At 42.2% G+C, this 65,171-nt stretch overlaps 2 protein-coding genes across 3 annotated transcripts; both read right to left on the reverse strand.

Moving 5' to 3' along the window:
- Positions 1-23,855: 23,855 nt before the first annotated feature.
- Positions 23,856-29,848, reverse strand: LOC126494836 (melanoma-associated antigen D1). 2 transcript variants are annotated; one of them, XM_050132263.1, is made up of 13 exons: positions 29,681-29,848; positions 29,056-29,129; positions 28,224-28,376; positions 26,461-27,129; positions 26,301-26,364; positions 26,049-26,128; positions 25,795-25,886; positions 25,496-25,575; positions 25,361-25,403; positions 25,109-25,171; positions 24,821-24,935; positions 24,269-24,654; positions 23,856-24,059 (listed from the first exon to the last, which is right to left on the reverse strand). In XM_050132263.1, the coding sequence occupies exons 2-12, from the start codon at positions 29,098-29,100 to the stop codon at positions 24,277-24,279; spliced, it is 1,782 nt and encodes a 593-aa protein (XP_049988220.1). In that variant the 5' UTR covers positions 29,101-29,129; positions 29,681-29,848; the 3' UTR covers positions 23,856-24,059; positions 24,269-24,276. The 2 variants fall into 2 exon arrangements, with proteins under 2 accessions (XP_049988220.1, XP_049988218.1); XM_050132261.1 differs by having other exon boundaries at positions 27,687-28,376.
- Positions 29,849-37,872: 8,024 nt separating this feature from the next.
- On the reverse strand, positions 37,873-39,009 carry LOC126494831 (ras-related protein Rab-5C-like). The gene is given in 1 exon segment (XM_050132253.1): positions 37,873-39,009. A coding segment is annotated over 1 exon segment (651 nt). The 5' UTR covers positions 38,995-39,009; the 3' UTR covers positions 37,873-38,343.
- Between the last annotated feature and the right edge of the window lie 26,162 nt (positions 39,010-65,171).

Genomic DNA, 65,171 nt, shown 5'->3' on the forward strand with positions numbered 1-65,171 from the left:
ATATAAATTTAATAATCCCATTTGATTGTGCATATAATGTACATGACCTTCAAGAGTGTGAATTCTGCGTGAGAAAAATGGGATAGCAGTGTTACAGGACAGAATTTCAAATAGATAACCCATTAGAAGATGAAAGGCCCTTTTTTCAAGAAGTTAGTAGATAGTCCTTATTTTAATGAAACTATAAAATATGACATGTATAAAATAACATCGTGTGCAAGAAAGGCCAGTGATTAGGTAGATGATAATAATTATGAAAGATAAACTGCAACGACCAATTATAACTGCCAGACAAATAGGGAATGGCAGAAATCAGCAGTTTTCTCTGGCATGTACTCAGTGATTTGGATGCTTGTCAAGGTCAAATTTGCAAGAGATAAAATGATATCTAAATGAATACAAATTGCTCACTGAAAGAACAGGATAGAACCAGAAACTAGCTTCAGAAACTGGTTTCAAGATACGAAGTTCCAAGAAACACAAAAGGAAAAACGCAGAGTCAGAAAGCTGCAAGAATTAGGAAGGCTTCCTGTTAATCAACAGCTCATCCCTCTTTCTACTTACCTTGCTAGGAGATTGTTTTGGGGTCATTATAAACAAGGCATAGAATAATGGATTACTTCCTGATATGAAATCAAAAAGCCCAGAATGGTCAAAGAGTACAGAACTCCTAAAGAATAAATGAGCAAGAAGCAGAAAACTAAGAAAAGAAAGATGATTCTGCATATAGGTGAAACAATTAAGAAACCTAGAAACTTTCGCCGGTATACAGAATCCACTAATCATGCCTGCAAACATTCAGTGCTAATTTTGGGTAGGAACTTGTCAAAAACCTCAGAATATATTTATCTGAATCTGTAGTAAGAGAGTTGTCAGTATTTGTAGTATTAGTAATGGGAGCCTCGCGGTGTTGGGTTAACATTTATCTAGAGGGCCCAAGAATGCCTTACTCCTGTCTCACACAATTCCGTCACTCTGATTTCTCCAAGAACTTTCCATAAAGGATACATATACACAGGAAACATATTGATCATATTCTCAGCCGATTTTCAGTACCCCTTCAATATAGAGGCCTCGGGTCTAGCTGGGTTGAAGCACAGGCTGAGGCAGGAGAATGAAACAGAGTCTCTGATTTAGGACAGAGCTTCAAATCCCCAGTGAGAAGAATAAAAGTCAAGTTGGCTTAACAGGCAGCATTGGTTTATCATATAATTTTGTATATTCCTTGTACCCTTATTCTCATTATCCCCCAAATGGTTATTTCATTGTTATACATACAAAGGAGATGAAATTTCCACCTTAGAAAAATATCTGCACTCCTCCTTGTACCTTTATTCTCATTATCCATACTTGTTATGTCATTTAAGTAGCTGACAACAGTCAAATGCATAAAGAAATGCATATAAACAGTAGCGCTAATACACATGTAAATTTATATAAACCTCAACATATTGGAACAATTAACATCACACAAACTGTGCTGTCTTGCCCCCCAAAAAAATAGTAACAGAAAATCAAATGGAAATATACCCATGCTTGAAAATTAAACAGCATAATTTTATACAGTCTGTGAATCTAAGAAGATATCTTAAATGAAGGAAAATGAAGTCAAAATATTTTAATGGGTGTACAATGCAAAACAGTGATGAAAGAAATGTTCATAAAAATAAATTCTTGTTTAAAAAGTAAAGATCTAAACCAGTTATCTAAGTTACCGTCTTAAGAAAATAGAAAAATAGATAAAGCAAAGAAAACAATAGAAATAAGGAAACAAAGATAAGAAAACTATACTATTGAAAATAAGAAATGATCTAGAAAGTCAATGCAACAAGTTATTTTTAATATCAATTTTATTCACATTTATACTTCATTCTTATATCAATTAAATTGATAAAAGTATACATATATATGTAGACTGATAAAAGTATATATAAAATATAATTATAGGTTCTTCATAAAATATAACAAAGAATGACAAGTTAAAGTTCATTAAATCTATACCTTAGGGAGAAATGGGTCCGATTTGGGAAACACAAGTCACCAAAAATCCAACTAAGATGAGAGAAATAGAGAACTATTTGTAAAAGTGATTGTAACTTAAAGGCTTTTAAAAGAGAAATCTATGGGCCCAGATGGCTTCAAATGAGGTTATGACTATCTTTTCAAACAATTAATGCACATTTTACACAATCTCCTTTATATCGTATAACAATAGAAACCACTTTCAAACTAATGACACGAGCCAAACATTTCCTTTAAGATCAGGAATAATGTCCTTTGTTTATGGCTAGAATCCACGCTTAAGAGTGAGTACATACCATATTCCTCTTTTTGGGTCTGGGTTATCTCACTCAGTAAAGTGTTTTCTATTTCCATTGAGCCTATAGTTCATGATCCTAGAGAAGCTTAATAAGAAGGTGAATCCATAGAAAAACATATAGTTATCCTCCTAGATATTGGAAGTTGACAAGATCACCGGGCAAAAGTTGGGAGCAGGGGGTGGAGGTGGATTGGGGGGAAGGGGAGATGGGGAGAGAAAAGGGAGAGGGGGAGGATTGGGAAGAGCTTGGGGGAATGGGATAATTGAGATGGAGGAAGGGTGAATATGGGAGCAGGGAAGAAGTTATCCTAACCAAGGGAGCCATTTTAGGGTTGGCTAGAGTCTTGGCTCTAGAGGGGTTCCCAGGTGTCCAAGGAGATGTCCCCAACTAGTTCCTTGGGCAGCAGAGGAGAGGGTGCCTGAACTGGCCTTATCCTATAGCCACACTGATGTATATCTTGCATATCACCATATAACCTTCATCAGGTGATGGATGGAGATAGAGACAGAGACCCCCATTGGAGCACTGGACTGAGCTCCCAATGTCCAAATGAGGAGCAGAAGGAGGGAGAACAGGAGCAAGGAAGTCAGGACCGTGAGGGGTGCGCTCACCCACTGAGAGTGATCTAATGGGAGCTCACCAAGGCCAGCTGGACTGGGACTGATGGAGCATGTGATCAAACTGGACTCCCTGAACGTGGTTGACAAGGAGGGCTGACTGAGAAGCCAAGGACAATGGCACTGGGTTTTGATCCTACTGCACATACTGGCTTTGTGGGAGCCTAGTCTGTTTGGATGCTCACCTTACTAGACCTGGATGGAGTGGGGGAGGACCTTGGACTTCCCACAGGGCAGGGAACCGTGACTGCTCTTAGGACTGGAGAGGGAGGGGGAAAGGAGTGGGGGAAAGGGGAGGGAAATGGGAGGAGGTGGAAAATTTTTTTTTAAAAAAATCAGGAATAAAACAAAAATATCTCCTCCTCCAATCCTACATCTTCAACACGGTGTTAAAAGTACTAACCAGGGCAACCAGGTAAAACTAAACCCAAACAAAAAGTAAAAGGCATCGGTACTGGAAATCAACAGAAATATCTTCCTTTACATGAGGATTCCTATATGCAGAAAATCCTAAGGATCACACACACACACACACACACACACACGAGAGAGAGAGAGAGAGAGAGAGAGAGAGAGAGAGAGAGAGAGAGAGAGAGAGAGAGAGACAGAGAGAGACAGAGAGAGACAGAGAGAGACAGAGAGAGACAGAAAGACAGAGAGAAGAGAGACAGACACACAAAGAGAGACCTGTTGGGGGTCAGAAATGTAGAGCGTTTAGTAGTGCGTGCCTAGCATACACAGAGTCCTAGCTTGAATTCCCAGCATTGCATTAACCAGGCATGGTGGCACAGCCTGGAATTCCAGCACTTGGGAGGTAGAGGCAGTTGCATTAGAAATTCAAGGCTAAGGCTGTCTTCAGCTACAGAGAGACTTGGAGGCTTGTTTTTGCCTATATGAGACCCTGGGTCACACACAAAAAACCCCAGATCTACTGGCCCTAATAAATTAATCAAAGTTGCAGGATACAGAGCCAATATATATATATAAATAAATTACATTTTTATGTAATAACAATGAAAAATTAAAGAAATTAATAATTGCATTTATGGTGCAGTGAAAATAATAAAGTACTTAGGTTAGTACTAACCAAAGTAGTGGAGAAAAATAAAAAAAATAAAGAAATGACAGATCCACATCAATGAGGTTTTACATGTTCATAGATCAAAAGAGTTAATGAGGTGGACGGTGGTGGTGCACGCCTTTAATCCCAGCACTCGGGAGACAGAGGCAGGTGGATCTCTGTGAGTTGGAGACCAGCCTGGTCTACAAGAGCTAGTTCCAGCAGGACTGGCTTCAAAGCTACAGAGAAATCCTGCTCCCCCAAAGTTATTGTATTTTTCCCTTTTATTTATTCTTTGTGTCTTTCACAAGTTAATGTATTTTCAGTGTTTTTAGTTTTGTCAAGTTCGTCATTAGTGTATATTAATTATACTTCAGTGGGGGTTTATTCATGTTGCATTTTCAGATGTACATAAAATATAATTTGATAAAATTGATCCTTTCTTTTTCATGTCTCCCTTCTCTTCCCAAATAGTTCCCTTTTACTTTCAAATAAAAAGACAGTTAACAGATGCAACATAATCTCAACGGCATTTTTGCACAAGCAGAAAACTATCATTTTAAAAAACATGTGGAGCCAGGCGATGGTGGCGCACGCCTTTAATCCCAGCACTCGGGAGGCAGAGGCAGGCGGATCTCTGTGAGTTCGAGACCAGCCTGGTCTACAGAGCTAGTGCCAGCACAGGCTCCAAAGCCACAGAGAAACCCTGTCTCAAAAAAAAAAAAAAAGTGGAAATTCCAAGGACCTGAAACAGCCAAAGTGTGTGTGTGGGGGGTGGGGGACACAAAACAGGAATAATCAGCTTTCCTGAATTCAAGGGTATAGCAGACTGCAGAAATCAAACTGTTCAAGCAGGCAGGACAGTAGATGTCTAAAATCCCAGTACTTGGCAGGCACAGAAGAGGGCGTCATGACCTCAAGGCTTTTCAAGCCTGTCTCCGGAATCTAAGAGCTGGGAATGTAACTGATGTTGTACAGTGTGTTTCAAGGCCCCCGAGGCTATTCTCAAGAACCAGAAAAACAAAAGCACAGTGTGGTACTAGCGAGAAGACAGATGTGCAGACTAAGGACACAGGTTAGAAAGTTCAATCACACTGTGGTTAAATGAGCTGTGGCGCGGGTGCTGATATCACTCCATAGAGAAAGCACAGTAGACACACACACACAAACAGAAGAGGATTCTGATCCGTATCATAGACAAAATTGATGTGGGAGTGATTTCTTATTAATAAAGAAACTGCCTAGGCCCCTTGATAGGCCAACCCTTAGGTGGTGGAGTAAACAGAAGAGAATTCTGGGAAAAAGAAGCTGAGTCAGGAGTCACCATGATTCTCCCACTCCAGACAGCGCAGGTTAAGATCTTCCATGGTAAGCCACCTCGTGGGCTACACAGATTATTAGAAATGGGTTAGATCAATATGTAAGAGCTAGCCAATAAGAGGCTACAGATAACGGGCCAGGCAGTGTTTAAAAGAATACAGTTTCCGTGTAATTATTTCGGGGCATAAGCTAGCCATGCGGGCGGCCGGGTGCTGGGGACGCAGCCCTGCCGCTCCATCAACACAAAATGATTTAGCAATGTAAGGGTGATCATTTAAAACGAAAAAAGCTTCGTGACTTTGGGTTTGGCAGTAAAGTTCTGGTTCTGACACTAAAAACATAAGCAACAAAAACAAATGCTACTACATTGAATTTAAACATCTTTGTTCATGAAAGGACAAAGAACACAGCAGATCATCAACATAAAGAATGGAGACATATACTTGAAAATCATCTGTTGAATGATAGAACATATAAGGGAGACCTACAACTCAGTCACAAAGTAAAATAAGCTGATTTTAAAAAATGAACAAAAGATTTAAATATACATTTCTACAAAGAATATGCAAATGCCCCAAACATATTTAAAGTTGTTCAGTATCATTTATCTTCAGCAGAATGCAAATCAAAGCCACAGTGGAATATCACCTCATGTTCACAAAAAAGAGAAACTAACAAGTGAAGGATTGGAGCTTTTACTCAGCACTGGCAATGGTACAAGCAGTAGGGGAAACAGTTTGATGGTTCCACTAAAACATTAAAATACAACTACCATGTGATCAAATAGTCTTGCCTCTTGGATATATCATTAACAGATGAATGCGTAAAAATGCAGTTTGTACATGAAACAGAATGTTGTTAATCTTTAAAAATAATGGAACAATATTCATATTTGGAAAATAATGGGGGATCAATCATTTGAGTTTTTAAAATTATTTTTGAGAATACTATAAAATATGGCCATTTCTAGCCCCCATTTGCCCTTTTCAATTCTCTACATATCTCCCCCAATACGTTCCCTCCAACTTCATGTCTTTTTCTTATAACTGACTCAGTTTAGCTAGTGCTGTGCATGTGTGCACAGGTGTGGGGTGACCCAGTGGGGACACAGGCTTGTGATCAGTGGACACATCTTTGCAGATGATCTGATGGTGTGTGGAGAAAAATTCCAAAAGTACTGCAAAAATATCTTGAAAAAAATAATCAATGACTTAGCAAATTCATGGTATTAGATCAGAATCTCCGCTGTTTCGGGAAGACTTGCAGACTCAACCCCAACCATCCGCAACCTTTACTTTCCCAGATGCTCAGGCGCTGCTCTGTGTAACTTCCCTGAGATGGGCATACATACTCCCTTTCAGTCTCTTTCTCTTTTCACGGCTATCAAAGAGCTAACTGCTGCCTCCCTTCTGGGAAAGGACATTTCCAGATAGCAAACCCCTGATGGATGAGGGCTGCAAACATAGCAATCTCATCACATAATAGCTAGGTCCATTGTTCTTTCAGATGGCCCTATCTCCATGCACGCCCTTGGAACTTTATAAATGCCCATTTCATCCAGAAGTACAAGAAACATTATATCTCTAAGTCTGATTTGGTGAGGGGAACTAACCTTTGACCTATTTTCTAGGGTACAACGCCTTCTTCTGCCCTATTTTTTCCCAAGGGAACTTAACAGAAGTACTTTTGCTCTCTGAGTGTGTTAAAGCCTTTCCCTTACCCTTCTCTGGTCGGCTCTCTAATAAACCTATTTCTGAAGGGGGCTCTAACTCTGCTTTTTTTTTCTTGTACCCCTTGCCCCCTCTGAAACCTAACAGTTTGCCACCAAAAACCCAGGAGAGAAATATTGAAATAGATCTGTCTGTGGAGTTTCTTCAGCCTTGCTTCTTCTCTCTCCATACCCAACAGCACCCCTTTTCCTCCCCCAACACTGGACTTCAGTCCCTGTCTGACACTGGATCTTCGTCTTCCATTCGTGTATTTCTGAGTTCTCTGCCTGATCCCCAAATCCTAGACTTGGATCTGTTTCCTTGGTCAGATCTGTCGAGTCCAGGGACAACCATCATCAGTGGTCCAGTGTCAGCGACCTCTCCATACTTCCAGAACAAAGCCGAGGAACACTTCCTTTCTCTGGACCTGCTTGGTTCACCAGGCTTCATAATGGGGAACACTCAAACTTACCCACAAACTCACCTCATCTCCTAACCCTCCCTAGGAAGAAAATCTCTGAAAACTGTAGATCTCTCAGTCCCTTCAGAAAGGCTCCATTAAGTCACTCTTTAAGGTTAATAGTAGAGATAACAAAAATGAAAAAGAGATCAGGTCAAATACCAATTGATTGCAACGGCTTTTTAGGACAGTTAAGAACATGTATCTCAAGCCGGGCACTGGTGGCGCACGCCTTTAAACCCAGCACTTGGGAGGCAGAGGCAGGCGGATCTCTGTGAGTTTGAGGCCAGCCTGGTCTACAAAGGGAGTTCCAGGACAGGCTCCAAAGCTACAGAGAAACCCTGTCTCGAAAAACCAAAAAANAAAAAAAAAAAAAAAAAAAAAAAAAAAAAAAACAAGAACATGTATCTCTCTTAACAGGATTCCACTAGGATCTTGCTTCAAGTGTGGCCACGAGCAGCAATACCTGACCAGAGCTTGCTCAAAGCCACACGCTCCACTGGAACGCTGTCCAATATGTAAGGTTAAGGGACGTGGGACACCTGGCTGTCCTCAAGCCCTGGGTGGGAGCCAATTATTCTTAACCTTGAGCTGGGTTTTTCAATGCCTGAGCCCTTAGAATTTAGCCCTGAAAATTGATGCTCGATCTACATTCAGAAGCTTCCATCAGCATCCCTAATGCCGAATCCATGGTAAACATCACAGTTGCAGGCAGGCTGATTGATTTCCTTTTAGGCATGAAACAGTCCGGTTTTGCCTGAAATGAATACCGAACACCAGTGTTCCAGTATCCCACTTCTGTTATTGGGGTTGATGGCTTTATCCACAAGCTCGTTCAAAACCAGTCACTTTCCTATTGCTTTGGAAACATTAAACCCCACTCACTCTAACTAACTCTTCCTCCCTGACTCCACTTCCCAGATGATACATTCTAAACTCCTTCCCGCCATCTCTGTTTACCTGCTCACAAGGCAGATAGGAGCGAACTCTCCTCCTCACTGCCTGGTGCCACCCTCCCCAGCCCTCTCATCTCTAGCCCTGTTAACCATCCACGTCCAGGGGTACTAGATATCCCTTGATAGCCACAAGCCACTCTTCTAGTAAAGTTACCCCAACAGCTCCTCTCCCTGTCGGCATGTTCCCAGGGCCTCCAACCAATCCACATTCCTCAACTCCAGCCTTCTCAGGCCAGCCAGCCCCTAGCCCCCTTGATAGGCCCAGCCTAACTAAAAACCAAAGAGACAAAAACCCTGACAGCTGATAACTTTGTTTTCAGAGCTCAGGAGCACTAATGAAGCAGTTTTTACAAACTGGATGTGTGGTTCCTAACCCTTTGCTCTGTCCCTGCAAAAGCTTCTCACTGACCTAAGGGATTTTTTTTTTTTAACCATTCTACCTGAATCTTCTTCACAAAGCAGTTTTGCCTCTGCCTGGACAGAGCTTCTACCAGGATGGCTCAACAGCTGAACTGAGCGGCCCTTCCTCACAAGTTCCCAATCAGTCCCCGCATCTTTGAGCAAGCTTAGGTCTTTCCTCTGACGTCTAGCACTCGCCTACAGAAACTTGGTGACCTTCCTAGCAGCCCCCTCCCCTCCCTACATCCTGTGCTGCCCCCTTCCCTAATTTCTTTGCCCAGAAAGGATAAGGCGTTTCCCTTTTAAAGGGACAATCCCTTAAAACCAGAGTTATTTCATGGAGTTCCACGTAACACCCTCTTACGGAGCCCTCACTCAGAAAATGGAGACAAGTGATTACAGAAACACCTTCTCTCCAAAAGGAAACTTTTTTTCCCTGGGCTTACTAACTTTTTGTGCCCCTGCATTTCCAATTTCGGCACCCTCATCAGAACATAAAAGCAACTGGCCTCAGGGGACCTCACAAATCACTTGACCTTGCTGTTCCTAACAGAGGGCCTTCTCGCTCCTTAGAAAAGATTCAGTTTCTGCCTCTGCCCTCACTTTGTCTGGCCCATCTTAACTATTTCATCTTTCTATACATGCTCAAAGGTCTAGCCATTGGCTTCTGAGATAACGGCATGGCCCTGAGAGGAGAGTGAGTACACATTCTTCCACACAATTAAGACAATCCTAGGATGCTCTCCTTGCTGACAAAGTCTAGAGGCAAAAGCCCATCTGATCCAAGAGACTTAAAAGCTGGTCCCTGTCCACCATGTCTGTAGGGCTCCGACTTTCCAGGCTCTTTTGACTCACAGGTGATCTGATCCCTGTGGCTTCTCCTTCCTGCCTGCAGGCTGTCTGTCCCGCTCTCCTGCAGACTCTTGAGTATCTTTTCCAGGTCCCTTCCTTCTACCCACATCTCCCAGACCAGAAAACACTCCTCCTCAGGATTTCTCTGAGAGACTGAATTAGTTCCTCTTTCCTAAGCTCCCTGATTCCCTCTTTTCTGATCCAGACCATATATAGTTCAGATAAGAGTTCAGCCAACATACAGGAATCCATCTGAACAGGATACGCTGTAGTCACATCGACTACTTTCTCCATTTGGGGTCCCTCCCACCTTTGAACACTTCACAGCAGGCGGAACTAACTGCGGGAACCAGACCTCTAACCCTAGCCAAGGGATCATCAGTAAATATTTATACTGACTCCAATTATGGCTTCCACATTATCCATTCTTATGCTCCCATTTGGAGAGCTGAAAACTTTCTGACATCCAAGGGGCTACCTATCATTAATAATACCTTAATCCTAAAACTTACAGACTGTCTAACTCAGCAGGCAGCTGTTCTCCGTTGTAATGGAAACTCAAAGCAGGACTCCCTTATTGGCCTAGGAAATCACAAGGCTGGCAATGAGCCTGAATTCTACACTTTCTCTATGCTTTACCGTTTAACCCTCCTTACTCATCTTAAGAAAAAGAAAAACTATCTCAAGAGAGTGGCAGCTTAACCAAGGTTGGTTCGCAGAGGGAGAAAAATAACTTTACCTAAGAAAGAAAAGCTTGGCATCTTAACAATGCTTCGTGATTGTTGGCCATCACCCAAGAGCTAACCTCTTTCAACAAATGGAAGACGCCTTTCTTATCAAAGATCTCCGAGATTGTTATTCAATTCTGCCACATACATCACAAGTCTTCACCCTCATGGCACACTAAGGCTTTGTTCTTCCAAACTCATCAGGCCAGAGGACAAATCCTGGCCAAGACTCACACATTGACTTGCCCATTAAGAAGACAAATATTTATTAGTCTTAGTAGATACTTTTTTTTGGCATGGGTAGAGGTTTTTCCTGTATATCTGAAGGGGCAGGTATGAGAATTACATTTTAATCAAAGAAATAATACCCAGATTTGGACTTCCCACCTCCCCATAATCTAACAATGTGTTTGTATTCCTATTTAAAATTATATAGGGATCTTCAAACCCCTTTGTATCACTGAAAAGGTAAGCATCTTTTAAAGGCACCAACCATAAGCTAAAGTAGAGAAAATGAATGCCCTTATAAAAACCATCTTACCAAATTACAGACACAAACACAAGGTAACTGGATCAATCTTTTCCTTATCCCTTTTTATGAGAATCTGTTCACTATCTCAGGTCTAAGTCTTTTTGAATTGGTGAATGGAAAACTTTTTGTGTCAGACAATTTTCCTTTGCCCTCCAAAACCCTAGGTGATTACATCCCAGTTCTCTTCCACACCCAGCATTCATTAAGACATTTCCTGGGTCTGAGGGGTGGCTCAGTGGTTAAGAGGCTTCTTTTCCAGATGACCTGGATTCAATTTTTAGCACCCACGTGGCGGCTCACAACCCTCTGTAACTCTGGTTCCAGGGGACCTGATGCACTTTTCCGGCCTCTACAGGCACCAGGCATGCGTGCGGTACACAGATATACATAAAGGTAGGACACCCATATACATAGAAAGTATAAATAAAAATTTAGACACATTGCTAATAAACTTCCATTAAGGCATCCCTTTCAGTCGTATCTCCAAGTGTACCCAGGAGACTTAAAAACCCTAACCCTCAAACTCTTCCAGCTTCTGCGGTCCAGACACCTCCTGGTCCTTCTCATCATCCGCACTGCTGGTAAACCGCTGCATCTCAGCTCTTGGATTCATTTGTATAGGTTAAAGTCTACTCATAGATTACAAGGACTGCACCCTCTCTCCACTTAAAGCAGATACTGGCTCAACTCATAATCATCCCAGAGGACAGGACTTAGAGGGTGACTCTTTGGGCAATTCCACCCATTCTCGTGACCTCCTGGAGGACCTCAAACACCTATTCAATAAACAACCAGCTATGAGCAGTTCCTTTGTTCTTCCCCATCCCCTGCCTCTGAGGTTGCTGTATCTCAAGGCAGAAGACCTCCTTCAGATACTTTCTCAATCCTCTTTTGCAACAAACTTCAGGCACCACAATTCCTGATAAAGGAGGACCTCACAGATTCCACATAACTGGGTTGAGTTCTTTGCATTTTTTTGATTCTAGGTTTTTCTGACTGATAACATGTACTTTCTGTTGCCTGATTTCCCCTCTCTACTCTGTTTTGCCTATTCAGCCCCAATGAGAGAAGTTCCTAATCTCTAAATTTCTAGAATATTTTTCGATTCCATCTATCACTTGTTTAATAATCCCAACACCTCTGGCCAAGGCCTGATGACTGTCTTTTCCTTTCTGCTCTGCATATACTGAAGTCCCTACATCTCTGCTGGCTTGGGCCACTCTGGACCCCTAGACTTCTTCTTCTTCTTCTTTTTTTTTTTTTTTTTGATTTTTTTTGAGACAGGGTTTCTGTAGTTTTGGGTTTTTTTTTTTGTTCCTGTCCTGGAACTAGCTCTTGTAGACCAGGCTGGCCTCGAACTCACAGAGATCTGCCTGCCTCTGCCTCCTGAGGGCTGGGATTAAAGGTGTGTGCCACCACCGCCCAGCGGGACATCCTTCTTTAATAGCATCATTCTTTATTGATTCTTTGGTAATTTCCCATCATGCATCCTAGTCCTGCTCACTTTCCAGTCCCTCCATATCCTCCCCTCATCCCTGCTGCATACCCTCAAAAAAGAATCCCCCAAATCAATTAAAAGCAAAGCAAAAGAAAACATAAAAAGCACCCCTTTCCTGTCTATCCAACACATCTTCATGGCATCAGGAGCTGTGGTGTGTCACATAGTATACTTTTTGTCCAATTAGCCTGCCCCACCCGCAAAATGTTCATTGCAATGAGTCATTGGTCTGGGTCAAGGCCTCTGGCACTCCATCATCACTGGACCCTCCCCAAAACTCCTCTCAGAGATCCTGCTGTTATTGTTCCTCAGGACCAGTCCCTTCACACACTCCAGCAGGTCAAAGATGGGGTAGGTGTGCTTTTACTGACAGGACAGACTCCACTACTCTAACGGACAGGGCTTCCAAATTATAAGGTACACACATCCAAATTATCTCTACATTTTCTAAACTTATGACATAGGATTCCCATTATTAGCCCCTTTCCTCTACCTCCTTGGTAACAGAAATCTCTGCTGTATGACACGGTCTTTACAGGGGACATATCAATGGGACAAATAGATCTAACTCACTGTGCAATTTCTTCATGACTTTCAGACCCACCTCTGATAAAAACTCCCCTACCGTGTCAGCTGCTAAATCTTGCCCACTGCAAAAGGACATACCTCCTACCATTTTTTCCGTCGGGCCCTATGCCTATCTCACTGTCTATCAGCATAGATCTTACCAGGTTCCCAACTCAGGTTCAACCACTGACCTTTGCTTTTGGTCATCAATAAATAATCTACAAAAGCTTGGAAAAGGGTCTTTCCCCTCTCTAACACCTTGTACTGACTGGTTTTGTGTCAACCCGACACAAACTAGAATCATCAGAGAGGAAGGAGCCTCAGTTGAGGGAATGCCTGCATAAGGTGTAAGGCATTTTCTTAATTAGTGATTGACAGAGGAGGGCCCAGGCCACTGTGGGTGGTGCCATCCTTGGGCATCCTGGGGTCTATAAGAAAACAGGCTGAGCAAGCCATGGGGAGCAAGCCAGTAAGCAGCACCCCTCCATGGCCTCTGCATCAGCTCCTGCCTCCAGGTTCCTGTCCTGTTTGAGTTCCTGTCCTGACTTCTTTCAATATGGAAATGTAAGCCAAATAAACCCCTTTATCCCCAACTTGCCTTTTGGTCATGGTGTTTTAAAAACCTTAACTAGGATACACCTCTTTCATCCTATTATCTAGATGCAAATTTCCTGTTTCTCCAAGATACTGGCAATCCCAGCCCTGCACTCACGCTTCTCCTTCAGTGTGTGAAATTGAACCTACCAAAAAAAAATGATCAACTGTTCCATCTCTCCCCCCTCCACTTTAGTACCTGTCTACTCAAGTAGCGCGTCTTCCTCAATGGCACCCCAGCCTACCTGTGTCTTCCCACCGACTGGATTGGTATTCGTACCCCAATACACTTATGTCCAAATGTAGACGTGGCTCTCAAGGACTGAAGCTTTTGCGTCCCCTTAATTGGCCACACATGCAACCAGATAATCTCCCTTCTTATCCCTCTACTTGTGGCTTTGGGGATGCCAGCGGGCATTAGCACAGGAAAAGGAAGCTTAGCTGTATCCTTAACATACTATCATGTTTATCTCAGGATATACAAGAAAGTCTTGGTGAGATCTCTCAAAGCCAGATAAGAATTCAGGATTAGGTAGTCTCGTCAGCAGTGCTCATGATCCAAAATATGAGAGGCCTACCTCTCCTGACAGGAGAAAAGGAAGTTCTTCTCTTCTTGGAGGAGGAATGCCAGAGGCACAGCAAAAATGACAGCCAGCCTTGCTTTAACAGGTCAGACAGCAGGCACCAAAAGCACAGGCCAATGGCTTCAGAGCTTATCTTGGACTTTACGGTTCTTGTTTATTGGTACCTCCTTGATAACAATGCTGATTCTTATATCCATAGAGACCTCCATAGTCTGTGTGCTGACCCCATTTATTTAGACCGCTGTCCAGCATGCTGTATGAACTCATGTGCACAACATCCTCTGAACGGATGCACTCAGATACCAGCCTCGGATGCAAACGCCAACTTCTGACTACTCTTCAAGCAAATTCAGGGAGGGGAACTCCTAGCTGAATAATGCCTTAATCCAGTGCAAAGAAGCCAGACCGATTAATCCTTTAGGGCCCTCTAATCCCCCTTTCTATAAAACCATCCCTCAGTCTTGTTTTTGTTCTATAAACAAAAAAGCTAGAAATGTTAGATTAAAAAATTCCTCTAGGTGCACCTCACGGACTCAGTCTCTGTCTGTCCGTCCGTTCGTCTCTATCATGTGCTTCCCAGCCCTCCCAAGAGCACGGTGTTTCACCTTCCTCCTCCTCTCCTGACTGGGCATTTCCAGATAACAAACCCAAAGCGAAGGAGGGCTGGGAACGGAATTGCTTCACTGAAAAATAACTAGGCCCATTGTCCTTTCAAGCACTTCTTATCTAGGGACGCCCTTGGGACTTTTTAATACCCATTTTAGTCAGAAATGCAAAAATTATAATGTTTCTAAATCTAACTCGGTGAGATGAGTCAACCTTGGGCCCATTTCTTTGGCCACAACCTACCTACTTTCTCTTGAGGGACCTGGAAAGAACTACTTCTGCGTTCTTTGAGCAGGCGAAAACTCTCTCTTTACCCCTGCAGGTCTGCCTGGCTCTCTAGTAACTCTTTACCCAAAGGTTGCTTCTACTTGCCATTTCTTTCTTGGAACTCCTCCATAAAACCTAACACACAAAAAACAAATTTTGTGCACAAAGTCAACCAACTCATATGTAGAAATGGAAACTAGTAATGCAATATCAGCTACAATCAGTTCAAAGCAAGGGGAATAGTGAGGCCGAAACTAATAACTCATGTATATGTACGTGGCAAAATTGTGAAATATATCTGAGAAGATCCAAATACATGGAGAGATATATACAGCCCTTCAGGTGATCGCTGGGGGGAGTGCAAATTTACATCGGAATCTAAGCCGTTTGTGGACAGGCTCACTTTTCAGTTTCTATGGGTGTGCTGCTTACATTTCTGCCAGTGCCGTCCAAATGGGCTCCTATTCTCCGCATCCTCGTCCCACTAATTACTGGAGTCCTTTGAGCAAGTGTGGTTATGATTTTAGTTTACATTTCTCTGATACTTCCTGATAACGGACTTTCAAAAGACACACAACATTTTCATTATTGAGAATTTCATGCACACACATAATGTATTTGATCACATTCGCCCCTGCTCATCTCCCAACTCCTCTCAGATCTACCTGCTTCATCCCTCCCTTCTTCATGTCGCTTCTTTCTTTCCTTTTTTATGGTTATTTGAGAGAGGGTTTCCCTGTGTAGCCTTGGCGGTCCTCGAACTCACTTTGTAGACCAGGCTGGCCTCAATTGCACAGAGATCTTCCTACCTCTGAATCCCAGGTGCTGGAATTAAAGGCATATGCCACCATACATGGCTTCTTTCTTTCTTTCTTTCTTTCTTTCTTCCTTCCTTTCTTTCTTTCTTTCTTTCTTTCTTTCTTTCTTTCTTTCCTTCCCTTTCCTTCCTTCCTTCCTTCCTTCCTTCCTTCCTTCTTTCTTTCTTTTTGTATTTTTTTTAAGCACTAGAGTCTCAGTATGTAACTCTGTCTGTTCTGAAACTTACTCTGTAGACCAGGCTGGCCTTGAACTCACAGAGATCTGCTTGCCTCTGCCTCACAAGGGCTGGGATTAAAGGTGTGTACTACTACATCCTACTGTGTTCCCATTTCTTTTCAATTATCCACAAGTCCAATTTGTGCCGCCCATATCCTCCTGTGTGTGAGCCCATCAGCTGGAGCATGGTCACCCTATCAGACCACCACATCCTTCCAGAGCACAAACGCTCTCTCCCAGTAGCAGTCAGCTGTTAGTAGCGTCTCAGCCTTTCCACTACATTCTGGAATGTAACTCTTGTGCAAGTAACTCCAGCTGCTGTGAGTTTATTGGTGCAGCAATTCTTCATGTCCAGAAGGCATTGTTCTTCCATGATCTCTGGGTCTTACAATCTTTCTGCTTCTTGTCTCGCATTTTTCGTGATCCTTGAGAGGAAAGGAATGCTGTCGATGTTTTGTTTATGCTTGAGCTCTCCATGGACACTCGTTCTCTGTACTTCAACCAGCTGTGAACTTCTGTGTTCTCCAATGTCCACTGTTCGAAGACATTTCTTTTGTGAGGGGTGAAAGCTGTACTAAGCAATGGATAAAGAGACACAAATTTAAAGATTTTTTTTGACACTTTGTCTATTTAGCAAAATAATAGTAGTGGATTCATACCTGGGGTTTATAAGCTCTCCAGCCATGGCTTCTTGGTCAAATTTACTAAACCAGACACGTGTTTCTTCCTCAGGAGCAGACCTCAAATCAAACCAGACAGCAGACTACAGCCGATTACTCCAACAACATCCATGCCACTATTGCGCTCCTGATTGTCTTTTGCTATGCTGGATGTTATTGTAGCTCACAGGAGAGTCATACCTGGGAAAGACTACTGAAGACTTTTCTCCCCCAGCAGCCTGTATAGAACATTCTGGTACAGTGGGGAGGAGGATTTCTGGTCAGTACCAACTTGATTTCTCCATGTCTTGTGACCAAAGTTTGTCGTATCGTCAACATGAGGGTCTTACCATCAGGTTCTGGTGGCTAAAACAACAGCAGTGACAATAGCCTGCTTTGATTTTGGGGTTTCTGAAACAACTGTGGTCAACAACTTGAGAGGAGAGATCCTACACCTGGTATGGATTTTTATTTGGCAGCAGATGGCTGCTGGGAAGAGCATTATCCTGTGTATCCCCTAATAAAGCTCTTTTATATGAATATATTATAGATTAGTAGGTTTACGTATTGCTCTGTCAAACATCCTTAGTGTTAATTATCCTTCCCTCCACGTTTTCCTCCGCCCTACTCTCCTACTGCTTCCCTTACTTACCCTCCCATTCCAGTAGTCCCCCTTTCCTCCTTGTGTCACATGCGTTTACTGGTTTTTGATATTGAAATTTTTAAATGAAGAATGGTATGGAGACTTACAAAAAATTAAAAGAAGAACTACCAGTAATCTGCCTTCTGTAAAATGAATTAAGTTTGCCCAGGTGACAGACATCTGTGTGCCAATACCCACTGCAATATTATCCATAACAGCACAAATCAACTGTGTTTCCATCAATACAAGAATGGAGCCAGGCAGTGGTGGCGCACGCCTTTAATCCCAGCACTCGGGAGGGAGAGGCAGGCGGATCTCTGTGAGTTCGAGACCAGCCTGGTCTACAGAGCTAGTTCCAGGACAGGCTCTAAAACCACAGAGAAACCCTGTCTCAAACCCCTCCCCCCAAAAAAAGAATGGGTAAAGAAAACACGGTACACAAACCCAGTAGAATACTAATCAGTTTAAAAAGTAAGGAAATCTTGGGCCAGTGAGGTGGCTTAGCAGGCAAAGGAGCCTGAGGCTGGTCTGAGAACCTGAGTTCTATCCTTGGAACCCACATAGTGGAAGGAGAGAACCAAGCCCTGCAAGCTGCCCTCTGAGCTGAATATTATTGTTATGGAGTGAGTATACCCAAACATATATTTTTACACACAAACAAACAGATAAATGTAAAAAAAAGTAAGGAAATATTGCCTTTTGGAACAGCATGGAGGGATTGAGAGAATATTACATACAGTGAAGTGAGCCAGGCATAGGAAGGTAAGTACAGCATGATCTCACTTATATATCAAATCTTTAAAAAGTCAGATCCATAGAAGTAGAGAGTAGAAGGGGGTTTGTCAGGGCCTGAGTTTGTGGGGTGGGGGTGCAGGTGTTGTCAATGAGTATGAATTTTCAGTTAATCGGGGTAAAGAAGATTCTAGAGACCTAAAGCATAGCGTAGTACCTATAGCTATTAACACTGGATTGTACATTTCAAAATAGCTAAAAGAGTAGATCTTAGATCCTAACTTTTCTCTTTTTTGGGGGAGGGCTATTTGGCTCACACTTCCAGATCATAGTCCATCATTGAAGGAAGTCAGGACAGGAACTGAAGCAGGGCAAGAACCTGGAGGCAGGAGCTGACACAGAAGCCATGGAGGAGTGCTACTTACTGGCTTGCTTCCGCTGGCTTGCTCAGCCCACCTTCTTATAGAACCCAGGGTCAGCAGCCGAGGGATGGCACCACCCACCCTGGGCTAGGCCCTCCCCCATTGATCACTAAATGAGAAAATGCCTTCCAGCTGGATCTCACTGAAGCATTTTCTCAGCTGAGGCTCCTTCCTCTGATGACTCTAACTTATTTCACGTTGACACACAAAATTGGCCAGTACAGCTGACCCTTTGTCAACCTGACACCTAAACACATCATTATTGAGTCACAACTCTTCCTTTCTTATTCATCCCCAAGATCTCACATTAAAATTATAAATAACTTTGAATGTCCCAGTCTTTACAAATTCAAACGCATTAAAATTTGAGTCTCTTTAAAATATACAACCTCTCTTAAACGTTCAACTGGACTCCCTCAAAAATAAAAATTAAGTTAAATACCTTCTTTAAGAGGGAAGAACCAGGGCACCATCACAATCGGAACCAAGCAAAACAAAACTCCAACAGTATAAATAACTCAGTGTCCAATTATCTGGGATCTGCTCACGATCTTCTGGCTTCCTCCAAAGGGCTTGGGTCACTTCTCCAGTTCTGTCCTCTGCAGCACAGTTTGTCTTCTAGGCTCCAGTTGGCTCCACTCTGCTGCTGCTGCTGTTCTTGATGGTCTTCCCATGGTACTGGCATCTCCAAAATGCTGGGCTCCCTTGCTGCAATGGGCAGCGCTTTCCCCAATAGCCATCTCTTAGGCTCTCTTTATGGTGCCAAGCCTCAACTTCTTTGCCTGATCTTTCAGTCCTGGGCCTTCAACTGCCACTGAGGCTGCACCTTCACCAATGGCGTCTCCTAGTGCTAAGCCTCAAGTGCTCTCCATGACCCCTTCATCCCTCCAAAACCAGAACCACGGGATGATGCTTACACATGACCGAGTCCGGCTGCCAGCAGGAGGTACAACCATGGCAGCCTCTGGAACACAGCTTCTCTGTGCTCTCAGAAAACACTTCCCAGAGTATTTCACCTCAGTGATGCTGGTCTCTTATTAATCCTTGCTCATTTTTAAGCAGTGATTTCATATATATATATATATATTTCATACATGTATACATATATGTATATATATGTTGGTAAACACTGTAGTACATATAACTTGACAATCATGCTTCACTGAAGCTGGCAAAGAAAACAGAATGATAAAAGTTAAAATGCATAGATCTGAATGCAGAATATTGCTTAATTGAGGTTGGGAACAGGATCTGCTTTGAGGAGGTCGGATTTGATTAGAGCATGCTGGATGCATATGTGGAAATAGAATACCAAACCCTACTAAAATGTGCAATCAGTACGTGTTAATACTAAATTCAAAAATAACAAAATCAAAAGGAGATACTTGATTTCCAAATTATAAAAATGTGCTAAAATGCCTTTTCAAATTGCTGTTTCTTTATGAATATTTTTTAATTTTAAGTTTATTTTTGGGACTTTAACCCATGAGAACACTGTATTCTCATGTGTGGTGCTGTGACAGAGACAGCGAAAGCTGAGGCCAGGCCCCAGACTGAGCGGCTATGTCAGTCCTTCCCTGTTTCCAGCCATTCTGCAACAGTCTCTCCAAACAGCTACCCAGACAACCCCTCCCAGGAGTGTGCTTGCCACATGGTTTCCCTGTAGGTTTCTTATCCTGGATGGACACTGGCCAGAAATGGTCTTAGGACCTCAGCACAATAGCAAAGAGAATTTGGAAATAGAGACGAGCAGATAGAAATTTAATTTTTCCTAATGGCTTTATTTTCTTCATCTACTTTTATAGACGGGCCAATGAGGATCAGAGAGGGCAAGACCCTTGGCTCAAAGGCATACCAACGGGCAAGGCAGAAGTAGTATTAATGACTCTCTTTTTCTTATCTTTATAAATAAAATAATTGCGTCGGAAAGATGTCAGAGGATCCCAAAACTGGAGGGAGATTGGAGAAGGGGACTTCAGAACCAGAAAGGAGCAAACCAAAGAGGAACGGTTTGAGTAAGACACTGCTTTGGGTGTAAAATAACACGAACTATGGTTTTGTTCTTGTGCCAGTCATTTAAGACCCCAAGGCCAAGCAAATATCTGGACAAGCCATTTCACAAAGACTCAGACTAGTTTTCTATTAATGCATGACAGATGTTCTCAGACTCAGCTAAAACAGCATCTAGTCCTCATTGCCCTACTTATTTGTGGGTCAGAAGTTCAGGAATGGTTTGGCTGGGTTCTCTGTTCAAGCGAGACTAAAAATCAAGACGTTGGTAGGGCCTCTGGGTAAGGAACTAATTCCAGTTTCACTTTATTTTTGGCATTATTCTTGCCCCTGCTGCTGTAGATAACATACTAGGTTTTATTCCCCTTTGATGGCCATCAGCCATGCGGGTTTTTGAACTCACAGAAGCTACACATATCTTAAAAAACAAAACCAATAAAAAACAAAACAAAACAAAACAAAAAAAACTTATGCAGCTCTTTAAAGCCAGGCAGATTCCTTTAGTCCCAGCACTCAGAAGGCAGAGGCAGGTGGATTTCTATGAGTTTGAGGCCAGCCATGAACTCACAGAGAAACCCTGTCTTGAAAAGCAACAAACAAACAAAAAACAAAGAAACAAAATTCTATGCATCTCTCTCATGTTCAAATCCAGGAATGTAGAATTTCTATCTGTGAAACAAATCTTTCTCATTTTTCAAATTTCTCTTAGCAAGAGTATAGCCCCACATGATATCTTACCTGGCTAGGCCTGCCCTCGTGCCCAGAACATTCTCTACATTCTCTTCTCTCTCTCTCTCTCTCTCTCTCTCTCTCTCTCTCTCTCTCTCTCTCTCTCTCTCTCTCTCTCTCTCTCCCTTTCCCCCCCTCCCTCCCTCCCTCCTCAACTGTAGTATTCTGGGTATGCAGTCAAGGAAAATGGCAGATTAAAAAAAAATATTTTGAGACTAAGTTACAATTACATCCTGTTACAGAAAACATAAAATAAGACCATTAATATTGAAGGCTTTATTCAAGTCTTGCCAGCTGTACAACTGCACCAGGATTTTGTGAACAGAGAAGGAATAGAACCAAATCCAGTAGCCAAGAGCATACATACATGCATACAGTCCCTGTGCCTGGAGCTAAAGGGGCCATCAGCAAACCCTGGGGTTACTCTGCCGGTTCCAGGCCCCAGTGACACACTTTCAAACTCCTTTGTCAGGCTCCTTAGAACTTCCTGGCAGCCTCCACACCGCACCGTCCTCTGAATCAATCTTTGTAGGACGTGAGCACCCAGAAGAGCAGCCTTGGGCTTAGAGGATCCATAGCCTTCTGTGATTTTTTTTTTTTTAATTAAAGATTTACTTTTATTTTATGTGTGGTGGTGTTTTGGCTGCACGTGTGACTGTGAGGGGTGTTGGTCCCTGGAAGTGGACTTAGAGAGAGTTGTGAGCTGCCCTGTGGGTGATGGGAATTAAACCAGGCTCTCTGGAAGCAGCAGCCAGTGCTCTTGAGCGCGGAGCCATCTCTCCAGCCCCTTTCCTCTGTCAATTTCACATACATTAGATCACAGTCTTGGGGACAGCCAGAGTCTGGGAAGGTCTTCTTTCTGCCTCCGTGCACAGATGACCTTCTGGAGTGTACAGGTAGGGGAAGAGCTGCCTGACTTCACTGCGTCCTTGCGGGGGGGGGGGTCTGGAATCCTTTCCACATACCCTAAAGCTCATCTGAGCTTCCCTCCCTCTGGGGCAGATAGAATCTGGAGTGTGGATCTGGGCTGTGGGCAGGGATGAGGGTGGTTGTAGTAACTTCAGGGAAAACCTGTGATTATCTTGAGGGTTTAAGGACATAAGTCGTGGGCTCCAGATGGCTGGCGCTGCCAAGCCACAGCTACCTATCTACCTGGATGCGTAGGCTGGGAAGGCACAGCGCACAGCGCACCAGGCCTGAGGTAGGAGGGGTGCTCTGTCCCCAAACTGGCTGGGAACAAAGGGCACAGTGAAAGCATCCTCCCACACGGCCTGGCTGGCTCCAGTCCCACACATCCCGCTGTTTCGCATCACCCAGTCCTCAGAAATGCTAAGTACCACAGCCCAGACTTAAAGAGTCTCAGGGCTGTCACAATCCCTGCCAAACAGGTATCAGGCTGATTCTCCAGGCCTACCTGAGAAGAGGGCCGGGACCCATGCCCAGCCGAAAAGAAAAAAAGCCTGAAGTAAGGCCAAGAGACAGCACAGGGATTAGAGCCCTACACTTCCTACTAGCCCTGGGCTCTCTTCTCAGCACGTGGGTATTAGCCATGGATCTAAAGAAGCCATGGGCACTCGGTCTCTGACCATTATTGAGGCCTTCCCAAATAAATTGTCTTTGCTTCTTTGCTCTTGCTCCCCCCTCCCATTTTTCTGCCCCTGCCATGTTCACATGCCCAAATACCAGTTTTTAAGTAAGTGATGGTCTAGGCCCGATTTTGTTCTTGGTGAGAAAACCTCATTAACTCAAGCAGGTCCACTTAGAGGTCAGAGTGGTTTTACTTCCTCAATCCGGGTTTTTTAACTCCTCTTTCTCCTTGAGAGACTATTTTCTAAATTTTTTTTGAGATTCTAATTACATCATTTTCCCCCTCCCCCCATATACCCTTTCTTGTTCTTTTCCAAACTCATGGCCTCCTTTTTTCATTAATTATTGTGAACACTTTTGAGGTCTCTTTCATAAACTCTTTGTGTCTGTGACGAAGCTCCCCAATCCCATGTCAACAGGGCATTGTGATGACTTTTGCATTTCCAGAGACGGTACAGGGGTGATCTATTAGCTCAGCCCTTTATGGGTAATGTGGCTATGGGCATTCTTACATCAGAGACTCTCGTACCTGGCCCACGGGGTTATTCCTATGCTCACCTTTTCCCTAGAGTTATGCCTCTTTCCACACGGACATAATAAACAACATCCTGGAATCCTAAACCACTGACATCATCTTCTAGCCTCCACTCTCACCACCACTGGGCGTTTTATTCCTTCTGTCTTCTTAAGTGGAATTGTTTTGACCACCACACCTTCCACTGCATTTCTTACACAGCAGCACTGCCCATCACACGCATTATTTATGCAATATTTACTAAGTAAACCATTACACCAGTCCTTAGATCAAATACACACTTGTATTCACTCATTCCCTTCTTCGGTTCCCAATCCGTTAGTTGCATCTACCCACCATTTCCACATATTGAAAGCTGATCTGTCCTCCAGGTTAGAGCCAATAAATAGGTTTATCCCTCTCTCTGGATATACACACAAAAAAGAGGAGCACATTTAATTCACTTTGCAATTTCAACATTTATTTCTGATACCAAAACTTGACAACACACAAGAAAAAAAAAGTAATAGAATAGCAAATAAAATTATCTTGCATGCCACTCAGTCAACAGGATGTGGCTCTAGATAGCTGGGTTCTGAAGGAATCTGAGGCTTCAGCCTTACTCAGAGGGAAAACTATTGCAAATGATGAGCAGGATCTGTGAAGAGAAGAAAAGGGGAAAATAATTCAATAAGCTGTACCAAGTAATAAGGATCATATACACCAAATAAATAGCAGTTCTTTGTACTTCTTTTTTCTCCACCGTGGCTTGTATATCACTACTAGCTCAGGAATGTGACTACAATCCCCACTGACCATGTACTCCCCCAAGAATCCCATTTGCCTAATTCAGAGTGATTTACTTACTGGACATTTTACTCAACCCAGAAGAAGCCAATGGCACCGAAGTTGGCGGCGAAGTTGGCAGTAGCTGTACCACTGGGGCTGATAATGGGGCCAGTAAAGGCCTGAGGAAATCTGGAGCGGGCATTCTGGTGGTATCGGGCCCAGAAGGTAAAGGGGATTCTGGACCAAGGATCTCCAAAATCTCCTTCCTCATCCCAGGTCAGCAGCTCAAACTCGATGTCATCCCAGCTCCAGGGCCCAGACACAGCCTCATCTCCGATTCCCATGCGGTTTCGTGCTTCAGCGCGGGCCTCTGCTTCAGCAGCAGCAGCATCCAGAGCATCCAAGGCTTCATCTGCAGCTTCCATGAACTGTGCGGTCCAGTCACGAGGGTCTCTCTTCTGAACCTGCGATGAGGAAGGAACATAGGAGTAGATTTGAGTCAGTGTTTCTCTACAAGTAGGCTCTCCATCTCCCCAGGACTGGACTGCAAACACACACTACCACATGTGGCTTTTTTACACGGGTTCTGGGGACAGAACCCAATTAACCTATTATCAGTTCCTCCATTACCTCTGCAATGAATCTCAGCACTTTCATCTTGCTAGTCTCATGGTAGGAACGGAGGCCCCAGAGGAACTCATACTCAGGAGGGTTGCTGTTGGGCACTCGTCTGTAGTCCAGGTATCTGAAGTGGGAAAAAAAAAAGTCTGCGTTTATGGGCAGTCTGTGAAAAATACCTCATAAATCTGGATTTCGAAACTCTTTAGTTCAAACAGAACTCATTTACTCCAGACTCACTTCTAAACATAGCCAGGGTATCTATCCTTTAAGGATTCCTAGGCCAGTGCAATCACTTACTTTTGCTTCACGAACTCGTAAGTAAGAAGTTTTCTCAGATCACCAAGGAGGGGGTGTCTGACCCTGATGGTAAAAAAGGAAACAACAATCAGAATTCAAGACTGTTTTTCCATCTATTCAAATAATGTAAATTTTCCCAAAGCACTCCCCCCACCCCCCTGCTGCCACAAGACCATCATGTAATGCAATCCTGGAACCACCCTCTGCTGCCAAAGGATAATTCAGACAGGAGATGAAAGAGCCTAATCATACCCAGGACGCAGTCCCATCTTGCGCAGTGCATCCCAAAGGACAGCTGTAACAGGAGGCAAGAGGAGAGATAAGGCACAGAAAGTGAGCGTGAGAATCAGGTTGTAGTAATCCCCAGCTGCAAGTCCAGCCACTCACCCTCACTGGCACGGTTGCCATTCATGAAGATAATGCCCAGAATCACCAAGAGGAGGCCAAGCTTGGGTGTATCTTTGGTCCTAGAGGACAAAAAGAATATACATATATATATATATATAGCCAGCAGCCATTTGCATGAAAACCCCAGCAAGCTTGCCAATTTAGCTTTTCCACTATTCCTCAGGGGAGATCATTATGCCCCCGCACTGCCCATGACCTGCTATGTGAATGAATACTGAAATTCTTAGGAAAAAAGCATCATTGAGAAAGGCCATATTCCACCTCCTTTCCCATCTTACGTTCCCAGTATGCCAGCCAGGGACTCAGGAGTACTGATGAGAATATACAGGTGCTCTTCTTTGTCAATTTCCTTCAGCTGAATTCCAAACTTCTACAGGGGCAAGAAAACAGATTATGAAATTACAGCAGTTAGCATAATCGTCACATAGGCAGGCAGTCACAGCCCCGTTAAGCCTTGCCCTAAACTTTCAGGTAGGAATCTCATAAAACTGACTTTCCCCATCATTCCAGCTTCTTAGATTTGGCTTTTTACCTTCTCCAGGACAAAGCAGGCGCGTTCGATGATTTCTGGATAAACATCAGTGTATTCTCGGATGATGTCCCTCAGCATTTCTGTAGGAGACAAGGGGAAGCCCTGGGACTGAGTGGGAGTACCGAGTAGCAGTCCCTTTGCCAGCCCTGGTGAGGGTAGCTGAGTCAGGATCTTCAAAGGTACAGACAGAAGCATCAGCTATGGAAGGGAAGGGATGGACGCCCTAAGAGCTCAGGGATGGGCAGGACCTACCTGAGCGCTTGATGGGCACCTTCGTGTAGTCTTTAAGCATCAGGTACTTGACCAACTTATTTGCCTGGGGAGAAAGAAATAATTAAAATTATGCTTGCAGCAAACTTGGCTCATTACAAACGGAAGGATAACAGCAAAAGACGAGAGGTGCAGTGCTTACTCTTTCCTGAAGAAGGGCCACATCTCGGGGCTGTGGTGGACCCTGGTTCTGTGAGGCACGAGAGTTGGGGGAGGATCTCAGATTGGGCGAGGGTCGTAAGTTCTGCCAGTCAGGTGGAATTGGCCAGTCGGCAGGGATCCAGTCAGGTGGAAAAGGCCAATCAGTGGGAACTGCCCAGTCAGGAGGCAGTGACCAGTCATGGGGTAACTGCCAATCTGGAGGGCCTTGCCAATCTTGAGGGTTCTGCCAGCTGGGGGGAGCCTGCCAGGTGGGTGGGGACTGCCATCCAGCTGTATTCTGCCAGGCCATTGGGTTTGGCCAGACAATTGGACCAGGCCAGACAATGGGATTTGGCCAGATCACTGGATTCTGCCAGATCACTGGGTTAGGCCAGATCACTGGATTCTGCCATGTAACTGGGTTCTGCCAAGCTGATGCTGTCTGCCTAGCTGGGGGACTCTGACGTGCTGGTGGGGTCTGCCTGGTTGTCTGGTTTTGCCAGCCTGATGGGTTCTGCCAAGCCAGTGGGGTCTGCCACAGCACATTCTGGGGCGCGCCAGGTGGGTTCTGAGTGGTCACTGGAACTGGAGCAGACCTCCAGTTCCCTGAAGCCAGTGAGGCCCGTCTTTGATCTCCACTGCTGTTCTCCTCCACATTCAAGTTGTTAATCTGCATTGTAAGAGAAAAGAGAATTCCAGCTTCACTATTAATCCTGAGTCCTCCCAGTAGCTAACCTAGGACGTTAAAGCAAACATAAAGCGACTAATGGCTACTGAGGGGTCATTTTATGCTTCTTTTTCCTTGTCTTTCACCTCCAAACCAGATCAAGGACAACCATAAAGGGGGGCCCAGAGCATCTCCTTTCCTATGATTCCACTGCTCCCACCCTGAATTTGAGTCTCATTTCTCCTTAACCATGTTTTCTCTAGCGAGTGTGGGACTCTTCAAGATCCAATGATAACTCAGTGTGAGCCTGCCTCTCTTAAGACCTCACCCATGGTGCGTACTGTCCAAATGTACAGGGGTATGGTGATCCGTATCTGTGTCCTTGTATAGACTCACCATCAATCTGTGGCCAATCAGGGGTCAGGAATAAGCATTTACCTTCAACAGCCCCTACAGCTTAGCCCAAATACAGGTATATATGCCCTTTCTTTTGTTTGGAGCAAAGGTACTTCAAAGAAAGGCGAGCACCCAGAGCAGAGTGAAGCTAGCAGGGATCTCACCTTGCGGGTCCTCTTGCCCCGAATTATAGTCCGGGACTCCACATTCTGAGCCTGGGAGCCATCTGCTGAGGTCTGTGCAGCTGCGCCATCAGTTTCAGAGATACCTGGGCTGGTCCCTATGTCAGCCATCTTGGCCTGGTTTACATTCTGGATCTGGGCATCAGCTGCAGAGACCTTAGTGGTACCATTCCAAGCCTTAGTAGCTTTCTTAGGCTGGTTGTTGGCCATCTCATTGGCACTGGGAGACTGAGAGTAATTGTACGCGGCACTGGGGCCTGCCTTAGTATTCTGGGCCTTAAAGGCCATTTCAGACTTTTTAGCTGCTGATTTGCCTGTGTTTGCTGCCTGGGAAAACTCAGAGGCAGCATTTGGACCTTTAGCGGTGCCATTCTGTGACTTAAAGGCTGCCTTAGACTGGTTCTTGGGCATCTCCTTGGCATGACGTGCCTGAGAGAAATCATTTGGACCCTTGGTATTCTGAGCTTTAAAGCCTGTCTTAGGCCTAGCAGCAGCTGTTGAAACCTCAGTATCAGCCACCTCATTGGCAGTTGGGGGCTGTGAACTCTGGGGACTAGCATTCTGCCCACTGGCAGCTGCCATGGCCTGGTTGGTGGGTGGAGCCTCGGAGATCTGGATGGCTTCCATCAAGGTCTGCACAAGCAAGGTGCCGTCTTCGACAGGGGCCTCAGCCTGCAAAAATAGGAGGGGGACATTTCAACCTCTGGGCTTTCTAAGCCAGATCAGAAGGAGGGGCACACGCAGCAGGGGAGCTGTAGACCAGAGTCACAGTTCACAGATCTGGGGGCAGAGGAGGGTCAAAGGGGGCGGGGCGGGAACAAAACTTGGTTAAGGGTAGAGGGGGCAGGGCAAGGTGAGGGCAGTCAAAGGCAGCAGGGGCTGGTAGGAGCGTGGTGCGACCACCGAACCCCGTGCGTGTTTAGAGCCAGACTGCTTAGGCTTGCGGTGGGGAGCTCAAGGCCTGAGAAGGAATGGAGGAGGATAGAGGGTGGAGGGGGAGTCTCGCTGCGTGGAGAAGGGGAGGGTGGAGGCGAGAGGTTGGGGGATGGGGCGATAGACGTCTCTACACGCGTCAGGGTTATGGAAAAAAAAATGGTTCCTTACCCAACCCGCATTCTCTGGGCAGAATGCCCTGACTAACAGGGTCTCCCCTTTCTCTAAGCAGGGACCGATGGCTGAAAAGGGACGCCCCTCCCCCCATTCGATAAACGCTAGAAATTTGAGAGCCAGCGGAGTCTAGGCCGGAAGAAGGGCAAAAATCAGATCCTGGCACTTGCGCCACCTAAGGGGCCGGGGGTGGGCGTCATCTGTCAGCAGGGAAAATGGAGGAATGGGGACCGGGGAATCTCACCTGGTAGCCGCGGAGGCCTGCACCGCCGTCCGGTTTCTGAGCCATAGCTCTAGTCTCGGTGGCAAGAGCAGAGCCTAGGGGGGTGTGGGAGAGGAACTAGGCATTATACTACAGAAGGAAAATACGCAGGACCAAATTGTGTGTGCGTGCGTGGTTTCATTCTGGGGGCGGGGGAGGTGCGGGGTACGGGGAGAAACAGGCCTAACCGGAGCGGGAAAAGTAAACGGCCGTCCCCCCGATGGACAATCTAAAATTTCCAGACGCCGACAGCGAAAACGCTTCAAATCCGCGTTCCGGAATCCGTTAAGAGCTCCGAATGCGGTATTTTTCGGGGGGTGGGGAGGAGGAAGGGGAAAAATCCGCTTCGGGAAGTTGAATTACGGTTTGGAATCAAGAGGCGTCGTATAACGGATCAAGGTCGGGAAATCTGAGGATTCCGCGAAGGAATTGGATAAGGATTCAGAGAAGGAACGGGGTTCTAAATTAAAAGGGATCGGGAGCGGGGCATGAATCGGGGCTCGAGCAGGAGGGGGTTTCTAAATCCGCGGTAAAGGGATTGGGATAAAAGGACGGGGGAGGGGCGCCGCACCAGGGGGCAGCTGCCCGCTCTGGGGGTTCGTCTCACCTTGCCTCAGGCTCTAACCCCGGCCCTTCGCTGCCTTCCTTCTTCAGGACTCAGAGGATCAGGACTGCTGGGCTCGGCTCTCGGCAGCCGCAGCCGCACTCCGCACTCTCTCCGTGTCCAGGAGAAAATGCCAGCGCGGCAGCTCGGGCGACCCCGCCTCTTCGCCTAATATACCACCCACCGCCTCAGGACGGCTTGCGCCTGCGCACTAGAGAGCTGTCCAAATAAGAGTCCCGCTTGCTTTCCCAACAAAAGCTTCATCCCGAAGCCCTGTCGCGCATGTGCACTTGGAGAAGATCCCGCCTCTTTGCCAGCCGACTCTCCCACCGCCAACCAGGTTGACAGTGGACGGAGGAGGTTCCTCCCCTTCTTCTTACGCACCCACCCCTCCAACAGATGCGCAGCGCCTTTTGGTCCCACCCCCTGGCCCAGCACACCAGCCCCCTACCTTTATCCGCAATGCGTCTCTCCTCAGTCCCTCCCTTTTTCCCGAGGACTCTCTAGCCAGGTCCGCCACTGCCGCCCACCCGTCGCTCAGGGCCTCCTAGGTCGGCCTCTGCGGGGGGTCTCTTATTTCGACACGAGCCTAGGGCCTCCGCTGAGTTCACCCGCTTCGAAACGCACGAACATTAACGGCTTGGGTGGGGGTGGGGGGATGCTTTACAGGAGGCAGCGAAGCCAGTGGCGGCCAGGGCGATCTATAGATTTCCTCTGACTCGACTCAGGAAATTAGCTTTTCTCTTGCCCTTTTTGCAGTTTTGCCATGGAAACGTTTCCTGAGGGGTGGGTCAGACCCGGGAGAGAAAGGCCGAGGGCCACGAGATCACCCCCCCCCCGCCCCCGCAATCACAGCCCTCCGCCATCACAGCCCCCCGCCATCACAGCCCTCCGCCCCCGCACCGAGCTTGTTTATCTCGAACGGCAGCCCCAGGGGAGGGATGCGGGGGTGGGGGGCAACATCCTCATTTTACAGCAGGTAGCTAAGTCATAAACCCACTGTCTCAGTCGGGGCACTGAGCTGGTAAACAGAAAAGGCAAGATTTGCCACAGTACGGTGGTGCACGCTGTTAATTTCAGCACTCGTGATTTAGGAAAGCCACGAGTTCCAGACCACGCAGTACAACTCCGAGACTTTATCCAAACAACAAACATCCACGTGGGGCCTGAATTTTCCCCGACAGCAAAATCTATATAGTATTCGTGCTGGTCTGAGAACTGAGGCACTCCTGAATTTTCCATTGGAATGAAAAGTTTTCCTCTTCCCAATATGCGTTGCAAGTGGACAAGGCCTGTGTTCTAGAAGGCCCTAGTATGTGTGGGAACCCTTCAGGTTCCCGCTGTGCTCCTAGTGGCAGGCACTTCCCAGGAGTGAGACCCCAGGAGTTGGTGCTTGCTGGAGCAGCCAGAGCGGTCAGGTGTGTCTGTCCTGTTCTTGCAGACTGAAGCTGGGCTGGGCTTTAGACTTTACTGGCTCATCCATCTGTCCGTGGTTCCCTGAGCCCCTGAGAACATAGTCACTTTAGTGGATTTTTCTGAGCCTCGTTTACTCCCTACACAAAGTAAGAATCACAGAAAGTGGGTCCTGTCCGAGGACATGGAACCTGCTGTGTTTCCAAGATGGCTGAAGGAACAAACGCAGAAAAAAAAAATGACACCTAGATACGAAGTGACTCAAACGAAACCCATACGTTTCCCAAATCCAAGGCAGCTTTGAGCGCCTTTCCCATTTATTCTGGCGTCAGCTCCTGCAAGGAGCCTGTATATGAAAGAGGGCTAATGCTAGGAAGGACTGCAGCATTTAGTCCCCAAGGGCCAACATCAATTCTGCCAGGCTGGATGACTTCCCTCATCTGTTGCATAGCAACCTCCTCTGTCAGCTGCCTGTTTTTCCTCAGCACTTCCTCTGTAAAGCGTCTGCAGTGGGACGTGATCAGACTCGGGAAAGGAGGGCTGAGGTGCCATTTTAGAGAATATCTGCTTTCGTGTCTGTATCTTCAGTCATGACCCAGACTCTGACTTTTACACTCCTCTCCCACTGCCCCCTCCCCTCTCCAGCTGGATATCTCTCGATAGTCTCCAAATTATTACTCCCAAATTTATTCTCTTATGTTTTTCCTCCTCACCACTATTTCCTTTAATTATTCTCTTTTTGCCATATTAGAATGGAGGCTTCTTTAGGAACATGGACTGTTGTCTGTTTTATTCATTGTTGAATCCTCGGCGTAAAGAACAATGCCTAGTCCATTTTGTATTTTCAATAAATAATTGTTTGATGAATGAATGAATGTATCTACCACACTGCTAAAAGCAGAGACTTGAAAGGAATTTTTGCTTGATAAATTCACTTTTTTTTGTCATACACAGGCACATTATACATCCTCATTACAGGAATAGTTTATATATCGTTAAAGATTGAAACACTATCTAAATGCTATAGAAGTTAAGTAATCATTTGCTAATTTTCACTGCTTGAGCCACTGGCTAAGGTTTTTATGCTACCTTTCATACAGCATTTTAAGCACATACACAGCTCTTCTTGCATTAATAGGATGATATTCATGTGGAAAATATTTTCGAGTCACACTCTTTTGCTTAATACTTCACATTCTTTCCGTTCTGTGAGAGGTACATTGTTAACATGATCTTTCTATCTTTCCTTGATCAAAGATTCTTGTTTGGATCATTTGACAAGAGCTAAGAGCATATGTAATTTTTTTGCACCTGATTTACTTATCAAAAATCTAACTCTGAGTCATTCTTCAAAAAAAATTAACATTCATTTTTGTTTATGTTTGTTCATGTTGTAACACGGATCCCGGTGTTAACTGAGCCCACTTTGCGGAACAGGCAAAGGACTGACTGTCCAGGAAAGACAAAAGACTCCAATGCAGGAAAAGACTTTACCAAAGACAGCTAGCCGGCTTTCAGGCTCCTTCCGTGGGACTCAGACGGGAAATGAGGAGGTGGGAGCCCGAGGGGCGGGGCAGGACTCTGTTGTCCAGATGTTCGTCCCTGAGCAAGCCTGTCTTTCTAACTTTCCCTCAAAGTGTCTGTGGGTTTGTCCCTCTGCGTGGACGCCGCCTATGTGCTGGCTTCTGGATGGACTCCCTGGAGCTAGAGTTATATAGGTGGTTGTGTGCCACCTGGTGTGGGTGCTGGGAACTGAACTCAATAGATTCCAACTGCTGGCCCTTCTCTAGCCCCTAATATCGTTTCTTTTTCTTTTTTTAACGTTTGTGTGTGTCTGTGTGTAAACAGAGTTCCATTCCTTTGAGTTAAATGTCCAACAGAACAATTTCTGGGTCTTATAGTGTGTGTTAGTTTTACAAGGAAGCTACAGATCTTTCCATTTTACATTCATTAACCACACAGGAGTGGTCCAGTTTCTACAACTCTTTGGTGGCATCTGTAGTCGGAAGTTTTAGCAATAGTGTGTAGCAATAGTTCACCATGATTTTACTGGACATTTATCTGATGGTTAACCATATTGAATATTTTTGTGCGATAATTTCACACCCATATCTCCTTTCTAATAAAATGTTTATTTTTATCCATTTTCTAATTGGATTGTTTTATTGCTTTTATAAAATATGCTGGATCTTGGTAAGAGCGCTGCCGTGCAAGCATGATAATTTGAGTTAAAATCTCTAGCACACATGTAAAAAGCTGAATGTAGCTATGCACATCTGTTATTCAGATGGAGACAGGAGGATTGCTGGATCTTCCTGTCTGTAGGTTTACTGAAAGACTTTGCAGGAAGCACCTGGCATTGTTGGCTTCTGTGAGCGCATGGATGTATGTTCCTACACACTAATGAACACATATACTACACACATTTGCCATGCTTACACGCACACACATATACACACATTCAAAGAAGTAATGAGCTAATTAATCTTTAAAGTTGAATATTGACTTTTTCAGTTTATTAATGAGTTGTCAGATATGTGGTTTGCATTTTTCTGTTTATAGCTTATCCTAGCCTCATTTAAAAAACTTTTCTTTCTTCCTTTCCTTCCCTTCCTCCCTCCACCCCTCCCTCCATCCCTTCCTTCCTTTCTTCTTTTCTTTCTTTCCCTTCCTTTCCTTTCCCTTCCCTTCTCCTTCCTTCCTTCCTTCCTTCCTTCCTTCCTTCCTTCCTTCCTTCCTTCCTTCCTTCCTTCCTTTCTTGTGTGTGAAGGTGCCTATGGGTGCTGGAAGAGGATGTCTGGTCCCTTGAAGCCGTATTCACAGATGGCTCAATGGGTGATGGGAGCCAACCTGATTCAGCTGGAAGAGCAGCAAGCACTAACTGCCGAGCAATCTCTTCAGCCCCCTCTTTTTATTCTTATAGTAGAGTCTTTTGCAAAGCAAAAATTTGAATCTCGTGGAAGTCCAATTTGTTGATTATTTTTAAAGGATTGTAGTTTATAATTCCGGTATTCAAGAGGTGAGATTAGAGAAGTGTAAATTCAAGACTAGCTACATGGTGAGACTGTGACTCAAACGAACACATAAAAACAAGCGAAAAATGGGTGTTTTATGTCATTTCTAAGAGCTCTTCAACAATATCGAGGGTAGGAAGAATTTTTCCTCTTATCTTCCAGAAGTCTTCCAGTTTTAATTATAATGCTTGTCAGCCATTAAGCAAAGGTCCATCCACCTCCTAAAGGTTCCCTAACCTTCCCAAACAGCGCCACCAACTGGGGACCAAGTACACAAACACAGATGCCTATAGGAGACCGCACAGACTGCAGCACCCAGAAAGCACAGGATCTCGTCTGAAGTTTTGTTTGAGGTATGAAGTTTATGTTGAGGTTTGTTTTTCCCTTAGCTTGGGGGGAAGTTAGAGCTATAGATAGCCAATCACCACAACACAGTTTTATTTAAAGATATTTTCTATTGCCTCAGTTTTACAGTTTGTCAAAAATCAATTGGCTTTATTGATGTGAAGCTATGTCTATGTCCTCCATCCTATGCCATTGTTCTGTGTTTACTCAAAGTAGAATAATTTCTCTCAGTCTATTTTTCTTCTCTCCCCAAGTTATCCTATTATTCTATACTTTTATCTTTTTGCATAGTTTGGAAAAATATTGTCAATATATAAACACCATCTTGCTTGAATTTTGATAGAAATTTCACTCAAACTGTGTATAAATTTACATAAAATTAATATTTATTTACTTATTCAGCACTTCTAATCTGTAACCCAGTATGTTACTTCATTTACTATGTTCTCCTTTCATTTCTATATTAAGATTTCGTGGGGGGGTATTACTATAGAAGTCCTGTACATATTGTTAATTGACACATATATTATTTCACATTTTAGTCACTATAAATACTATTCTATCATTAATTTTGGTTTCCATGAGTTCATTGCACACACACACACACACACACTTTTTAGTGTTAACATGAATGAAGGAGGCAAAGTGCTATGCTTATTTACTGTTCACGTTATTTATTTATTTATTTAGATTTTTCTAGACAGAGTTTCTTTGTGTAGCTCTACCTGTCCTGAAACTAGTTCTGTACACCAGGCTGACCTCAAATTCATAAATCTGCCTGCCTGTGCATCCCAAGTGCTGGGACTAAAGGAATGCATTATCTTGCCGAGTTTCAAATTGACATTATTGATATACTCGATAGCTATATCAAATGCATTTGGGCAGTGCTTTAAATAAATATCAGTGAACACTCTACTAGTAAGTACAGGTCACCAGAAGACACGAAGAGAAGAAACCTGCAAGCAGAACCTCAATGCACAAAGTTGGGATGCAATTTTTCTATCTTACTAGACATTTTATAAAACAGACTCCATCTTCCATATGTCCATGAAATAAATCATCTATCTATCTATCATCTATCCATTCATCCTCAGATATTTGTAATATGATTAAAGACCATTAGTGTTCTCACTATGAAAATTAAAACCTATGACCCACTTAATTTGAGAAAAATGAAACATTAATTTTTAATAAATGTGTAGGTGAATTCAGAAAAGTAATCACAGACTCAAACATATAACATGTCTAGATTTAATTTTATGAACAGAAAACGTTTGAAAATATGGAAGGAATTTTTCTTTTTTAATTGAAAATAGATTTGTTTTCATACAATATATTCCGATTCTGGTTTCCCTCCCCCAGCATCTCTCAGACCCTCCCCATCTGCCCACCCACCCAAATTCACAAACTCTCTCTCTCTCGTTCTCTCTTTAGAAAACAAGCAAGCATCTAAAAAATAAGACAAAATAAAAAGGAACAAATCAGAATAGGACAAAACGAACAGAAAGAAGAGAGAAATAGTATGATAAACAAATATAGACACAGAGCCACATACATTTACACACTCAGAAATCCCATAAAAGGGGCTGGAGAGATTGCTCAGTGGTTAAGAGCACTGACTGCTCTTCCACAGGACCTGGGTCCAATTCCCAGCACCCACATGGCAGCTCACAACTGTCTGTAACTTTGCTATCTTTCACCGTAACATAGCATACAAGCAGGCAAAATGCCAATACATATAAAAATAAATAAAAAGAAATCCCATAAAAACACAAAACAGAAAGCCATAATATATATATGCAAAATACCTGTAAAGTAAAAAAAAATGCCCAGAGAATGCATTATGAGTAAAAACAAACAAACAAACAAACAAACAAAAAAAAACCAAAGAAAACAACAACAACCAAAAAAAAAAAACCTTAAAAAGATCATTAAATTTGTTTTGTGTTGGTTATCTACTATTAGACATGGGGTCTGCCCTTAAGTGTGGTCTATATGTCCAATTAGACTCCACCGGAGAAAGCGAAATTTTCCTTTGGGAGTGGTTATCTGGAGATAGCGTCTGGATTAGGGATGGCTGTTTGTGTCCGCCTCCCCTCAGTCATCCAATTCAATCATCACATACATGCATACAAACACACACAATTTTAAGTAATAGATGTCATTCAAGACTTGTTATTATCACAACATTCTATTACAATTATTTTCACATAGCATTTTTTGTGCCAAATTCCTTTTTCTAAGGAACTCAGAAAAGTATATTTAGGGACTAAAGCATTTATAATTAGACTTGTTTATAAATACTTTATTTGGAAAATGTAAACCATTACATTCTTTTCTACTATTATTTTTCCATTGTTTGTAATGCTAGAGATAGCCTTTGCTATCCAAAAGCCAAATACATATTAATTCTTTTCCTGGAAGCTATTCAGAAATGTGTAATTAACATATAAAATTATGTGTTCTTTCCCAGTAATTTACCTTTGAGAATTATGCAGTGGAAACTCACTTATACCCCAACTTTGTGCACTGAGGTTATTCAGGCTTTCTCCTTGTATCTTCTCATAACCTTTTTTTTTGTTTTTGTTTTGTTTTCTTGTTTTTCGAGACAGGGTTTTTCTGTGTAGCTTTGGTGCCTGTCCTGGACTTAGCTCTTGTAGACCAGGCTGGTCTTGAACTCACAGAGATCCTCCTGTCTCTGCCTCCCAAGTGCTGGGATTAAAGGCGTGTGCCACCACCCGCTTTCTTCTCATAACCTTTGTTAATTAGTGGAATGTTCACTGATGTTTAAGTCACTGCCCAAACGCATTTCATATAATTATAAAATACATCAGCTAATATAAATCATAAATAACACTTTACTTGCTTTCTATTCACTTTGGCACAGAAATTACATATATTATATAATATTATATAACTAATATACAAATATATGAGTATAAAGTATATATCTAATATATTATATAAATTATATATTATATTACTTTATTCTACAAATTTATCGCTAATATACATTACATTAAATATGTAAATAAATAATATATATTAGCAATGAACTTGTAGAAGCCAAATTAATGATAAAATAGTATCTATAATGACCAAGGTGACTCAGGATGTTTCTAAAAACAGACACAGACTTTTTTTTTTGAGGTCGATCTATCTGCTGACTATATTGACAAGATACTGATTGGTTACATGTTGAAGGAAACATACAATACAAAATACAGAAAAAGTTGGTTCCATTCCCTCTCACCCCCCCCCCAATACTCATCATCGTGATTTGGTCAGAACAGGGCTCAGAGCCAGAGGTCAGGGTGACCAAGGGTGGAGGGGTCCTGGGCCATAGTGTGTAGCTGTCACAAATGATGCTTAAGCAATGGTTTATCTCCCAGTTGGGAGTCAGATGGGGAGGGGCTGCAGCCAGCTGAGGGAAGCGCCGCCTGTCCCTTCCCCAGCCCAGGGCCTATCCACTGTCCTGGGACCAAGACCACTCCCAGCAAGGTAAGATGTGGGTGCTCTTGCTGAGTCTGCTCTCCAGCAAGAAGGAAAGAAAGGGTAACTGCTCCAACCCCTGTCCCCACAGACCAGGGGCTCAGGAGCGTAGCTACTACCAGCAAAGGGCAAGAGGAAGAGCAGCAGAAAGGGGACTGGGAAGAGCAGAAGATCATATATATTAAAAAAGTGACTTAAGACTTAAAATTGAATTAGTATTTGTACAGAAAGGTGCAGGTGGAATAACTCCCTTCGGCCTAGGATCAAAGTTATGCAGAGAATTGATGATGGACTCCTCCCCTGCCCCCAGTGGTGGCACCAGTCGTTAAGTGCGATTGGTTAGAGTGGATTCCAGTCGGGTCATTCTGGTGGAGGAGTGGGGGCAGTGGCAGGCAAGGGGGCTCAGTTGCTGCAGCACTGGCTCCGGCTGGCTGGGCTGCTCTCCTGCAGATCCACACCTCTGTTCCGGCCTGGAGCACCAGCTACATTCTGGGGCTCGTTCTTGGGAAACTTCTTAGCTATTGCCATGAAAATTTCATTCACGTTCATTGCAGTTTTCGCTGATGTCTCCATGAACAGCAAACTGTTGTCATCTGCATAGGCTTGTGCTTCCTGAAACTCCACGGCTCTCTAGCTAGCCAGGTCTGCCTTGTTACTTGCCAGTGCAATGACGATGTTGGGGCTGGCCTGCCTCTGTAACTCCTTCACCCAGTTCTTAGCCCGTGCAAATATATCTGTGTTGGTGATGTCATAGACCACGATGGCTGCTTGGACCCCCTGATAGTACATGGGGGCCAGGCTGTGATATCGCTCCTGTCCAGCTGTGTCCCAGATCTCAAACTTGACCGTTGTATCGTCTAAGCAGACAGTCTGTGTGAGGAAAGCCGCTTCAATTGTGCTCTCCTGATACTCGTGGAATTGTCCCTTGACAAAGCGGAGAACAAGGCTGGATTTGCTCACTGCAGACTCCCCCAAGAGGACCAACTTAAACTGACAGATCTTGTTGCCAGCAGCTGGTCCATTGGGTCGTGCTGCACCTCCCCGACCAGCCATGGCCCGCTGATGCTAGGTAGCAGTACTAATGAGCGTGGGGGTGGGGCCGGTGCTATGTAAAGAGGCACTAAAGGGGAAGGAGGCCTTCAACACGGCTCCAGAGCCGCAGCTTTACTTGGGTAGGGGCTCCTACAGACTCCGCTCCTCTCCCTCCCAGCGGTGTCCCAGGCTCCGGCCTCCACTTCCGCCTTTCCCAGACACAGAGTTTTATTGAAATACTAAGAAAACACGTTTTCAATAAAATATTGAAAGGATTTTTTTTAGGGTTTCCTAAATTTTGGTTTAAACCACATATCTTTTTTGTTTTTGTTTTTTCAAGATTTATTTTTCATTGTTTTATTGAGCTATATATTTTTCTCTGCTCCCCTCCCTTCCTCCCCATTTCCTTTCTACTCTCTCCCATGGTCCCCACACTCCCAATTTACTCAGGAGATCTTGTCTTTTACTATTTCCTATGTAGATTAGATCTATGTGTGTGTTTCTTAGGGTCCTCATTGTTGTCTAGCTTTTCTGGGATTGTGATTTGTAGGCAGGTTTTTCTTTACTTTATGTCTAAAAGCCACTTATGAGTGAGTACATACTATATTTGTCTTTCTGGGTCTGGGGTACCCCAGTCAATATAATGTTTTCTAGATCCACCCATTTGCCTGCAAATTTCGAGATGCCATTATTTTTTCCCTCTGAGTAGTACTCCAATGTGTAAATACACCACCTTTTCTTTATCCATTCTTTGGTTAAGGGGCATTTATATTGTTTCCAGGTTCTGGCTATTACAAACAATGCTGCTATGAACATAGTTGAGCACATGGTCTTGTGGTATGATTAAGCATCCTTTGCGTATATACCCAAAAGTGGTATTGCTGGGTCTTGAGGAAGGTTGTTTCCTAATTTTCTGAGACATCACCATACTGATATCCAAAAGGGCTGTACCAGTGTGCACTCCCACCAGCAATGGAGGAGTGTTCCCTTTACCCCACATCCTCTCCAGCATAAGTTGTCATCAATGTTTTTGATTTTGATCATACTAACAGGTGTAAGATGGAACCTCAGAATTGTTTTGATTTGTATTTCTCTGATGACTAGTGATGTTGAGCATTTCTTTAAGTGTCTTTCAGTCATTCTAAATTTGTCTGATGAGAGTTCTCTGTTTAGGTTTATACCACATTTTTATTGGATTATGTGTTCTTTTGGTATCCAATTTCTTGAGTTCTTTGTATATTTTGGAGATCAGCCCTCTGTCTGATGTAGGGTTGGTAAAGATCTTTTCCCATTCTGTAGGCTGACATTTTGTCTTGTTGACCATGCCCTTTGCTTTACAGAAGCTTCTCAGTTTCAGGAGGTCCCATTTATTAATTGTTGCTCTCAGTTTTTGTGCTACTGGGGTTATATTTAGGAAGTGGTTCCCTGTGCCAATGCATTCAAGTGTACTTCCCACTTTCTCTTCCATAAGGTTCAGTGTGGTTGGTTTTATGTTGAGGTCTTTGATCCATTTGGACTTGAGTTATATGCATAGCAATAGATATGGATCTATTTTCATTCTTCTACATGTTGATATCCAGTTTTGCCAGCACCATTTGTTGAATATGCTTTCTTTTTTCCATTTTATATTCTTTGTCAAAAATCAAGTGTTCCTAGGTGTGTGGATTGATATCCGGGTCTTCAATTTGATTCTTTTGGTCCTCCTGTCTGTTTTCACCAGGCTGTTTTCATTACTGTAGCTCTGTTATAGGAGAGCTTGTCCCTCCTTTGTACAGATGATAAATGGACTGAGAAAGCAATCAGAGAAACATCCCCCTTCACAATAGCCACAAACAACATAAAATATGTTGGAGTAACTCTAACCAAACAAGTGGAAGACCTGTATGACAAGAACTTTAAATCTTTGAAGAAAGAAATTGAAGAAGATGCCAGGAATTGGAAGGATCTCCCATGCTCTTGGGTAGGCAAAATTAACACAGTAAAAATGGCAATCTTATCAAAAGCATTCTACAGATTCAATGCAATCCCCATCAAATCCCAGCAAAATTCTTCACAGACTTAGAAAGAACAATACTCAACTTCATTTGGAAAAGAAAAAACTCAGGATAGCCAAAACAATTCTGTACAATAAAGGAACTTTGGGAGGATTCACAATCCTTGACTTCAAACTATACTACAGAGCTATCTTTTTTTGTTTTAAATGATCAATAACTACCAAGTTCTTTTTGTTTTTGTTTTTCCCCCATACAATATATTTTGATCAAAATTTCCCCTCCTCCTCCTCCTCCCAGGTCCTTCCCACCTCCACACCCACCCAACTTAATGTTCTCTCTCTCTAAAAAAGAAAAACCCAAACCAAACAAAAGACTAAAACCCAAGCAAATAAAAAAACGTGAGACAAAAATTACTAAAAACTCAAACCAACCAAATTAAAGGAAATCAAACCAAACCCAAAAGTATCCCCCAACCCTCCCCCCACCACAGAATTGTTTTGTGTTGACCAACTTCTCCTGGGTTTGGAGTCCTTCCTGAACTTTGTTGAAACTCCATTGGAAAAGGCTCTCTTCCTTTTCCCAGCAGGCGTCAATTGTAAATAGCCTCTTGGTTAGGGATGAGACTTTGTGTGCACCTCCCTTCCTTAGTGCTGGGAGTTTGGTGGGGAACCTGAGTAGGTCTTGTGCATGCTCCTATGTGTATCACCCTTTTGTGCCTCGAGCAGTTTCCTAGAGGCCATCCACAACCTCTGGTTACCTCTGACAGTCTTTCCGCTTCCTCTTTCACATAGATCCCTGAAGCCTGAAGGGAGAGATTTGAAGCTGACATAGTTTCTCACTCTCTATACATAGTTCACTAGTGGGTGTCTGTATTAATCCTCCTCTATTGCCACAAGAAGCTTCTTTGATGAGGGTTGAGGGCTTGAGTGATGCACTCATCTATGGCTGTAACAATATGTCATTTTAGGAGTAATTTTATTACTATTTTTCTTTAGAAGAATGATTTAGTAGGTTTCCCCCTAGACTTATGACCTATCTAGTCTCAGGTTTTTGGTCACTTTATCATTGTTAGGTATGGGTTCCATCTCTGGAATAGGTCCTAGATACAATAAAAAAGTGTTTTATTACTCCCATAACATTTCCGTCACAGTTTCACCAGCATATCTTGCAGGTAGGTTGTAGGTCACAGGATTCAGAATTAGGTGATATTGATGAATACATTTTTCTTCTGGTAACATGCAGAGGACCTTCCGGCAGCACGAACACTGATCAGTAGGGGTGAAACTTATAGTGAGACACCAGCTCAATTTATGCATGTTCAATGACACAAGTCAGTGGTGTCTTCAACAACAGGGCCTTACCAACAGGTTGTGGAAAACAACCAATAGTTAGGGGGTGGTGGTCATGGTAACACCTTGGCCAATGACTCAACAAGATGTAGCCCATTCCTAGCACTAGAGGTTTTACCTGGTGGCATATATTCAATTGTGCCGTTGTCTCCCTTATTAAATGCCGACTTCATTTAAATTCCTGTCGTTTATGTGTATATTTAAATTCCTTCGTATACATATATATTTGGGAAGATTACACATTAGTAGGTTTCCATGTGGCCTTTCAAAAGGCCCTTGATGTTAGTTGTCCCTCCCCATAATCCCTTTCTTACCCTGATCTCATATTCCTCTCTTCATTTAATTCTCTGGTTTTCATTTCCTCCTTATCTCTTTATAACACTAATATCATATTTTCCCTCCCTTGAAAGATTCCCCTTTCCCTCCTGATCTTTTACTATTTATCTATCTTCTGTGGTTATTCAGATTGAAGCACACATGTTGAAACCTTCAAAGCTAACACCCACATGTAAGAGAAATCTAGCTCCATCCATTTACCTGCAAATTTCATAATTTTATTTTTTCTTAACTGCTGAATAATGTCCCATTCATCAGTTGGTGGGCATCCAGGTTGTGTCCGATTTCTGACTATTAAACATAGTGCAGCAGCAAACATGGACGAGCAAGTATCTCTGTGTTACTATGTAGATCCTTTGGGCATATGCCCAAGAGTGGTATATACATCTGAGTACTGATTTAAACCATTTTCAAGTCACTTGTACATCTATGATTCTTCAAAAGACCAAGGCAAACTGGTCAGAATCTTGTTTGTGTAGAAGACATGACATATAAAACCATACTTAAAAGAAGGACTATAGCTGGGCGGTGGTGGTGCACACCTTTAATCCCAGCACTTGGGAGGCAGAGGCAGGTGGATCTCTGGGAGTTCGAGGCCAGCCTGGTCTACAAGAGCTAGTTCCAGGACAGTCTCCAAAGCTACAGAGAAACCCTGTCTCGAACCCCCCCCAAAAAAAATTAAAAGAAGGACTATAAAAAACCTGATGGGGAAAAGGAGTCTAGTACATTTCTTTTCTGCAGAAATTTGTTGCATGTCCGATATTACCATTTGCATCTCTGAGGGTTATCTAAAGGCACAGAACCAATAGAATGTGTGTATCATAAAAGCACATTTATTAAACTTAGTTTACCAGAGGTGTCTAACCTCTTGACATTGTGACCCGACATNATATGAAAAGGGGGGACTTATTAGACCAGTTTAAAGGATGTGTCTGGCTAGCCCAACAATAGCTGTCTCATGACAGAAAAGCTTAAATCCAGTCATTGTTTAGTCCACGAGGCTTCATCTCTCTACAGTCCCAAGCTGGTGCCAGAATTCTGAAGGATTCCCAGGGAGCCGCTGTTTTGTAGTCTAGGTTGGAACCCTGAAGAAGCTGGATTTTTAATACCAGCTACATCCACAAGCTAGACGGACTTGCCAGCAAGAGTGTAAGCAGGCGAAAAGCCGTCTCCATGTAGTTTTATGTGGGCTGCCGCCAGAAGGTATGGGCCAGATTTAGGGTGTGTCTTTCTGCTTCAAATATTCTGAAATATCCCTCACAAGAGTGCTGTGCAGTTTGGGTTTTAGCTGATTCCAGATGCAGCCAAATTGACAACCAAGGTTATCCATCACACCACTTATAAGAATAATGCCACTAACGATAAAGGTTTTTGAGTGCAATGACTAAGAAAAGGCTCAGCCATGTGCCTGCGATACCTGGAAATTTCCTGAGGAGAAAGAACATTGCAGTATAATTTATGTGACCAGAGCTTTTGCAAATGTTTTAGGAGAATTTCTGATGGGAAGTCTTTTATGTATGATCAGCATCTGAGAGGCTTTTGTCAGGAGTCAAAGTGGGATCCTCAGGGTCCTCAGAGTTAAGAAAATACCTAAAGTGAATACAAAGACGTTCACAGTCATGATGCGAGTCCCACCTGATACGCGAGGACTCGTGCTTGAGGATTTACTGGTCCATTATGGCTGTAAAAGTGTGGAAAAGCTCTACATTTTCTTTCAACTTTAGGCATTTCACAGAGGAGATTTTTTTTTTTCAGGGTAGTGGAAATTGCAGTCAGTGGTCAAGCTTTTTCAACAATGCAAAAATTCATGATGATCAGAAACACTAGGAATGTATTGGTGTGGGAAAGGCTTCAGAATAAGTTTAGACTTTTTAAGCACGAGAGACTTCGTTGCAGAAAAAACATGCCATCCTTCTAATGCGTGAATGAAAACGTTCACCCCCACATCCGAACTGACTAAGCATGGAAGAGTTCAAAGTGGAAATAAACTGCACAGTAATGAATATAGGGAAGGCTTCTGGGCGCATTTATCTTAATGGAGCACCAGAAAACTTATAGAAGTAAACCGATCCTTTCAATGTAATCGATATAATAATGCTTTTATCTAGATTAAATTATATTAATCATCAGATAATCTTTTGTAATGACTATATGAAAACTCTCAAACGGAAATCAATCCTTGCTCATCATCTGTAAATTCATAATGGAGAGAAACACTGTGCCTGTAATGAATAAGCTTTCAATTAGAGACTGAATTTTATCCATCATTGGAGGATTCATAAAGACAAGATCCCTTATGTACGCCGAATGGTGGGTATGCTGCCGGCAGTATTTCAGCTTTATTTGACATCAGTGAGTCCATAGTAGGGGAAAATCTTTTACATGTAGTGATTATAAAAAGTATTGCAATACGAAGTTTAATCTTCCTCAACATCAGTCAAATCACAGTGGCAAGAGTCATAATATTATGGTAGTGATATGGTAGTCTTTTGAGAAATTCAGACCTTGGTAAAAATGATAACTTCTCCATAAAAAGTTCATTAAAATACTTTTATTCATTTAACGTGCACCACCCCCCTTGGCAAGCACTAGACTATCAGTACAGAGTTTATTCTGAGAAAAGTCATACAGGATTCTACACCACCATTCATCGCATATGAAGAAACAAACACAAACCAACATAAGGTGTAGCTATTTTTTCAAGATTCTGTCATTGGCTTACAGTGGCAACGTGTGTTAAAAACACAGGGGGTGTTGACCCGTTGTTAATTATTAAGTAACTCCCTCCGGAAAGCACAGTCTCCTGCTTTGGAACATCATACTGCGCGTTCAAAACACAATTAAGAGTTAGCCCCTTCCCTAAAAACATTTCCTACTAACTCAACCTGGTTGCCTCCTCTGATGTAAGTTTACATACCAAACCTCACAGCCCACTGTCACCGGAGGAATCACATAGATTGACGGCAGATACTGGCTAGCACAAGACTTTGTGTCTGACATTCTCTCTTCAGGTCAAGGTTGGTGATCCTTTTCCTCTTATTAAGCTTTTTTCCTCACAGCTTAAAAATATAAAGATGCAAATATATGTTGATTATTTTATATGCGTTTGTGGTAATTTTTCATGTAATTATTTATGTGTCATTTTGTCTGTTGGTCAGCTGCTAGTTCGTGTCTATGATTTAGCATATATGTTGTCTACCTTTAAATAAATGTTATCTGGTAAGTTTATATTGTAAGACCCTGCAAAAGAGAGTAAATCAAATTGGCTTATAAGTGGACAAGAGTATACATATGCTTAGTTCTGATTCCTTTTAATTAATAAGATAGAGCTATTTAATTTTGAAAAGGAATTTCTTTTATGTGGATGGATGCTTTGCCTGTACACATGTATGTATGTTACCACATGCAGCACTGCTTCACCCTGGAACTGGAGCTGCAGACAGTTGTGAGCCACCATGTGGGGGGGGGGGTGCTGAGAATTGAACCTAGGTCCTCTGGAACAGCAGCAAGAGCTCTTAACCAGTGAGGTGTCTCCACCCCAAGATGTGAACATTACCAACAAATTTTAAATTTATGGAAAAGTTACCATGACATTATAAAAACAATGTCATCAGATAATTTATTTGGAAAAACTTTTAACCGATAAAATTTAAACTCCAATCCCATTCCTGGACTCAATACTGAGTCTCCTGTTCGGCATACAACACCGTGTTCTTTTCCTCTTCTCTTGGTCCTTCAGAAAGTGTAGCCATTGGCTATCCTACTCAGTCCTTCAGGGACACAAATGCTGTTTGTGTCCAGGACTATAACAATAAGATGAATGCAGAAGGATTTGTGGCCCTCCGTTTTCTCTCCTGTTTTTTCTTGCTTTCAAGATAGGGCACTCTCCAAGGTCATTGGAAGCTTAATCATTACGGCCAGTTTTGCTAAAATGTAACATTCAATAACTCCCAGATATTTCTGAGACCGTGAGAAGAGTATGTGAATGAAAGAGCCTTTTAAAACATAAAGTCTGCTGAAATCTTCCAAGGACAAGAACTAATTTTAAAATGCACAGGCAAGTAACCTTAGGTTGTACTATGTCATAGAGGTAAATTGAATTAAATTCACTTTTAGCAGGTTGGTAAAAATTGTTTGCTATGTCTCCTAATATTAAGAGAGGAAATCAAATAAAAAGGAATCAATAATGTTTAGAAGTATATAAATTTAAGAGTGCCTTTTCGTAATGAAAGGATAAAAAAGAAAGTGCTTTTAGGTTACAAAAATATATTAGGTGCTACTTTCGCCCTAAAATAAAAGATTATTTTTTATTAAAAAGGGTAAGGCAAACCAAAAAGGGTAAACATGCTTCGGAGAATCTGAGTAAGCTACAAAGGGTTTATAAGAAATAACACTTTAAGAAAAAGATGGTAAACTGACTATACTTTAAAAAAAATCTAAGGTCAGATATATGAGGGGAGTAGCAAATGAAACCAACACTGTAAGTTAACTTTTAAATTTGACTTTGGGAATTTTAAACAACAAAGATCAAATGGAAACAATTCCAAGACCCAGGAAAAAAGAATCTAGGCAAGAGAGTAAGCCCAACTGATAAAACAGCTTTAGTCCGTGGGAACGATGGATTTTCTTCCAAGGCAGATAGTGACCCAGCGCCTTAGAGAAAGCACAGGCTAATGAGATTTTTAAAGCCACAGACTATAGGAAAGCAGGGCACTAGGAACCTGGTAAAAGGTAACCGATGGGTACCTTGGAATCCCTGACTGTGGCTGATAAAAATGTTAACTTTTCAATATGGGAGCTTAATTCCCTGTATTAGCTGATAACCAAGGACCTTTTTATAAACCAATTTAAGTAATAATATGTCCTTGTGAGACTGACCCAAACCCCCAAATTTGTTGTTTTGTATGTTTTAGCCTTGCAGATTTCTGACTAGCTAAGACAGACAGGCTAGTTTCAATCCTTAACAGTTTATTATAATAATAATCTCATTGTACATACAGATAGGTAACTCATGATAAAAGAGCTGTATAGGGTTCTATAGAGGAACAGAAGCCAACAGAATAAATACATATTAAAAGGGGATTTGTTATATAATATGGTCTGGGTGGTCCGATGATAGCTCTCTTCACATTGGAGAAGCTATGCACCAGCGGATGCTCAGTCTACAAGGCTGGAGGCTTCCCCGCTCCCGGTCTGACACTGAAAGTCTGGAGGGTTTTTGGAGAGACATTGGTTTTCAGTCCACATTGACACGCTGAAGAAGCTGGGTTCTAATGTCAGTGAAGAATTGCAGCAGCAGCAGCAACATGGTAGATGAACCCACAAATCTACAGAGCAGTGGTTTTCAGCCTTCCCAAAGCTGTGATCCTTTAATACAGTTCCTGTTGTGGTGACCCCATAAAATAATTTTTGTTCCTACTTCATAACTCTAAGTTTGCTACTGTTATTAATTGTAATGGCCAGGATATCTGATATGTGACACTAAGGGGTTGCGACCTGCTGGTGTAGATGCCCTTGCCAGTAGAGATGTAAAGGCAAACAGGCAAAAGGCAGCATGTCTTGGCTGCTGCAGGAAAGTGCTACCTAGACTAAGCGTAAATCTTCCACTTCACTTAATGTAATTAAGAAGATGCTTTACCTGTATGCTTAGAGGTTAATCTACTGTATATAATCCCTCACATATGTGTCTAAAAGCTTGTCTCCTAGGTGATTCTAGATCTTCTCAAGTTGATAATTAATATAAAACATCACAGAGGCCTCCATGTTTTGGTGCTAATTTTAGTAATAATCTGCTCTGTGCTTTATTTTATACGTAGCTTGATGTTTAGAGTAAGGACATCCTTTCTTCTAGGCTCCCTTCTAATAATGACCGTCTGATCTCCCAGTTCAGACTTCTCATGCTCCCCTCAATTAAGATTAGACAGGGTGAATTTCTTGATACCTGGCTAAGGAGGGCTTGTATCACCATTTTACAGAACACTGACCTTCTATCCTTAGAAACCATGAAGACTAAGGTTCAAAATTTCAAAGGGGAGAAATTGAAACAGGAAAAAAAAAAGATTAAAAAAAGGATGGGAGTAGGGAAAGGGGTCTTTCACTCTGGGGTCTCATTTAAATTTCTTGCTAGAAGCAAGACAAAAAGTCCCATACAATTGACATGTAAAGATTTCTGCTCTTTTACCTACACATCTGTAATTTAAGGATTCATTCAATATTTGAGGCACTGCATAGTCTAAGACCTTTCAAATTTATGTTGGGCGTTTTCTTTATTCCTAGCACCCATTGGAGCTATTTCTGGCACGTTCTCATAGTTGTCAGTTCATGAGACTCTGTTTCACTCACTAAAGTGGATCCTCTCTTTGTCATGGTGAATTTGCCTAAAGTTTTGTCAGTCTTATTAATTTTTCCAAAGAACCAACTCTTCCTTCATTTCATTATTTTTTTTGTACTGTATTTGTTTGCTTCTATATTGTTTTTCCCATGTACTCTATTTGGATGTTGTATGTTCTTGTTTTTCTAAAACTTTCAGTATATCATTAAGTTATTAACATGTAATTTCATCAGTTTTATGTAGGTATTTCGTGCTATAAATTTCCGTCTTAGAACTGCTTACAGATGCCTCACAACTTTTTATGTTTATATTTTTATTCAAGTCTAGGAAGTTTTAACATCCCTTCTTGATTTTTCTCTTCACCCAATTTTAATTTGGTAGCATGTTGTTTAGTTTGCAGATATTTGCGTGCTGTTTGACATTTATATTGTTGATATCCAGCTCTATTTCTCTGTGGTCAGACAGGAAGCAGGATATTATTTCAATTTCCCTATATTTGTTGAGTTTGATGCCCTAATATGTGGTCAATTTTGACTAAAGGTCCATCGGCTACAGAAAAAATTTAGCTTTGGGATGGAATGTTCCACAAACATAAATTAAATCTATTTGTTATGATGCCATTTAACTCCACGATTTCTGTGTTTAGTTTTTTTTTTCTCAGATACCTTGTCTATTGGTGAGAGTATGGTATTGAAATTATCCACTGTCATGATGTTTAGGTAGGTCTGTGGTTTTAGATGGAATAATATTTCTCTTATGAAATTTGGTGCCCCTGTGTTTTATGCATGTATGTTTAGGATTATAATATCTTGTTAGTGGATTATTTTCTTTGATGAATATTATGCCCCCTCTTTATTTCCTCCAACTAGTTTTTGTTTGAGGTTTATTCTTTCAAATACTAGAATAGTTATGTCTTTTTGGTCTTTAGTTGCATTTCCTTGAATACATTTTCCCATTCTTTTAGTTTTAGGTTGTGTTTATCAATGGTGGGGAGGTGTGTTTCTGGAAGCCAGCAAAAAGATAAATCCTCTTTTCTTTTCTTCTTTTTCTTTTCTTTTTCTTTCCTACCCACTCTCTCTTTTCCTTGACAGGGTTTCTCTTTGTAACAGCCCTGGCCATCTTGGAACTCTCTTTGTAGATCAAGCTGGCCTAGAACTCACAGAGATCCGCTTGCCTCTGCCTTCCAAATGCTGGGACTGAAGGCTTGTGATATCACCACCCAGTGGATCCTGTTTTCTAATCCAATTCATTACTCTGTGTCTTTTCATTGGGGGATTGACACCATTAATGTTGAGGGTTATTGTTGGACAGTGGTTATTAATTCCTGTTATTTTGTTGTTGAGGTATTGTTTTCTTAGACCTTGTTTACTCAGTGTTCTAGGATTATGGGAGCATTTGGAGGGAGGAAAGGAAAGGGAAAAATGCTGTAATCATACAATAATCTCAAAAATAAAAGTTCTTGGCTATTCATACCAACTCAAGTGTCAGGGTTCACTGCTGTGGGTAGATATTCCCTTTGCAAACTTTGTATACTTTGCAAACTTTGTAAAACCTCAAGGCAAACAAGTGGCCAGGTCCCAGCTTTAGGAGAACTCAGGCTCCACCCCCAGACTTCCCGAAGGGATGTAATGGCTATTCCTAGTCCCAAGGCTGGAGAGTGGCCAGACCCCACCCTACAAGAAAAAAACCCCACAAATTCCTGAGTTGGCCCATAATCTCTCCAAGCTCAGGCCACACTGGAAAGATCCCCCCAAGAAACCCTATATAAATCCTGCCCATTTCTCTCTGCTGCTTCTTGCTTGAGCAGAGGCAGCTACCCTCCTGGGTTTTTACACTTCCAATAAATCTCATGTGTGAGGTTTTTTGTGTGGTGTGACTTTGTGGTATTCCTTGGCTCCTGAATCCCAGGATACCTTTCTATCTGAGCTGTAATGGTTATATTAAAGTATAAAAATTAATCTATAGAAGCAACATTAGTTGAACAAATGAAAGAAATTTCATATTTATGTCAATAATAAATAAAATTCCCACATTGAGTTCTACAATAAAACCTCACAAATCTGTTTGTGACTAGAGACTAGAATATAGAGAAAGGGAAAGGAATCGAGAGAGTGAGGTAGGTAATACATTGCTGTTGCTTCCAAGTCAAGCCTTTGTATTAAACTACTAGACTTTTGTCTCCAGTCAGGAGGGTGAGTAAAAAACTGCCTTCTTGGAAGTTCACCATCTTTATTACCTAGATATGGCCCATCTGTCTGCTTAGCAGGGATCTGTCTCTCACTCTCTCAACATTACAAGCGGGCCAGCACATGACAACCCACTAAACAATCATGTAATATGATTGCATTTAACCATTGAGAAGGGCAAAAGATAGGGTGAAGGTCTACATCTGGTCAGAAAACGCAAGCATTTTTGATAAAGACAGCACATGGATTTGCTGTGGGACAATGGTCTTGTACCCTGTAAAGATTTGCTACTTGTATTGGTTTAATAAAATGCTCATTGGCCAGTAGCCAGACAGGAAGTATCGGTGGGACAACTAGAACAGGAGAATTCTGGGAAGAGGAATGGCTCAATCTGCAGTCATCTCCAGACGTAGAGGATGCAAGATGAGAATGCCTCACCGATAAAGGTACAAAGCCACCTGTCTAACACAGACAAGAATTATCGGTTATTTTAAGATGTAAGAGTGAATTAATAAAAAGCCTGAGCTAATAGGCCAACCAGTTTATAAATAATGTAGGCCTCTGTATGTTTCTTTGGGACTGAATGGCTGTGGGACCTGGTGGGACAGAAACCTCTGTCAACAGGAACTGATTGATCCAAGCAGTGTACAGTTCCCAAGGTGTGGAGAGAATGAGAAAGAGGAGGTGAAAAAATGATCTTTGGAAAAAGTGGCTGTGGAAGACACTTATATCTGTCACCCTGGCTTGGAGTCATGTCTTGGAGGCTTCAGGGTGGTCTAGATATAATTCACTGTGAGAATTGGTGCAGAGAGTCAGAGGGTAAGAATAAACAAGTTTCTATGTGGCCTGGATGTGGGGGAGCATTATGAAGGACAGTGCATCCTACTAGAGGTAAAAAAGACAGAGACTTGAGGCGGAAAACATTATAGATACTCTGGGAACATCAAAGAGAGCATGACGTAAGAAGTAAGAGAAGCAGGCACTATGGACAGTATGGCAGAGGGACCTAAAGAGTAGAAAGAAAGGAAAATAAGAGCACATGATGGCAAAAAGGAACTTTCCCTCATAGCTTTCCTCCAGAGGATGGGGAGCCACAGCTCATGTTGCTGAGCAGGCGGAGATCAGGGACTACATATGTTTACAAGTTTTCCGCCATATCCATAGGACATAGAGTCACAAAGATAAGGAAAAATATTGTTTACAAGTTCCTGAGGAAGGATGTCTGGGCTTGCCTTCCTGTCAGAGCAGAGGGTCTGTCAATTCTCTCTCTCAAGAGCCTGGCCAGAGGGACAAGTGTGGCTTGCCTTTCCTAAACTGTGGATTTGGTCTTAAAGTGGTCAGTCCCCAACCTAATCCTATGACTGACTACAAGACAAAACCCTGGACACCAAAATTCAGGAGAGCCTCCCTCCTTGACAAAACTTAATATGAACAAAATATTTGATAGCTTAGGAAGCTGGACCCATGAATATAATTTTTTTGAGTCCTTATAGCAAATAATCAAGCTTGAGGCTGCTCCTGTGGACAATCTGTACTAGAACATACTAAGAATGAAGTATAAGAAACTTTTGTAAAAAAAGCAAGCAAAATACCAATTTTTGATATGTTCATATGATTGCAAATATGTGAAATAATTATCATTTAATGTTAGAAAATTCTTGTCAATCAAAAAAAGGAAAAAAAAACACCATGTGCTTTGGCTTCCTCTTCTTATCCACCATAAATGATTACTAGTGAACTTCTGTCTCTGCAATAAGAGAAGAAAGAAACTTCTGGAGAAAGCAAAATGTTCCCAGGAGGAAGTTCGCCTCGCTTTGATGTGCCTTGATATGAAATGTAAACAAAGCCCCCGACTGCATCTTCCGGCCTTTTTGTTAACTGGTAACAACCTATGCTTTTCACATGGCTTCCTAAGTTCTAAGGGCGGAATTCATGACACTTCCTTCTCCTCTTAAAAAAAACATGTTTTTAATGGAAAGAGAATTATATCAGTTTCTCCCATCTCTTACCTCCCTCTAACTTCTCCTATGTCCTATTTACAGTTTCCCCTCTCCTCTCCTTCTGTTCCCTCCCCGCAACCTCCCCTCTGCCCCCCTCATCCATTCCTCTGTTTCTGTTCAGAAAAGGGCAGACCTCCCATGGGTGTTGTGGAATATTAGTTTAAGATGTGTTACATTTGTTTATGCTATGGATTTTTGTTTTTGTTTAATATTTGTTTAAGGATGCAAAGATGTGTTGCATTCTTTTTGGTATTTGCTTAATTCTGTAAAGTTGTGTTACTTTGCTTGTCTAAAACATTTAATTGCTCTAATGAAGAGCTGAACAGCCAGTAGCCAGGCAGGAGAAAGACAGGTGGGGCTGGCAGGCAGAGGAGAAATGGGAGGGGAAATCTAGAGAAGAGAGAGAGGAGGGAGGAGCAAGAAAAGGAGGAAAGGATGCCAGGGGCCAGCCACCCAGCCACCCAGACACCCAGCCACACAGCCACACAGCCACACAGCCAGCCACAGAGTAAGAAGTAAAGAAAGATATATAGTATAAAGAAAGGTAAAAATCCTAGAGGCAAAACAGTTAAAGAGAAATGGAATAATTTAAGATAGATATGCTGGCCAGAAACAAGCCAAGCTAAGGCTGGGTATTCATAAGTAAGAACAAGCCTCTGCTGCGTGGCAGGCCCCCAAAGAGTAAAATTACCAACTACACATCAGTGTCAATGAAGCTTGGCATATCAAGTTGAGGTAGAATTAAGATACTCCCTGTGTATTGAGGCTGGGCAAGGCAGTCAAGTATGAGATTCACAAAAGCCAGCCCAAGCGTTAGGGACAGGCCCTGATCCCAAGAAATTCCACAAATAGACAACGTTTCATAACATATGTAGAGGGTCTAGGTTGGTTATGTAGCCATTTCTATGAGAGGCTGTTTCACAGCAGACTTTCTGGTATTCTGAATCGTATACTCTTTCTGTCTCCTCTTGTGCTGTGTTCGCTCCCTCAGCCACAGATGCAGTAGTTGTGATGTAGATGTATCCACTGGGCACCAGCTCCCCATGGTCTGCATTATGTGAAATTGTGGCTTGCTGTGATGGTCTCAATTTGTTGAAATGAATGGCTTCTTTGATGAGGGGTGGTAGCTATGCGTATGTATGGTTATAAGGCTAAGATTCAGAATGTGGGATGGAGCTATGCTAGTATAGCAAAGTGCCTGTAGTAGATCCTTTTCTTTTTTGTGTGTTTTAAGTAAATTTCATTTTAAAATTAACTTTAGATTCCCATGCAAAGTAATGTATTTTCTTTTTTTTCTTTTTACTTAAAAATTTCCACCTCCTCCCCTCCTCCCATTTCCCTCTCCCTCCCTCTCTCCCTCCCCCCATCCCCTTCCCCCTCCCTCTCCAGTCCAAAGAGCAGTCAGGGTTCCCTGCCCTGTGGGCAGTCCAAGGTCCTCCCCCCTCCAACCAGGTCTAGGAAGGTGAGCATCCAAACAGACTAGGCTCCCACAAAGTGGCACTGGGTTTTGATCCTACTGCATGTAGTAGATCCTTTTCTAACATCCCTGACCTCACTAGATCTAGGAAGCTGGCTAGGTTCTAGTAGTAGGCATGCTTTCCCTCCTGTTGAATGGGCCTTACATTCCAGCTGTTGGTTGTCACTGCCATGTGAGCGACACTTACTGCACATTTATGCCTGTCTTGCAATGGCAGTGCTCACATGGTTCACAGGTGTTGCAGCTAGATAGGACTGCTTAGCTGTGGCCCTCCCTTGACAACTTGCATAGTATTTTCTGGAACCATTAAAGCTAAACTATAGGAAAGAGGCTTGCAGGTCAAATGCAGGTCAAATCATCAGAGTTGTGTGTCCTAGGTGTATGATGTCTTCAGCAATAGGGGCCCACCCTCAACCCGAGAGGCAGCAAAGGGCCACATCAATAATCTACATTGTTTTGGAAGTCACTTGTACTACCCTGGCCAATCATTCAAAAGAAGCTTTCTTGTGCCCAGTTCTAGTTTTTTTTTTTTTTTTGTTAATCTATGCTTCTTCTGGGGATGATTGTCATCTCAAGTGGCTTAACTTCATAAATATGCAGTCCCACCCACTTAAGGCAAGAATGTTTTTGGCCTTGGGATGGGTCTCAACTCCTTTCTCGAAACATTTTCTGGAAATTTTAAATAAGACTGTTTCCCCCCACAACCCTGTGGTCTTATCAACCATAAACCTGTTAGGTATACTCAAGAACCATATTGTGATTATATTTATCTTCCTTAATAACTGTCAAATTTAATAACCTTAAAATCTAACTAAACCCTATGTAGAATTCTTGTGGAGGCAATGAAATACAACTTTCCCCCAAGAAACCCATACTTGAGTATACATTACTTTCTGAGATGCTCTTTAGAAAACCTCACACTCATACTTTTATGTTTTACTTTCTGAGCACCTCTTTTTTTCTCACAACCCTCAAGTTTAATTCTATATCAAAATACCTTTGCCAATGCCCCAACTCCATTTCATACCATTAGTTCATAAATCCAATATTAAACTAAGTTAAGGTGTCTAAATGATTGGGGGAACTGCCCAGGCTGCTGTGGGCAACAGAATACAATTGTTATGCCTTCCTCACCTTCTTTGACAGTTTCAGTTATGGGCAAGCAATTATAGTCTCATACTACATGGGGAGTTTTAGAAATAAATTGGATCTCATTCTGAGTAATTTGATGAAATTTCATGCTGTCTCTATTCATTATCACTGGTGTGACAAGAAGCATCACTTTGTTTAGCATACACACACACACACGATAGCATATATAGCATGTTCTATGTGCTACCCACTCCTTAGTTACTTAGGGTCTAAGGTTATCAGAATCACTGTGTGGCAGTGCTTTTAAGTAGGACTCAGTATTATTCATAGTTTGAGCACCCACTAGTGGTCTTGGAAGGTAGCATCTGGGGCAGAATAGAAAATTATGGGGACATGTGAAAAAAAAAGGGGGGGGACTGGTTAAAACTTCTCAACAGATAAAACTAAAAAGTTTCAACCTAACTAACAACATTTGCTGGCATTGAGACAATGTTTATTTAAAGAATTTTAAAGGGCTGGCAAGACGGTGAAGAGACACCTGACAACCTGAGTTGCATTCCTGAATCTGACCAAAGTTTCAAGACATAACAGATTCTTTAGATGGTTGCCCTCTGACCTCCAGAGACAACACACACACATACACAAAGTGAAAGAATGTTAAAAAAATCAAACCTTGGGTATGATGTCCTTTTGTGGACATTTTTTTGGGGAACATCATAAATGCCACGATCTAGCCACAGCCTGGGTTCAGGTCTGGAGATGGGGAAAAAGGCATCAGAGTGAAGAAATGAACTGTTCAACTACCAGGTAAGTTTCACACAAGTGACTGGCCTTGACCGGCTTCAGCTGTCTTTATTTATACATCAAAACAAGCATGTTTCTTTTCATAATAACAAACATGTTTTTCCCATCCTCCAAAGTTAACCTCCGACAAAAAAAAACAAATATGTTTTTCCCAACTCTTACATCAAAACATCCTTTAAAAACAAAACAACACTTATCATTTTGCTAGCTTGGACCAGGTACATCCTGTCTTTACAAAACTAAAAAGTGATTGGCATAGGCACACATTTTCAAGAACAACAACCCTGTTCAAAACATATTTACAGAAATAGGGGTGATCTGCCTCCCATCCTGTCAGCACTGAATTAGAACAGCTCCCAGGGTCTGAAGTGATAGCTGGCATCCCTAGACAAGAAACCTAAGAAACATCAGTTCCCAAAGAATTTTAGGGAAATATGTTCAACAAAAATGGGGTTTCCAGAAATGAGCCTATCTGTCTCATGCATAATTAACAAAATGACACTGAAACCACCAAGAGAATCATCAATACTATGAGAGAGAAGAGAGCGTGCAGGCCGGGTGGTCCCAGCAGTATTCTGCGCTGTCCTGAAGTCCACTGGGTCTTGCCAGGTGAGAATGTCCCCATGGGATTTTGCCTCATCTTGAGACTCATTGGACAAGTAGTCATATACTGGTCTGAAACTAGGCCACGTGGCTTCCAACATACAAACAATAGTATTAACCTTTGTTTTATAGTGAAGGTATCCTAAATTCTTGTATTCTGGTGGTATGGAGTTATATCTATCAATTATTATCCTGGCAAGCATAACTTCAGGTACTATCCTATGATCTTATTTAAGTGTCTTTTTTTATGATTAAAAGGGTGGTATTTATTTATTTTTTTCAGAATCAACATTTTTTTATTTATTAAAGATTTCTGTCTCTTCCCCACCGCCACCTCCCCTTTCCCTCCCCTTTCCCTCCCCCTCCCCCAATCAAGTCCCCCTCCCTCGTCAGCCCAAAGAGCAATCAGGGTTCTCTGCCCTGTGGGAAGTCCAAGGACCACCCACCTCCATCCAGGTCTAGTAAGGTGAGCATCCAAACTGCCTAGGCTCCCACAAAGCCAATATTGCAGTAGGATAAAAAACCCATTGCCATTGGTCTTGAGGTCTCAGTAGTCCTCATTGTTCGCTATGTTCAGTGAGACCGGTTTTAACCCAGGTTTTTTCAGACCCAGGGCAGCAGGCCTTGGTGAGTTCCCGATAGAACATCCCCATTGTCTCAGTGTGTGGGTGCACCCCTCGCGGTCCTGAGTTCCTTGCTCGTGCTCTCTCTCCTTCTGCTCCTGATTTGGACCTTGAGATTTCAGTCCGGTGCTCCAATGTGGGTCTCTGTCTCCTTTCATCGCCTGATGAAGGTTAATATTCAGGAAGATGCCTATATGCTTTTCTTATTTAAGTGTCTTATCAACACTTGTGAAATAATGATTTTGGAACTTACCCAAATCCTACATATGACTATTGTCAAGACAGAAGCAGGACCATCCTTTGAGAAGCCTGCATCCATGATTTCAGAAATGCCCAAACTTTAATCCTACTTTTAAGTTACTGTGGCGTTTTAAAAGAGATGTTCCCCATAAGTCTCGTGTTTGAATACTTGGTCCCTAGTTAGCACTTTGAGAAGGCTTAGGAGTTGTGGTCTTGCTAGCTGGAGCCAGATGAATTGATACAGAATTCAAACTAATACCATTATTCCGCAAATGATTCCATAAAACAGAAAAAGAAGGGTATTTTCCATGAAGCCAGCATTACATTGATAATAAAACAAGGCAAAGATCCAACAAAAAGAAAACTATAACCAATATATTTGATTAAATCAATATCAAAATTATCAATAGAATATTTGCAGTTTCAAAACATACAAAAAAGATTATCCACAATGATAAAGTTGTGTTGATGGAGGTTTCCATCCTGCCTTGTCCTTCAACAAACACACAGAAACTATACTATTTGCAATACTGTTTGGCCAATACCTAAAACATATTTCAAGCTAGCTCATATCTTAAACTAACCCATATCCATTAATCTGTGCATCTCTGAAGAAGGAAACTAAAAAAGAAATCCCACACTAGCTCAGAATTGAGTAGAATAGAGGGTTATTTATTTAGGGGTAGACTCACAGATCACAATCCTCTGCTGGAACAGGGAACAGCAACCAAATCCCATAGCCAGAAAAGAGGCCAGACATGTGCTTTATATTGGCACATAATAGTATAAGAGACCACGCCCAAGTGGGTGGGTAACTTAAAGGCTACTGGCAGTAGGAATTCCTACAGCACCTCCCCCTTTTGTTTAAATAAGAGAATTCTAAGCCTAATACAAAGTTATATACATTAAGAGCAAATAGCACATATAAAAATTAGAATTACAACCAGCATAAACAATATCAAGCAAGAAACATAAGATAAATGTTTCAATAATTATCCTATCCTAATGAGTTCAAGTCTTGTATCATAAATAACTTGGCCAAATCATGAGAGGAAAGTAACAACTATCTAGTCTTCAACCCCAATGGAGATCCGAGAAGGGAAAGTATTATTACTTGAGTAAGCAGGAAGTACAATCAAGCAACTTCCAAAATGTGCAACAAATGACAGAGACAACTGGCTACCTGGGCAATCACCCAAAGTCTCATTTTCTCAATGTTGGAGCAATCAACTTTGGCTGAGGCCTAGAATAACTGACAGACCATTTTCAGAGTCAGGAAACTTTTCAAAACCGTCTTACCCTGTCTTGGCAAGATTTGCCAGTCTTTTTTTCTTGTATCCTGTTTGTCCTGTCTGGACATCATGCATTTTGTTAGTGGTTCATGCATGGGCAGTTCCTTGCCCAAAGTCCAGTTTTGCCAAGAAGAAAACAACTCCAAGTAGAGTATCTTTTGTGCTCAACATTCTCTCGGGAATATATCGGTGCTGCCAGGAGCAATCGTGTCTCACTTCAATAGAACCTTAAGGAAGGGAGAAGGGAAGGGAGGAGGAGAACTTGAGGGAATGGGATAGTAGAGATGGAGAAAGGACAGAGACGAGAGCAAGGAAAGAGATATTTTGATTGAGAGAGCCATTATGGGGCTATCAAGAAACCTGTCACTAGAGAAATTCTCAGGAATCAAGGATTAACCCCCAGCTAAGACCCTAAGCAATAGAGGAGAAGGTGTCTGAAATGGCTTTGCCCTGTAGTCAAGTTGATGGATATCTTAAATGTCAGCACAGAACCTTTATCCAGCAACTGATGGAAACAGAGGCAGAGACCTGCAGTGGAGCACTAGGCTGAGCTCCCAAAGTCCAGTTGAAGAGTGGAAGGAGTGAGAATATGAGCAAAGAGGTCAAGACCATGATGAGTTCACCCACTGAAACAGTCTACCTGAGCTAATGGGAGCTCACCAATGCCAGCCAGACTGGGAAGGAACAAGCACAGGACCAAACTGGTCCCTCTGAATGTGGTTGACAGTTGCATGGCTGGGGCAGACTGCGGAGACACTGGCAGTGGCACCAGGATTTATCCCTACTGCTTGTACTGGCTTTTTGGGAACCCATTCTCTTTGGATGGATACCTTGCTCTGGCTAGATATAGTAGGGAGGGCCTTGGATCTTCCCCAAAGCAATGTGCTTTATGCTCTCTGAGGAGTGGATAGGGGGAAATGTGGGGGAAAAGAGAGGAGGGGAGGGAGTGGGAACTGGGATTGGTATGTAAAATGAAAAAAGATGGGTTGTTTTCTTTTAAAATAAAATAAAGGCAGTAGAATAACTGGAGAAAAAAAGAGTAGTTTGTTTCCCCAATAAGACGTCCTTATAGAAAGCTAAATTTTCATTTGAAAGTGGTTATCAATTGGAGAGAGCTTCTGAGTTAGGAATGGGGACATGCATGCCTACTTCTCCTTTCAGCTCTAGGACCCCATGTGGTGCAGACCGGTGTAAACTGCCTCAGCCTCTGTGAATTCATATGCGCATCAATCCTGTTGATTTAGAGGGACTTGTTTCCTTGGTGTCCTCCATTGACTTTGGCTCTTCTATACTTTCTGCCTCCTCTTCCACAGGGTTCCATGAACCCCGAGGGGAGGGATTTGATGGTGACATCCTGTTTAGCGCTAAGTGGTCCCAAGGTCTCTTACTGTCTTCGTATTGTCTGACTGTGGGTCTCTGTATTCACTTCCATCTCCTGCAGGAGTAAGCCTCTTTGATGATGGCTGAGCAAGGTGCTGATCCGTGAGTATAGCAGAACAGCATTAGGAGACTTTTTATTGCTATGCTCTTTTAGTAGAACAGTAAATAGGATTTGTTTTTGTACCAGGTCCCTAGTCTCAGGTTTTTGGTCACCCAAGTAGTGTCAGGTATAGTTTTCATCTCATAGAGTGGGCCTTAAGCCAAATCAGATGTTGGTCGGTTACTTGCACAAGCTTTGTGCCACCATTGCATTAGCATATTTTGTAGGCAGGACACAAATGTACATCAAAAGGTTTGTGGCTGGGTTGGTATTTACATTTCTCCTTTTGTAGAGCAATGAGTGCCTTCTTATACCAAAGACGCTGGCATGTAGGGGTGAAGGCTCTGTGTGGGCACCAGCTTGACTTCTCCATTTTCAATGAGTTATATAGGTGTTGTCCTCAGCATTAGAGCTTTGCCATCACTTTACCAATTAGCATATATTTAAAATATAAGTGACAAAAAAGGGGAGAGTGCTGTGGGACAATGGTTTGTACCCTGTCAATCATATTTTAATAAAACACTGATTGACCAGTAGCCAGACAGAAAGTGTAGGCAGGGAAAACAGGCAGGAAGTAGAGGCAAGGCAATGAGAACAGAATAATTCTTTATAGAGGGAAGCTCAGTACTGGTCGTGACCCAGCGACAGAAAAAGCAAGATGTGACTACATCGCCAAATAAGCACCGAGCTATGTGGCTAACATAGACAAGTATAATGGGCTAGTATACGTTATAAGAGTTAAGAAGTCTGAGCTACTAGGCCAATCAGTTTATAATTGATGTAGACCTCTGTATGATTTCTTTGGGACTGAATGACTGCAGGACCAGGCAGGACAAAAACTTCTGACAACAATTTGTTTTCCAGATATCTAGGTTTTTGAGTTCTTTTGTATTTTGGATATTATCCCTGTATTGGATGCATAGTTGATAAAATTTTTTCTCATTTTGTAGGCTTCCACTTGGTCAAATGACAGTGTTCTTTGCCATGCAGAAGCTTTTCAGCTGCATGATATCTGATTTACCTCAGTGCCCGTGCCAAAGCTATTCTGTTCAGAAGTCTTTCCTGCACCAATGAGCTCAAGGCTATTCCACACCTTTCGTTCTATCAGATTCAGTGTATCTAGTTTTCTGTTGATATCTTTAATCCATTTGGAGTTGAGTTTTATATAGGATGATAACTGTGGATTTATTTGGATTCTTCTACATTCAGCTGTGCAGTTTGAGCATGACCATTTATTGAAGATGCTGTTGTTTTTCACAGCATGTATCTCTGACTTTTTGAAAAAGAATCAGGTGTCCATATGTGTGCCGACTTTTGTCTGAGTTTTCAATTCAATTCTATGGATCAATTTTTTTTATTACTACAGCTGAGTCGTATAACTTGAAATCAGGGCTGATGATACATACAGCAGCTCATTTATTATTCAGGATACATATTTTAGTTATACAGAGTTTTGTGTTTCCATATGAAGCTTAAAATTGTCTTTTCAATAATGTTAAATCTTAAAAATAATATGAATCAAAAGTAAAAGATTATTGTTGTACTGGGAAAATGCCAATCTTTGAAATATCGGCACAGAAGGAGGAAAATTTCATGCCAAAGAGAAAATATTCTGAATAAAATGTACTGATGAAAATTTCCCAAAATTAGGGATAAAGATTCCCATTCAAATATAAAATGCAAAAAGAATAGCAAGCAGATGGGGTTAGAAAAGAAATTACCCATATCATATTATAGCCAAAACAAGAAATATTTAGAATAATCAGAAGTATTATAAGTGTTGAAAGAGACCTGCCAAGGCACATATAAAGGCAGACCTGCTAGAATAACAGCAGATTTTCAGTTGAAACTCTAAGTGTCAGGATGGTATGGAAGGATGTATTATACATTTTAAAGATCACAACTTTAGGAAAAACCTCATAAGATACATAAATTCATAGATTAACTGCTGAATAATGAGTGGAGTGTTGAAACAATAAAGACTATAATAAAAGAGTTCCTAGAATGAAATGAAAATGAAAACATAATATACCAAGCCCTATAGGACAAAATAAAGCCAGACAATATAATAGAATAAAAGCCCATAGGACACAGTAAAGGGAAGTTTATAGTGTTAAGTGTCCACATTATGAAGTTACTGATGCAATTGGAGGCATTGGCAAAACAACCACCCAAACTAGTAAGGAGAATTAGGTAGTTATAATACGGAAACAAAATCAGTGAAAGACGAATTTTTAAAAATAAAAAGAACAGATAAAATGAAGAGATTATTCTTTAAAAAAAACCACCAATATTGACAAACCCTTAGCCAAATTAACCAAAAGAAATCAAGAAAAGACTCAATTTGATAAGATATGACATGAAAAAAAGGAAACAGTACAATTGATACCAGTGAGATCTGGAAAATCATGAGGACTTATTTCCAAAACAAATTGGGAAAATCTGAAGAAAATGGATAAATTTCTAAATGCATATGACCAATGTTAAATCAAAATGAGATAAGTAGCTTAAGTAGCCTCACAAAAAGCAACGAGATTGATGTAATAAAAAAACCTGCCTGACAATAAAACAATACAAACGAAAACAAAACAAACCCAGGTCCATATTGATTACAGCAGAATATCATCAGGTTCTTAAGGAAAAACTGATTTTAGTAATTTGTAATTTATTAATTTAGTAAAGCTTAATTGATTTTAAGTAATCAGTTACTTAAATTATTCCATGAAAGAGTAAAGGAAGGTATGTTCCCAAATTCCTGTAACAATACCAGCATTAATCTGTTACAAAGACCAGGTAGCATGCAACAAAAAAGAAACTTATAGACAGATTTATCTTTTAGAAATAAATGTAAAAATTAAGAGTATAATAACATACATGTAAACTATATTCAAGAACACACAAAAATTATTCACCATGATCAAAGTGACTTAATTCCAACACATATAATATAGATGTAATATCTATTTATATATAAATTATGTATTTATATATAATATATGCACTAGTTTAAAACACTGCAGCAATGATTAATTAAGAAAATAGAAGATGTGGAAAATGATGTATTGAAACAATTATGATTGTGAAAATAGACATCCTTCAAAAACTTATCTACCAATTCAGCTTAGTCCCAATCAAAATTCCCTCATTATTTATTGAAATAAAAATAACTTTAGGTTTTTAAAAACATTATTTTTTATTTTTATTTATTTCTATTACTTTAGAGATTATCATATAAGTACATTATTTTGTCCTTCCCTTTCCTCCCTCCAACCTAACCATATGTCCCTTTCTGATTGTGGCCTATTTTCTCATTAATTGTTGTTACACACGCACACACACAAAAGAGGACACTAATTGGTTATCCAACACCAAATGGTCAGTCCTGAAAACATACATACAATTAACATATAGACTCAACAGTATTATGTATTTAGGAACATACACACTACACACACATGTGTGTGTGTAGCAGCAATTAATTAAAAGAGATACCATAAAAATTGAGAGCAAGGAGGAGTAAATGGGAGAGTTTGGAGGGATAAAAGGGAATAGAAAAATGATACAATTTTATTATTTCAAAAATAAAAATATAATAAAAAGTAAATGTTTATGCTTGCATGTAGATATTAGCCATTAAATAAACGATAAACAAGTTATAATCTGTAGACCCAGAGAGATTAGGTATATAGAGGAAGGAACTCGGGGGAGGAAGAAATAGAATAGATCTTTTTTTTTTTTTGATTTTCGAGACAGGATTTCTCTGAAGTTTTTGGTGCCTGTCCTGGAACTAGCTCTTGTAGACCAGGCTGGTCTCGAACTCACAGAGATCCCTCTGCCTCCCGAGTGCTGGGATTAAAGGTGTGCGCCACCACGGCCCGGCAATAGAATAGATCTTATGAGTGGACGGGGGGCAGGAGGATGGGAATGGGAGAATCAGGTGTGGAGGGAGAGGGAAGATGGGGTTAAAGAAGGGAATGTGCGGAGAGACAGATAGAATTGAGGGCCATTTGAGGGATGGGATGGGAACCCAGTGCAGTGGAAACTTCATAAAATATATGAAGACGATCCTAATGAAGTCTCCAAATAATGGTGGAGACAGAGTCCCATCTGGCCACCTCTTTTCACCAAATGAAGCTTCCAGTACCTGGACTGGGTTACATCTAATTGAGTTGTTTGCCAAAGTAGTCCCATGGAAATCCTAAAACAACTCAGGCTGTTGCCAAGATGGTAGGTTGTGAAAGTCAGAGAGGGTGGAGGACACTAGGAGAACAAGGCCCTCTGAACCTCCAAGCAAGGCACATATGAAATCACAGAGATCAAAGCAGCAAGAACAGGGCCTACATGGGTCTGTACCAGGTCTGTAACCAACTTTCAGTTATTACATAGGTATA

Source organism: Alexandromys fortis, unplaced genomic scaffold (assembly GCF_014885135.2).
Source record: "Alexandromys fortis isolate MF-2015 unplaced genomic scaffold, M_Fortis_MF-2015_v1.1 scaffold_414, whole genome shotgun sequence".
Classification (NCBI taxonomy): domain Eukaryota; kingdom Metazoa; phylum Chordata; class Mammalia; order Rodentia; family Cricetidae; genus Alexandromys; species Alexandromys fortis.

Coding starts and splice junctions, on each gene's coding strand:
- LOC126494836 (XM_050132261.1), bottom strand. CDS start 29,100: ATGGCTCAGAAACCGGACGGCGGTGCAGGCCTCCGCGGCTACCAG. Junction 26,365..26,460: donor TGGCCCTTCTTCAGGAAAGA/GTAAGCACTGCA, acceptor CTTTCTCCCCAG/GCAAATAAGTTGGTCAAGTA. Junction 25,404..25,495: donor TGGCAACCGTGCCAGTGAGG/GTGAGTGGCTGG, acceptor CTCCTGTTACAG/CTGTCCTTTGGGATGCACTG.